The sequence below is a fragment of the Meles meles genome, chromosome X (genome assembly GCF_922984935.1).
Source record: "Meles meles chromosome X, mMelMel3.1 paternal haplotype, whole genome shotgun sequence".
NCBI classification, from domain to species: Eukaryota; Metazoa; Chordata; class Mammalia; order Carnivora; family Mustelidae; genus Meles; species Meles meles.
This window is the reverse complement of record NC_060087.1, coordinates 63959296-64031384: the sequence shown is the minus strand read 5'-3', so window position 1 is coordinate 64031384 and position 72089 is coordinate 63959296.

Here is a 72089-nt window from a genome sequence, read left to right as displayed (position 1 = left end):
ATCAGGAGAGGTGAGGGGAAGGAGTATGAGTGTGTGTGTGTGTGCGTGCGTGCGAGAGAGAGAGAGAGTCTGGTGGGTGATAAACAGATGGTTTTAGGCCTGAAGTACTTGGACAATATGAGAGGCAGAGGTAAAAATCTTAGAAGAAAAGAACAGAGTCAAGAGTAAGGCCTGGGCTGTGGTCGGTGGTGAAGAAACAGGGGTGAGGGTTATTTGTTGGCAAGCCCCAATACATCAGTGCACTGCAACTACTAAGTATGAACTGTGTGCCATCTCTCTTACATGAGATGCTCTGATAAAACTCCTAATTTCCCCAAGTTTGGACTCCTGGAGCACTCCCTCCAGCACAAGCCGAGGCCAGGTTGAGTTGCTGGAGCCTCACAAAGAAAGTACTGAATACTCACTAGGTGGCCCAGAGCACTTCATCTACAATCCCTGTCAGCTACTTACCTGCCCACAATAACCACAAAAGTGAACCCCACAACTTCAGGGGTGGTCCAACACGTGCCGGGTCTCATTCTGAATGGAGTGTGCCTTCCTGGACTCTGGACAAGAAGGAAGCTTTGTTGGGAACTCTTCTTCTGGTTGAAGATCAAATGAAGATATCAGTCAAAAAGGCATACAGGCCTAGCTATGTACTCAAACCATCAAAGACTTGCTCCTTGAGATCCTCAGAGACACTTATGAGAACTTGGGAAAAGTCTGGGAATGTCTGGTGAGGGCCATCATCCTGTACAACACTACACCACCCTGAGCAACTAAATACACTTGATCCTTGGACAACATAGGTTTGAACTGCATGGGTCCATTTATGATTATATTATAATATATTATATATCTTTTTCATTTCTTTTTTCTTTCTTTTTTTCTTTCTTTGCTTCAGGTCAATATACCAGGAACCTCCGTGGGCTTCTGCCCTGTTGGTGGTCCAAGGATGTGTCATGGCCTGATTTGGGTTGCTCTAGTCCATGTTTGGTACTTAAGAGAGTATCACAAGTACTTCTCCCACAACCCCTGCCAAGTTCCTGGACTGGGAGAATACAACTATTTGGAACACACACCTTCATTTTACATAGGAAGAAACCGAGTCCCAGAGAAGAGAGGGAACTCAACTGAGACTCTCTCAGAGTGGGAGAACACTGATATTAATGGGGTAGTAGTCACTACGCCTTCTCTTTCAAGGTCCTACGCCCCAGGGTGTATGCAGGCTTGGTACAGCACTTCCGATGTCTGTGATGGAATGTAATGCTCTGAAAATTTCTGTTTCTCTTCTCCCTGGGGCTCTGTGCTAGAAAACTCTAAGAATTTGGAGCCAAACCACTTTATTTTCCTAAGGGGAAACTGAGTCATGGAAAAGAGAAAGGACTTGGCTAAGGACACACGAAGATACAATATCTACTCTAAGATGAAGGTGAAGGAATGTCTGTGGTGAGACAACCAGTGAGGACTGGGACTGGCAATAAGAACATCCTTTGATGTTAGTTGGGAAGGCCCTGAAACCAAAGGCTTGTGTGCTGGGAGGCAGTAGGTACAAATGGAAGCTCAAAGCAAGCAGGGCCTGAGATGGGTGATGGCCTCTAGCACCCAAATCAATAGTAGAGGTATTCCTCTCAGGGGAATGTGTGTGTGTGTGTGTGTGTGTGTGTGTGTGTGTGTGTGAGAGAGAGAGAGAGAGAGAGAGCACGCAAATGAATAAATAGTTTTATACAGGTAATGTGTTAGCCATATCACAGGTGTATTTTACCTATTGTTTGTACTTTTAATGTACAGTGTGTGTAATTCTCTTTTGTACATTTTAATCTGCTATTCAACCTATTTTTGATTTATGTGGCATAATAAGAAATATATAGCTGGTCTTTGTCCCTAATTCCTGACACAGAGCACCTAAATCCCTTGGAATTTCCTGGGTGACAGGAGCATCTTTTGTTCTAAAATGACAGCTGTTGGCTTGGCAAGCCCCTACATAGTAGCTTCAGGATGGAAGGTGGTTTCCAGAAAGATCGAATCTTGTTAAGAAGGCTGGAGACAAACCATGAGAGACCGTGGACTCTGAGAAACAAACTGAGGGCTTTGGAGGGGAGGGGGTGGGGGGTTGGGTGAGCCTGGTGGTGGGTATTATGGAGGAGGGCACGTACTGCATGGAGCACTGGGTGTGGTGCATAAACAATGAATTTTGGGACACTGAAAAAAAATAAAATTAAATTAAAAAAAAGAAGCCTGGAACTTTCATTTCTGCACCACCGCCCCCCACCCAACCTCAGAAGGGGAAAACGCCAGAGATTGAGTTAATAATCAATCATGCCTATGTGATGAAACCTCCATAAAAACCCCTAAAATGCAGTACAGAAAGCTTCTGAGTTGGCAAACACATCCACATGCTAGGAGGGTGGCAAACCCCAACTCCACGTGGAAAGAAGCTCCTGCATTTGGGACCCATCCAGACCTTGCCCTATGTACCTCTTCATCCTGCTGCTCCTTTCTATTTTTCTTGTCAAATAGTAACTGACATCCAGGCTCCCAATTCTGTCCCATTGGTCTATGTGTCTGCTTTTAGGCCAGTGCCTTAAAGTTTTGATTACTGTATTGTTTTGATTACTATAGCCTTGTAATTTACTTTGAAATAAGGAACTCTGATGTTTCCTGCTTTGTTCTCCTTATTGAGGATTGCTTTGGCTGCTGGTTGCTATGCCACAACCTTTATGAAAGGAAATGTGACGGTAATGAGCAAGGTTACATGTATTTTCACCCTGTATTCAGCAATAGAACATCTAGAAGTCAATTTCAAAGATATATTGATAAATATTGCTGAAGATTATGTCACAATTCTATTCACTGTGGCTGTATGCATAGTAACCGGAATAGAAACAACCAAAGATTAGCCGACTAAATTATGGTACCTTCACACAATGGCATACCCCATAGCTGTTCAAAAGGAGTGGGAGTTGCCTCTATCAGGCACCTTGAGAGCATTATGGAGTGGTCTCAAGGATATGGTTATTTCATCTTTACTGAGGCATAATTTGTATACAAAAAGAGCCTGTACGTAAGTTTGGGCATATGCACACATCTGTGTAACCATCTCCATGATCAAGGTAATAAACATATCCATCACCTCGAGAAGTTTTTCTGTGTGCCTTCGTTATTTTGTTTGTTTGTTTGTTTGGTTTGGTCGGGTTGGGTTTTTGCTTTCTTGTGATGAGAAAAATGAACATGAGATTTGCCCTCCTAACATATTTTTAAGTGGACAATACCTTTTATACAAAGCATTGACTATAGTCAAACTCATGGAAACAGACAGTAGAATGGTGGTTGCGAGGGGATGGGGGGAAGGGGAATATGGAGAGTTGTTGTTTAATGGGTATAAAATTGCAGTACGTTCTAGAGATCTGCTGTATAACATAGTGGCTATACATAACAATGAAGGCTATTTTCTAAGTGAAAAAAAGGCAAAGTGGAAGAGTTTACATAGATTATGCAGCATTTATCCCAGGAGGAAGGAATATATTGAATGTCTGTCTCTCTGATGAGAGATACAGATCTGACGGCCAGGCAATCCAGTTGTTCCATTCCTTTAGCCTTTAAGGAATCTGTTGAATACAGTCCTGTATGAGTTTTGCTTATCCCGGTGTCCCCACTTCCGACTTCTACCCATGTTGGCTGCCTCTGAGAACACATGTGCACCCACAAACACTTTTGACAATTTATTCCGCTCAATATTTGCTACAGACCATCCCATTTTTCCTTAATAATTAATACTTTCCCTACATGTTAAGCTGTTCTTGGCCGGAAACCAGAGGTACCAGGCCTTTATGGCCCTGCAGTGTTTGTGTGCCCTACGATGGAAGAGGTTCCTTTCTGGGCAAGAGTTGAAAGCAGTGGAATGTTGGAGGGAACTCTTACTGGAACATAAGAGCCAACTTAATTTTTCAGGAATTTTGAGAGCCAGCTGTTGAGCACAGCTGTTTTAAAGACTGAATTATATAAAGTAGCCATAACATTACATGCATTATACTAAAAACGAACAAAAATAACACAATCAAAACTCATCAATCTCTAATTATTTTTCCTGCGTTTTGCTATTACCTATGTTCTTTTTTTTTTTTTTTGAGTTTATTTATTTATTTATTTTTTTTTCAGCGTAACAGTATTCATTCTTTTTGCACAACACCCAGTGCTCCATGCAAAACGTGCCCTCCCCATCACCCACCACCTGTTCCCCCAACCTCCCACCCCTGACCCTTCAAAACCCTCAGGTTGTTTTTCAGAGTCCATAGTCTCTTATGGTTCGCCTCCCCTCCCCAATGTCCATAGCCCGCTCCCCCTCTCCCAATCCCACCTCCCCCCAGCAACCCCCAGTTTGTTTTGTGAGATTAAGAGTCATTTATGGTTTGTCTCCCTCCTATGTTATGTACGTTGATTGTACCTGCACGGTGGGGATGCGTCTCTTCCCAAATCTGCCTTAAATTGGCAAATGCTACAACACAGGACATTTCCCCCTACCCACCCTCTCCCCCAGAGAGCCTGTTATTAAACACTTACACTCATACCACCAGCTGAAATTGATCCACTCTGCAGATGCTCTCATGTGGTGGATGTCCTCAGATCCAACCAATGCGGTTGTAAAACACATGAGAGTCAAGGCCTAACTTACAGTATTCTACGAAGTGATGCTTTGAGTCTGTGAACTGGAGTAGCGTATGACGAAAAAAAGCTTGGGTATTAACATCTATGACAAATTCCTAAGATGCTCATAATATGCCACCCTGAAGAGACTTTCTAAAAAGGTATAGCGCGGGGCGCCCGGGTTGCTCATTCAGTTAAGCGTCTGCCTTTGGCTCAGGTCATGATCCCAGGGTCTTGGGACCGAGCCCCACATGGGGCTCCTTGCTTGGTGGGAGCCTGCTTCTCCCTCTTCCTCACCCTCTCCCTCTGCCTGCTGTTCCTTCTGCTTGTGTTCGCTCATGCTCTCTCTGTCAAATAAATAAAATCATAAATAAATAAATAGATGAATAAGTAAATAAATAAATGTAAAGATATAGAGCGGGGTATGTACACGTGTGCACTTGAGTGTGTGCATGTGTGTGGGGAGGTGGGGGCTGATGCATCAACCTCAGGTCTAAAAGGTTCTGCATAGAAGGGTAGGTGGGACTCAAAAATGAAAGGATCCAGAGCAAAGGGGCTCACTCCTTCCCCCAGTCTCCAGCACTTCATTTCTCCTTTCCTCCCTCTTCTCGTGCCACTTCCTGTAACCTCAAATACACTCTCTTTTTCCCAACTCAGCTATGGGATCATGGCACACCTAGGACAGAGTAGCACAACAGGGTTTTGGTCCTTTTTCCAGGCAACACTGCTTCCTTCCTCTGTGAATATGTGGGCTTGTTTATCTACTCTCCGGGGGTGGGGGCGTTTTGGGATCACTGATTTAAGTAGCAAATGAGGGAAGGGACGAAAGCATGAGATGGACGTCTGTCTTGCCCTGTGTGCCGTGTGATAGTGCATGGTTATCTGGCATTAGATAAGGACGGTGAGAAGCCTGACTTCTCAAGGCCTGAAACAAGAAAGCGGAAGTTGTTGTCAGATGTCATCACCATCAGTCCTCTTGGGTAAAAATGAGGGAGGCAAGGAAGGAGGGAGAAAACACGATAGGAAACAGACAGGGCATATCCAATGGAGCTTTCTGTCTTCGGGGTGGGGTCTCCAGTTCTTCCTTTCTTTGGAACATCAGCAGAGGACTGAGAAAAAGGAGTAGGTAAGATCTGATGCACAGCTACATATTGTTACCTTGAGTACAAAACAAAGAGACTATTTTTGAAAGACTCTTCTGACTGAATGCCTGCCATTTCAAGATTTGAACCTTTCACTCAGTGGTTGAGGTAGAGATAGATTACTGTTTAGAAGGTAAATTATTAGCTAATTTAGGGCCTGGCAGGGAAGGGAGTCTTCCCCCATCCATCTTTGGCTAAAAATTTCCCCCAAAAACACTTGTGCAAGAGGGTGGTCATCATGCTTAGCTCAGAGAGCTGCTGGGAGGCTGTATGTGTTTAGCATACACGGGGCACAAAATAAAGGCATGAATATGATTCTTCCTCATATTTCATGAGTCCTTCAAAAGCAGGCTCTGGGTCTAATTCACTTCCCCTCTTTGATTCTTCTGGCCATGATTGGCTTCAGTGTCCCCCACTATAAAGTACACATTGGACTAGAATCCAGCCGGCATTCACTTGGCCATGGTTGGCCTGTTTCTTAAAGAAAACACGGATGTTTTCTTTGGCCCACGTACAGGTCTTAAAGAAGAAACCAGAGCCGACATTTTAAAATGGAGATATTCTACACAGGCATCTAGAATTCCACTTTCTCTCGAAAAATCAGGCGCTGCGGCAGTGCAGAGTCCGCATTTCTGCATGGCAGCAATCGGCTGGAGCCAGGTGGCAGCTGGCCCCTTAGGTAGACCATGCACTGCCAGCTGGCCAGAGCCTGTCTGGACAGCTCCACTCATTTATAACACCTGCTTGACCCTGCAGACAACTCAACTTGGGGCCCTCTGGACAGCTGGAAACAGTCTATGCCAGGCAGAAGGTAGGCACTTACGTGCTCAATGAGTAAAACCCTCACCACTTTTTATCTCTACCGTTTTCTGGTCTAGTTGTGTTAAGAAATCCCAGTTATTGAGTAAGGTGATTCTCACTTTGGAAAGTAAATGGAACAGGTCTGTTAGAGTCAGGATGGTCTACGTTATACTGTGACCACAAACAACGCCTCTATCTCACTGCCTTACAACAGCAAGGGTTTATTATTTGTTCACACACATAAATGTGGACACAAAATGAAAACACCCTTAGATTTTGACAAGCATGGATATAGACGTGAGTGCACAGCTATGTTTGGAATCACAAGTCAAATGAAAACTCTGGCATATGAACACATGACCTCCTACAGAACCCTATTTAGAGACTGACCAGCTTAGATTGCACAACCCTGATTTTATAAGAGACATAGAAGGCCCCCAAATACAAAGCAGTAAGAAATGGAGGTACAAGAATACGCACCCCAGCCAAGGAATTGCCCCACATAATAAAAAGGGTCTGAAAGGCTTGTAAAAGAACGTGAAGGTTTAAGAAAATGTTAAGCATATTGGATATTAAACATTTTGCAAATGCATAAATAGATAAATAGGCAACACTCTAGTGAGGCCTCCTCTTCTGGGCTTCTAGGTCAAGAGGGAGATGCACCCCAGATGCCCAGTAGGCAGAGAAATGGAGCTGGCTCCCTGGGTTGCAGAGAAGGGTTAGGAGGCTGGGGTCCTCTATCTTCAGCAGGATCTGCAGAGAGAATGGAAGGCATCAGAGCCAGGTCACATCCATTTCCCCTCCAGGCTCGTCCCTCTCTTTTTTTTTTTATTTTTTTTATTTTTTTTTCCCATTTTATTTATTTTTTTAGCGTAACAGTATTCATTGTTTTTGCACAACACCCAGTGCTCCATGCAAAACGTGCCCTCCCCATTACCCACCACCTGTTCCCCCAACCTCCCACCCCTGACCCTTCAAAACCCTCAGGTTGTTTTCCAGAGCTCATAGTCTCTTATGGTTCGCCTCCCCTTCCAAATTTTTTTTTTTTAATAAACATATAATGTATTTTTATCCCCAGAGGTACAGGTCTGTGAATCGCCAGGTTTACACACTTCACAGCACTCACGATAGCACTTACCCTCCCCAATGTCCATAGCCCCCTCCCCCTCTCCCAATCCCACCTCCCCCCAGCAACCCCCAGTTTGTTTTGTGAGATTAAGAGTCATTTATGGTTTGTCTCCCTCCCAATCCTATCTTGTCTCCCCTCTCTTTTGTTCCACCCAGTCTAGGCTTTGTCACCTGGACTACGGAGTGCAGCACAGCACACTTCACCGCTGATTTGCCCAACTCAGGTCTTGCCTCCTCCAATCCCTCCATCAAAGCCACCACATTTCTTTATGTGGAGCCCAGGATCTCTGAATATGCTCCCCCAGCTCACACATTTCCTGGCTCCTCACCACCCACAGTTTCTGGTCTAGCCCCTAAGCCTGGCATTCAGGACCCCTGTAATTGGCAGCCTCTCCAGCCTCATCCCCTTCTGTTCCCAAAGTTTCTCCTCCTCTCAGGTTGCTGCTTCACTCAAGCATCATATTGCACCCAACATTTTGGTCTGGGAACGCCCAGCCTTCCCTCTCAGCCTTCCCAGGCTTCTACCTCTCCTCAGACTCCCTCTGGTCCTTCCTCTCCAGGCTCAACATTGAAACTTAGCCACAGAACACAAGGGAACTCTGAAGGCATCCAGGCTCCCCCTGGAGACAGGAATCAAAGACCAGATCTCCCTCCAGCCCAGGCCCTTATCACCTATGTGTATGCTGCCCACCACAGCAGACTGCAGGGGTGTAGGTAGAGAGCTCTGGGCTGGGAGTGAGGAGACCTGGGTGTTCCACTTGATAGGCTGCATGCCCCTGGGCAAGTCCCTGCCACCAGCAGGACCTCGATAACCTTATTTCTCGAGGCTAGGGCCCTGAGCATTTGCTCGTTGAGCACAGAGCTGGATAAACTGATGATTCACTGAGCAACCAGTGACTGCCATCTCTGGCATCAGACCGCGGAGCTTGTGTACCTGAGCCCAAGGAGGTCAACCCACCAACCGCCACAACGCCCTCCCCTTTCCCAACCATCCCCACCACCCCGTGTTCTCCTTTCAAGGACAAGGCTACCTGTCGCCACACAGGGATGGAGCACGGAGCTGGAGCCAGAAGATGCCTGGGGAGAGTCTCTCAGAATCAGCAGAGCCTCGGCTGCTTCCAGTTTCCGCCGCCACTCTGAGGCAGAATCCGAGTCCTGGTCAGAAGATTCAGGAGCCTGCAATGGAAAGGGTGTGAGAGAATGGGACCTGAAAACCCATACCTCCCCACCTCATGGGGCCAGTGGCCCTTCAGTCCCCAGTTCCATTGAAGGTCCCCCCCCACCTCCGGGGGCCTTCATCCCTTCCCATTCAATAAGCCTGGCCCCTGCCAGGGCTCTGGACCCTGCTATTTTCCCAGGATCTGCGGCTGTCCTGTAGGACAGGGCCAAGGGCGGCACAGGGCTGGAGGACCAGAGCTGAGTCTCTAGAGACAAGGAAAAGAGAAGCCATGGGATTAAACCCTCTGACAGATACATAATACCAGTAGAGAAACAGGGCCAGGATCTTGCACTATCTGGATGTGGGAGTCTGAATGCCTGTTGGCCATTGGTCGTTGTGGCTTGCACAAGTCCTTTCCCCTGTTTAGCCTATTCTCCTTTCTATGTCCTTCCTCAACATCTCTCCTGAGACACTAATTCCTGCCAGGATTTTCAAAACTCCCAGGCCAACAGTGACAGGTATGGAAAATCCCAGGTGTCTGTGGTCTAATCTGCAAAGCACCTGGAGAAATGGGATCACTGTCCCTGCCCAGGGACTGCTTCTCACCTCCATATTCCCCAATCCCCATGGAACTTGAAGGACCAGCTTGGCTCATCTAATGGCCTGGAAGCTTTCTCTAATGACCTCTGGACTCTCCCTCTGGGCCCTGTGGCACTCACCGTCCTGCCCACCCCCTTCAACAGGACCTTCTCTCCCATCAATCTGTTTCCCCTTGGAATAACAGCCTCCATCAGTTGAAGTCCTGCTGTGTGGCACTCCTGGACCTAGTCCTCCTGTCAGTGCTATGTCAGGCGTGGGGTATTGTCCCTATCAGTACACTGCTAGTACACTGGAAATGGAGGCTTGGAAATGGAATGTCACTTGCGCAAAGTCTCACAAATAGGAGATGGCAAGGCTGGGAGAGCCCTGCCCTTGCCCGCTAGTCTGAGATGTTGCCTTCTCCACTCCTCCCCCCTGCACCCCTCCTTCCCCTGCCACTTCTTGTCCTGCTCCTCTCCCCCCACCACTCCATTCCTTCTCCTCCTCATCGGCCGCCTCCTCCACTCCTTCCTTCTATCTCCCATGGCATCAAGCACAAAGTTTGGGCACCTGGTCATCTAGCTAGATGATATACATCTAGCTCCATGGGCCTTCTCACTTTACTCACATCCTGGGCAGGGCAGGAGCCCTGTGGGTCTTCCTGGAAAGAGAAATTGTTAGTTGCATCTTCAAGGCTGCTGGAGTCCAGGACAGAGACAAAGATTTTGGGGTAGGACCGGTCAGCAGAGCTCCTTGGGCGCTTGCCTGCAGAGGCAGAGAGCACAAGGTGGAGTCAGGCACCATGCCGGCCATGGAGAGGAGATGTGTATGGGTATGTACTGGGATGAGGATAGGAGCCCAAAATGAGAGCTGGGAAGACCTTGAAGACCAGCCAGTTCCTACTATTTATTTTCCACCTGGTGAAATGGAGACTCCAAGAGGACAAGTATTATTTCCTCAAGGTCCTGTGGCAAGCTGCAGTAGGGTTAGGGAGGGAACTCATGTCTTCAGGACACAGAGAAGAAAAAGTCTGGGCAGTGGGTGAGATGGGAACTTCCCCCATAGGCCCCCAGACTCTCCTTATCTCCCTAGGGGTTGGGCAGGTTTGGGTGGGCCTCAAGCTGGGACATGATGTTCTCCTTCCCAGCTATGGAAAGCTGGGGACACTTTGGGTGAGCCTTTCCCTCTGAGCTCACCCCACTCTTCCTCACCCCCAGTCTGAGGACTCGTCTCACCGTGGACCATTTTGACCCCCCAGAGCTCTCCTTCTCACCAACACTTTGGTAGATAATATTGATGAAGTTGGATAGGTGGGGCAGCTAAAGGCCCGAGGGGTAATTTGCCAAGGCCACATCAAAATTGGGTAGGAGGACTGGTGACAGAACAGCTCAGTGCTCCCTATCCCCAAACCCAGACACCCTCCCTGGCCAGAGACACTCACTGAGGGCTCCTGCTTGAATGGTCAACTTCTTGACCTTCTTGACATGGCTGTGAGCTTTGGGAGGGGAGGCCTCACTCCTTGTCTGTCCTTGAGCCAGGTTCCTCTTTTTTAGGTTTGCCCCCTGCTCCCTCTTCAAGGCACTCTCAGCAGGCAAGACACTGTGGTGCTCCCTAAAGTGGGGGATAGCAGGTCTACAGTCAGTCACATTTGGGGGAGGCCCGCCCACCCCCCAATTCGTCAGACACCATACTCACGAGAAGAAGGCACACTTGTGACACTTGCAGGCCTGGAAGAGGCAGAAGTGATCCTGGTCCTTGACTTGGTCAGTGAAGCCGTGGTTGTAGCAGCGGGTACAGCGACTTACAGCTCTTTTGGGGCCAAGTTCAATCCCCCACGGGGCTCCAGTCTCAAGCCCCATAGGGGGGTCGGAGGGGCAGCAGGGCACAGCAGGCATTTCATTGGGATCCATTGTTCTAGGGCCAGGAGTGGAGGTCAGGATGGCCACATGATCCCCTACCCTGAACGTACTTCCTCTGCCCTTTGAAAACCCCACCTGAGGTGCCTGGATTCTTCTTCACCCAGCTCATCGCTGAAATCAGATCGCACTCACCCTTCTCACTCATGCAGCCTCCTTCCCAGGAAGCCCCACTCACGCATAGCCTCATTCTAAGGAACTCTTGGCATGGCTCCTGTAAACTTTCAATCTAATCACTGTTCTCCTTGCTTCCCTTCCCTCTACATAGACCCTCTTTTCAGGCATATGCATGCACTTGTGTGCCCCCTTTCTTCAATTACTGCCTTCTCCTTCTCCTGTATCATCCTGTACTCTGCCATTCCTCGTGATTTTTCCTGTCATGTACTTCCACAATTACCTTCCTAACCTCCTGCATTCATTCACTCCCTACTCATGATTCTAGCTCCCCCCATTCAATTCTGTTATTAGTATGTCCCACATTCAACTTTCCTCTCACACCCCATCCTGATTTTCTTCCTGCACCCCACTGTAATCCGAATTCTTCTCTCAGCCCCCCCACCACTTTAATCTGACACCGGCTTTGTACCCCCACGAAATTTCATTATGCTGCTGGACCCCAAGCCCCTCTTTCAATAAGTATTTTTATTCATGCCTTCGATTATTCATTGACTAGATCCTGGCTGAGCCCCCTATCAAATGCCAGACCCTGATCTAGTCAACGGCCAACTCCTCACTGCAGTAATTGTTTTCTTCCACCAACAGAACCCTCTGTGCTCTCATGCAAACCCATGTACTCCCTGCTCAGTCTCCCAACAATCTTCCATGCCCCTCTTCACACGTCAACGGTTAGGCTTGGGTACACTTTCCCCGTCCCTCACACCTGGGGTGCACGACCTCATCTCAGGCCACCCAGTCATTCACTGCCACTACCACATCAGATTCAAAGGATCAAAGGCAGGGGCATGAGTCCTGCCTCAGGTTCCAGAGGCCAGGGTTCAGGTGCTGAGGCAAGGGTTTTCTTCCCACAGCCGTTCGGTGGTTGTTGCTTGAGGGGTGGGGGTGGAGAGGGGAAGGGGCGGAGTGGATCATCAGGAGGTACTCCACTGAGGTTGGAGGAGAGGAGAAGGAGTTGGTCATACCGAGCAGGGGGGAGGGAGGAAAGAAGATGTGTGGAGAACGAGGGTCCTATTCCTGATGCCAGCCTCTGGTTACCTCAGCCTCCTGCAAGTGGAAATCCAACAGCAGGGACAGAAGGCGGGAGGGAAGACCCAGTTCTCTCTCCCTTTCCCGCCCTTCCCGCAAAGACCAATGAGTTTCCAGCGCTGCCTTCCCCCTCCCACGGCTGTGGCTAGTGACCAATGAGCTTCGAGTTCCATCGAAGTGCACCTACCAAAGCCCCGCCTCTCTCGCCTTCCTCCCACTTTTCCGTGTGCTGGCTTTACTAAGACAGTCAGTAACTCGTGAAGGGAAGTGAAGTGAAACTTTGTGCTCCCTAAACCTTGTTTCCCAGACTTTGCTCTCTTTGGGTGCAAAATATCATATGTGCATGCATATTTAACTCATGTCCTTAGTATCCTGTAACTGACTTTTACGAAATTCAGCATGTGTTTTTAAGATTCAACCATATTTCTATGTCAGGGTTTGTCAATGGGAGGGGGCGGGGCAAGTCTGCACCACCACCACCACCACCACCACCCCCGACCAGGGAACATTTGGCAGTGCTTCGAGTTATTTTGGTCCATCTTTGCGGGTCTCTGTGTCTGAGCTCCCTCTTCTGTTCCACACATAAATTTGTCTATTCCTGTGCCAGTACTATGTCATCTCCATTTTTACCTCTTGATAAGGCATCTTGATCTACGGTAGGGCAAGTCCCCACACCTTATTCATAACCTTCGAACATATCTTCCTTATCCTTCGCCTTTTGCCCTTCCAGTATAAATATCGGAATCAGCATGCCTTGTTCCTTGAAAACTCATTTGCCTCAGATTTGCATTGCATTTTCATTAAATCTGTGGATAAGTTAGGGGAGTATTGACTATCTTTAGGACACCCAGCCTTCCTAGTCACCAACATGGCATGTCTCTCCGTTTATGTGGGACTTCCTTAACGTTTTCATCTTTAGTATTTAATTTCGTCTTTCTGTACATTCAGATCTTGTACATCTTTTCTTGCATTTATCCCAAGATGCGCTAGAGTGTTGTTGCTCTTGTGCTTGTTATCCATTTAAAATGACATTTCCTAATTGTATCTAACTTAGAGAAATCCATTTGACTTTCTAAAAACTATACTGACCTTAAAGCCAGCCACCCTGCTAAACTCTGTGATATCTAATCTTTTGTCTATAGATGTTCTGCAGTTTTTCATGAATCTGTGAGTTACAGAAACACAATAATCAATTTACAGGTTTCTTAAACCTGTACTGGTTGGCTAGGGCATCCACTACAAGGTGGAACAGACATGACCAATTTCCACCTCTTTGGGTTGTCCCTAATGTTAAATAGAATGCTGCCAACATTTCCGTAATAAAAGGTGTTTGCTGTGGTTCACTGTTTTCAACCTCCTTCACTTCCTCTCTTCCTTCCTCCATTCCTTCCTCCCTCTCTCCATTCCTTCCTTCTTTTTCTTGTTTCTTTTCTTCCTTGCTTTTCTTTTTTCCTTTTTTTCTTCTTTTTCTTTCCTGTCTTTTTCTTTCTTTCTTTCTTTCTCTCCCTCTTCTCTTCCTTCCTTCCATCCTTCCTTCCTCCCTCCCACCCTCTCTCTCTTCTTCTTTCTTTCTTCCTTCCTTTCTTTCTTCTTTCTCTTTATAAGATTAAGGAGTTTTCCTTATATTTCCAGTTTAATAAGTTTGTTTTAAAAATCATGAATAGATATTGAATTTTAGTTTTTTGTCTCTATTGAAATGATCAAGAGTCCATTTGTTTATTCTGTTAATACAGTGTTATTTGTAGATGCTTTTTTTCAAAATCTTAAATGAAGCTTATAATCACACAAGGACAAAATTCACAAGTGTGTATCTTAATGACTTTTCAAAAATTAAACATACACGTTCAGTTAGCACCTAGAGCTAGCAACAGAATACCTTGGCAACACACAAACCTCTCTCATGACTCTGTCTGTCTGTCTGTCTGTCTGTCTGTCTATCTATCCATCTATCTGAATGTGAAGCCAGTTTTGCCATCCTAGGATAAATGTAACTTCGTTATGGTGGATCATCTTTTTTTGTTTTGTTTTGTTTTGTTTTAAAGATTTTTTTTTCATTTTATTTATTTTTTCAGTGTAACAGTATTCATTCTTTTTGCACAACACCCAGTGCTCCATGCAAAACGTGCCCTCCCCATTACCCACCACCTGTTCCCCCAACCTCCCACCCCTGACCCTTCAAAACCCTCAGGTTGCCCCAACCTCCCACCCCTGACCCTTCAAAACCCTCAGGTTGTTTTTCAGAGTACATAGTCTCTTATGGTTCGCCTCCCCTCCCCAATGTCCATAGCCCGCTCCCCCTCTCCCAATCCCACCTCCCCCCAGGTGGATCATCTTTTGTAGATGCTGGGGGATTCAGTTTGCTAAAATTTTGTTTAGAACTTTTACATCTTCTGCTCATGAGCAAGATCGACTTGAAGTTCCTCTTTCTCATATACTCCTTGCTGGTGCCAGCGCCAAGCTTTTCTAGCCTTACAGCCTGAGCTGGGCAATAGTTTCTCTTTTCTATCCTCTGGACGTTCTTGTATAACGTTGGGATTGCCTGTCTGGAGACTTTATTAAAACTTGACTACTAAACAGCTGACGTACCTGTTTTCTTCATTTTTTTCCCCTTAAAAATGTGTATAATTTCAAACATATACAAATAGGGTTTGCATATAAACTTAACAGTCTCCAGGTTCATCACAGTAGAGCTGTGCTCCTGGAACATTAGCTTGCATCAGAATCCAAATAAGCTTGTGAAAACAGATTGCTGAGCTCCACGTCTATGGTCTCAGATTAAAAAAATCTGGGGTGGGACCCAGAGTTTGCTTTTCTGGCAAGTTCCCTGGTGATTCAGATGCTGCTGCTGCTGGGGGAACCACACTTTGAGAACACTGTACGAGAGAGAATGGTGAGGGAACCTCCAAGTATCCATCCCTGGGCTGCAACGGTTAACTACTCACAGCCAATTGCATTTCATTTATATCTTCTCCCCCCTGTCTCTTCCAGATTATTTTCAAGAAGATACCAGAAATCATCTCATTTTATTGTGGAACACTTCGTCACACAACTCTAAAACATGAGCAATGCATTTTCCTCAACTGTCTCTTTGAAAATAGATTCAAAACACACAAAGTTGAAGAGTGAACATTCTTTCACCTAGATTTCATATTGTCCCATTGCTTTCTATCTCCTTTTTCTTCTTTTTGCCTAAGCACCCAAGTTCCAAACATTTCATCCAATCACTTCCAAATGTAGCTCCTAAGACCTTGGATATTCTCCTAACCATATTACTATTGTCTCACTGAAGAAATTTAATAGTGGCGTGATAACATCATCTAAGTCCATACATGGTCCATATTCCAATTTCCCCCAGTCGCCCCAAGGATATCCCTTTGAGGGTCAACAGTTCAATCAAGTATCGTACATTGCATTCAGTTGTCATGTCTCTTTAGTATCTTCTAGTCCCAAACAGGCCCTCAACTTAAATCTTCCATGACCATGACATCGTCCCAAGAACCTTGGCCTGTTTGCTTCCAACGTGTCCACAATATGGCTTTGCCTGATATTTTCCTCCCATTCGGATGATTTCTGTTTAACATTTTTGGCAAGGATATTAAATAGGTGCTGCGTAGTTCACATGACATCACATCTGGGAGCTCCTAAGGTCAGTTTGTCTAACAGTCGGTGCTGCTATTGGCATTACTCAGTTTGATCACTTATTTATGGTATCATTGGACAGATCAGTCCACTGTAAACGTCCCTTTGTCCCTTCTGTGACTTACAAGGAGTCTGTAGCATGATATATTTATATATATATATGTATATATTTTGTATATATATGTATATATGTATATATTTTGTATATATATATGTATATATTTTGTAGCATGATATTTTGATACCATGTGGGTATACTGTGTTCCTCCCCACAGAATTTCACCTCTTGACCTTAGTTTATTTTCCTGCTTCTTGTCTGATTGGGTTATTACTTTGGTGGTTGAAAAATGGCAACTTTTTATTTGCTCTCATAACTTTCTACATTTACTGGTAGACATTTTGTTGTAGAGATGAACATCCCAGCCTCCCAACCCCCACCTTTTTGCTGTTGCTGCTGTTGTGTTTGCAGTAGCAGAGAAAGATGAAAAGCCATTCAGGTGTTGTGTTCAAAGAAACATAAAGAGAATAAAGTGGACAATATTAGGAGACACGTAAACAAGTTTAAGATGAATTGGTAAGAATTTCTCTAACAGTCCGAACATAGTGACAAAATCTATTGCCTGAAATTAATAGCAACAACAAAGATTTTAACAATGATTAAGAGGACCTGAGTTATAAATTTAGTCAGCTGTAAAATGGCTTGGATCCTTTGTGTATGCATACTCTCTCTCTCTCTCTCTCTCTCTCTCTCACTCACTCTCCCCCTCTCTCACACACACATACACAAACATTTTAGATGGGCATATGCAAAAAATATAAATAAAAAACACTATTTCAGTTCAGAATGTATGTTAGAAAACTCTGGCATCATGTATTACATTTTACAAAAGGCAGAAGATCTTCCACTAAGTCTATATAATACAAGACCCTTCTGACAAGGTGAAAGAGGAATTGATTCAAAACCTGAAAAAAGAATTCAAATACCTTATTTTCACCATCACATGAGTTGTGAGACATGAGACCCTGGCCAATTAATACCTTAGGTACATTTTGTCTCCAAGGGCTTTCCAATTTGCAAAGACATGATTTATAGCTTAAAAATTGTACTCAGGGCACAGGTATTGTGGAATCCATTCTATCGCTTACAAAAGAATTTGAGTTAATTACAAAACAACAGTTTCTGTCATGAAGGGCAACAATCTAGCTCTTATGCCGGAAAACAAATTTCATTGTTGTTTTAAATCAAGAGTCTAATGTTTCTCTTATTCTTCTTCTCACTGTGTGATACATATTGAAAACATGGGTGCTTTAGGTTTCCAAAGTAGACTATATGTCAACTGTCATGGATAGAGTTATTAATGTCCTTCAGTAAATATGTGCAAATGTGGTGATTCGTTGTAGGTTAAGTTTGTCAGACTAGCTAGGGGTTTGTAAGTTTTAATGGATCTTTTCAAGAACCAGATTTTTGTTTCATTGGTTTTCTCTATTGTTTTATGTTTTATATTTTGTTGATTCCTGGACTTAGTCTTTAAGATTGCCTTCCTGCTGCTCACTTGGGGTTTCTTTTGCTCTTCTTCTAGTTTCCTGAGGTGAGAACTTAGATTATTGATTCGATGCTTTTCCTTTTACTTAATGGAAGCCCTTAATAATATAAATTTCCCTTTCAGCAGTGCCTTAGCTTTATCCCACAAATTTTGATATGTCTTATAATCATTTCCATTCAGTTTAATTCATTTCTTGATGTGCTGGAGCATTTTCCCTGTGGTCCATAGATTGGGTGGCCTCCTTACCGCCGGGTGTTGTTAGAAGTCCTGAAATCTATTTCAGCAGGGATAGAGCAGGTTGCTTCCTTACTGCCTGGTGGGTATAATTCCAGAATTTCCACATAATTGATTTCCACTAACATAGGAGGGGCAGAATGGCCCCTGCTTCTGCCAGTCAAATGTGGAGTTCTAGGCCTCCCATTAGACAGTTTACTGGCTTGTGTGGGCACGAGGTCATAGTTTGTTCTGTGGTGGTTGGTGAAAGTGGAGCGGTTAGTGTCTGGCTAGGCTGCCACTTTTTTTGACCCTTATGCTAGAGAGAGTAGGCTTTTTTTGTTGTTGTTGCAGCGGTTTTGTTGGTGTTGTCCTTGCTGTCGTTGTCAAGGTTGTCATCATCATTGGTTTGCCCGTGCCTTTTGCCATTTCTGGGTACTTGGCTTCTTCAGCTCAAAGTCTGGGATATATGACACAGAAAGAAAACCAAGGGAACACACCATTTTGTCCTTCCTTTGCTTCTGAAATCCCTAGTTGTTCTGCCTTCTCCTTTTCACTTTGCAGAGTCCTATGTTTATTTTATATATGGTGCCCAGGGTTTTAAGTTGTATTTAGAGGGAAGAATAGGGAAACGTGCTTCTACCCTATCCTCCCAGAAGCAAAAGTCTCTATATGAATTAAATTATAAGTCCTGATTTTTAGCATGTGTTTGGATTTAAAATTAAATTTAAGTTCAATTTTAATCCAACTTAAAATCATTGAATTTTAAATGAAAATGAAAATTAAATACAGCTTTTGAATTCAATATATTTGTCTTTGATTAGAAATTCTAATTGCAAGAAATAAGCACACCTATCTGATAAGCTTTTTGAAAGGTATACCTAAAAATGCACTTGCTTTGAAGAAACTGAAATTGGCATTCAAAAGATTACCAGGTAAATCAGGAATAATGAAAGCAATTCTATCATAGGGGAACACTCAAATTTTAGGTTGGAATAATAGTTTCAGGGGGGAAATTTCTCAGTCCCAAACCCCCAAACCACCCCCCCCAAAACTGGTGTTTTTCCCAATTTCTAAGGTCTATCTACTTCATTGAGTTAATATTCAGAAACACACTTCAGCTTCAATAACCAAATATAAGTATTCCTTTAAAAGCTGTTACAATGCCAATTAGGAAATTCAGTAGATGTGGCAAATTCATCACTTAGTAAATCCATTCATTTTAGGTGAGTTGATTTTGTTGTCACCCAACATCACAAAGCGTAACAGGGAGAAGCCTGAACAAAGCGGTGGGGTTGGGGGGGGGGGGTCTCTTCTCCCGGCCACTGTCCACTGTCCATCTGTGCAAGCACACAGAGGGAGGAACTCATCGTTGGCCAAATGAGTCAAATGGATTCTGAATCTCTTAATTTGGATCACTGTAATAGATTTTGCAGGTTTGTGGCATTTCAGAGGCTTGTCAATAGTAATTAGAGCTAATGTTTGGGGGGCATTAGCTATTTGCCAGATAATGTACTAAATGTTCTACAGACATTGTCACATTTAATACCCACCTCATTATTATCCTAAGTTTTGCAAACTGGAATCTGAGGCTGAGGAAAACTAAGTAATGTGCCCAGCTAAACCAAGTGTAAAATGAAAAACTGTCTACCTTAAATAATCAACAGTTGTGGGCTCTTGACATCTTTATAGACATATTTACCCCAAGGCTCCAGAGTACCTTGAGTAATCAAGCCCTGAACAGACAGGTTGTATGTTAGCAGGCATCCCTTGCAGTTCAGAGGGTTTCACATAAGTAGACATTGTATATAAACTCAGATTTTAGGCTACTGTTGGGTATCTTTGATCAACTGTCAAGTGATATTCATCAAATACGCACAGATTGATTCAAAAGGAGTAAGATGGAGCTATATTCCCATACTGTGGTGTGAAGAGTAGTCTTTTGGATCTCTTCTATGTTTTACCCAAGAAGTCTATCAACAACCATCAGGGTGGTGGGCTGCATGGACATAAAAATAAACCATTTCAGTGGAAAATGCTAACTTGGTACTATGGAATTATGAAAACCAAGCTGGGTTGTTCAAATGAATCTCTGTTTCTAACTCTTCATATGGGAGATCTCTGCAGTCCTTCATCTGCATTCTTACTCACTTGAGGCTCTCAGCTTCCTGAAGGCATTAGGAGTGAAATTAGTTGCAACCAGAGATATTAGTTCAGGCTTGCTGCCAAATATCCAGGTGAAAACCTGGTTATACTTAAGACATGAAGACCAAAAAGAACTCCCCTTGAACTGAATTAAGATATAATTTGGTGACTGGGGCGCCTGGGCAGCTCAGTTGGTTAATTGCCCCGCTCTTGATTTTTGGCTCAGGTCATGATCTCAGGGCCATAGGTTTGAGCCCATGTGGTCAGCAGGCTTCGTGGTCAGCAGGAGTCTGCTTATTTCCCACTTCCTCTCCTTCTGTCCCTCCCCCTGCTCTCGCTCTTGCTCTCTCTCTCTCTCTCAAGTAAATAAATAAAATCTTAAAAAAAAAGAAGATATGATTTTGTGACCAGATGCAGGCTTGGCAATCAGTATGCTTCAAATGTTCCAGTTAAACTGATTTTTTTCATGAGTGACAACTTTGAGATCAAAGATGGTACCTTACACATCCTAGCTCCCACAGCTCCTGTTGTAGTCCCTTTCACATGGTCAGTGACCAACGAAAATTATTTCTCGAGAGACATGTAAGTGGCAAGCACAGCAACAAACACCGTGATAGACAAGCACAGTAATAGGTTGTACTGGAAGCCAACCAAACAGGGAGGAAGAACCTCTGAAAAGCCTCCCCCCCCAAAAGCCATGCAGAAACTGGCAGAAAATTTCAGAATCAATGTTTTGGGAACTCTGGAAAGTCACCAAAAGCATGCAACAACCTCTGTACGTTTATTCTAGAGGAACAGGTGAATCCCAGTAGGAAGAGTGAGCTATGTGGCATTTTAACTGGCCCTATTCCCATGCCCCTCTATCCAACTCTGTGGTAGCCTTGAATATGGACAGCCTGCAATCGCAGGGAAAGCCAGCAGCCTGGCAGTGGCCAGAGGGAGTAGAAAGGAGATGGGGCTCCTGCAAAGTTTCATTTCCAGAGAGCTGTCATTATTTGATCTGTCTGGTTGTTCCCTGGATGACCCCACTTGCATGGATGTCAGTATTTGGGCTGACTCAGAGCTTGCCCATTTAAAGTGCCTTTTCCCTGGGAGCATTTGTCAAAAATATTTAGGGGCAATAGTTTAACATTGCAGCTGCCTCAGGCAGTAGGTAACACTTGGGGGTGAACAATAGGTGAACCAAAACCTTAAAGGGAAAAACTGAGGAATGAGATGTCCATAGGGACTTTAAAAATCTATGACATTATCCCTATGAATCTGAAGGCCAGACACATTCCCAAGACTACAGCATGCTCTGAAAAGACTCAAAAAGGCCCCAAGCTACCAACTCTGGCTTATTTTGAGGCTCTGTGACAGCAGAAATGGAGGCTGTTACAGAGCGGACAACTGAGTAACTGGCTGAGTGTTGAAGGCATGCCCAACATAGACACAGAGCTCCGTGTCAATGACTGAGAGTCTTTGCAGTTATACAGGCATTTAAAGGCCTCTCTGCCCAATCATTAGATAACCACTAAGCTAGCCAAGCAGTGAATTCAATGGCCACACACAACAGAGGATACAGACTTTACATAAGTAGTTCAGAGAAGTCACTAAACAAACAAATGACAACAAGAATATCGAAACCAAACAGCGACAGCAAAACCTGGAAAGGGGGAAGAATCTGAATTCCAGAGTTGCCACGTTCTCTTACTTAGACTAGATGTCCAGCTTTTGACCAAAACCTATCTGATATGCAAAGAAACAGGGGAGTATGGGACATACTTAAGGATACCCAGATGTTGGACTTACTAGTCAGAGACATTAAATCAGCTCTTGTAAATATGTTCAGCATCTAATCGAAGCCATGTCTTATGAATTAAAGGGAAGTACGAGACTGATGAGTCATTAAATAGATACACCACCAAAGAGATAGGAATCACTTTAAAAATATCAAACGGAAATTCTGGAGTTGAAAAGTATAATAACCGCAATGAAAAATTCACTAGATCAGCTCAACAGAAATTGCAATTGGGATTTAAAAGACTCACCGAACTTGGAAGTTAAAGCCAACTGAGATTACACAGTCCGAGGAAAAGAAAGAAAAAATAATGAAGAAAAATGAACAGAGCCTCAGAGACCTTGTAGGACATGATTAAGCACACCAGTTTATGCATAATGAGAGTCCCTGGAGGAGAGGAGAGGAGAGGAGAGGAGAGGAGAGGAGAGGAGAGGAGAGGAGATGAGAGGAGAAGAGAGGAGAGGAGATAAAGGGAAAGAAAGAAGAATAGAAAATTAATGGCCCAAATACTTCCCAAATTCTGCTAAAATTATTAACCCAGAGAAACAAAAAGATCTGAAAATCCATGGCAGATAGACTCAAGGAGATCTGCACCTCGAAACAGCTTAGTCAAACTCCTAAAAACCAAAGACAGTGAGAGAATGTTGAAAGCAGAACCACAAAAGGAGCTCATCACATACAAGGGATTCCCCAGTAAGATTAACAGCTGACTTCTCATCAGAAACCATGCCCCATGGTTTCTGATGATACAATGATAACATGATACATGAATATGATACGATGATAATGAACATGATACAATGAGCATTGGGTGGTAGCCTCAACTAATAAATCCCTGAACATTATATCAAAAACCAATGATGTGCTATAGCTTGGCTAATTGAATTTAAATTAAAAAAAAAGGAGTTAAAATAGAGCTACCTTATGACCCAGCAATTGCACTACTGGGTATTAACCCCCAAAATACACAAGTAGTGAAAGGAAGGGGCGCCTGCACCCCAATGTTCATAGCAGCAATGTCCTCAAGAGCCAAACTGTGGAAGGAGCCGAGATGTCCTTCAACAGACGAATGGATAAAGAAGATTTGGTTTGTATATATAATGGAATATTACTCAGCCATCAGAAAGGATGAATACCTGCCATTTTCATCAACATGGATGGAACTGGAGGCGATTATGCTAAGTGAAAGAAGACACCAGAGAAAGACAATTATCATACGGTTTCACTCATAAGTGGAATGTAAGAAATAGCGCAGAGGACCATAGGGGAAGGAAGGGAAAACTGGATGGGAGGAATTCAGAGAGGGAGACAAACCACAAGAGACTCTTGACTCTGGGAAACAAACAGGGCTGCAGAATGGGAGGTGGGTGGGGGGATGGGATAACTGAGTGATGGACACGTGATGTGATGAACACTGTGTGTTACACACAACTAATGTATCATTGAACACTATCTCTGAAACTAATGATGTACTACATGTGGGCTGATTGAATTTAAATTTAAAAAAGAAAAGAAAAGAAAAAAGAAAAAGAAGCCATGGGGAACAGAAGATAGTGGGAAGTCATATTCAAAGCGCTGAAAGAAAAAGACTGTCTGGCAAGAATTCTCTATCTGGCAAGGATTCTTTATTCAGCAAAACCATCCTTCAAAAATGAAGGTGAAATAAAGCCATTCTCAGGGAATGAAAAACGGAGTGAATTTATCGCTAACAGGCCTTCCTTACAAGAAATATTAAGGGGAAGTCCCCAAAAGACACTAGAGGATAATTCAAATCCACGTGAAGAAATAAAGAGCATCAAATACAAGCGCATGAAGCAATAATTATAGAATATAGAACTATCTGGATGGGCTTAAAAGGTATAAAGAGGCAATTTTTATGACAATAATAGTACAAAGGAGCTTGAAGGTCCAGGGCTATTTAAGATCAAAGTTTTTACATAATATTGAATTAAGTTGGTATTAATCTGAATTAGATTCTTTTAAATTAAGATCTTAATTTTAATCTGTGAGGCAACCACTAAGAAAGTAATTCAACATTGTAGTAAACAATAAGGGAACAAAAAATGGTAAGAGAGAAAATATTTTTCACACAAAATGACGCCTCAATGGTGTGAGAGAAAAACATAAAAACATGAGAAAAAAATGACAATGGCAGACATAAATCCTCCAATATCACTAATTACATTAAATGTAAGTGTAATGAACACTAGAAGGCAAAGCAGCTATTGGCAGAATGTCATACAGATAGAAAGCAGAATGGTGGTTGCCAGGGATTGTGGGAAGAGAAGGGGGAATGAAGGAGAGTTGGTGTTTCATGGGTACAGAGTTTCATTTGGGGTAAAGGAAAAGATTCTGGAGATGGAAATGTTGATGTTTGCACAGCAATTTGTCCTTAATGAAACAGAGGTGAGTGCCTAAAAGTGGCTAAATGTTAAATTTTACATTGTGCATATTTATCACAATTTTAAAAAAGGAAAAAATAAAAAAGGGAAGTCATCCACTGCCCATTGTTTGGGCAACTGAATATTGTTAATTTGGCAACATACCCCAGACTGATCTATAGATTCAATGTGATCTCCAACAAAATCCCAGCTGACTTCTTTGCAAAAATAAATTAGCTGATCCCAAAACTCTCATGGAAATTCAAGGATTTGAGGATAGCCAAAGCAAACTTAAAAAGGAAGATTAAAGTTGGGGACTCCTTCTTCCCAATTTCTAATCTTACTAGGAAGCTCCAGCAATCAAGACAGTGTGGGTTTAATATAAAGATACTTAAATAGCTTAATGGAATAGAATTACAAGTTCATCAAAAAAACTTTCATATCTACACCCAGTTGATTTTTAAATAGGTGGCAAGATAATTATATGGGGTAAAAAGGAGTGTTTTCAACAAATGTTACTGGGTCCACCGGATATCCACACACAAAAGAATGAAATTGAACCCAATCCTTGTCTCACTGCACATACAAAAATTAATTCAAAATGGATCTCTGACCTAAATAGCCACACATGTAGAACTCTTAGAAGAAAGCATAGCAGTAAATTGTCATGACGTTGGGTTAGGCAGTGTTTTCTTAAGGCCAAGAAACTAAATAAAAAGAGATATATTGGACTTTGTCAGATTCTAAAAACGTTATCTGCCACAAATAATACCATCCAGAAAGTGAAAAGAGAACTTGAAGAATGGGGAAAGTATTTGCAAATCATATAACTATAAGGGACTTGTACCCAGATGATATAAATTAGTTTTACAAACCAGTGATAAAACATATAACCTCACTGAGAAACGGGTAAAAGATGTGAACAGTCACTTTCCCCCAAAGATGGAGAAATGGCCAATAAGCACATGAAAAGTGCCTTGATGGCATTCATCCTAAGGGAAATGCAAATAGAAACCACAATGAGAACCTACTTTACACCCACCAGAATAGCTAAACTCAAAGACGGAAGGTGATTGCTGTTGAGAATGTGGAAAAATTTGAACCCTTGGCCATAGCTGGTTGGAATGTAAAGCGGTGCATAAGCTTTGAAACACAGTCTGCCATTCTCTCACATATTAAACACAGAGCTACCATATAACCAAGCAGTTCCAGTGCTTGATATATACCCAAGAAAAATTAAAACATATATCCACACAAAAACTTGCATACCAATGTCTGTAGCAGTATTCTTATAATGCCCCCAAAGTGGAAACAAACCAAAAGGCCATCAACTGATGAATGGATACATAAAATGTGAAATAGCCACACAACGGAATGTTACTTGCCTACAGAAACAAAGTACTGAAAAGCGCTCCGGAGGGCGGTGGTGTAAGAGGATCCTGAGTTCACCACCTCCTGCGGATGCACTGAGGCAACTGCATGTATTGCAACTCACTCTGAACGTGACCTAAAGACTGGCAGAGCAGTTCTTCCACAGCTAAAGTCATAAAGAGAAGGCTACATTGAAAAGGGTAAGAAGGACAGAGATGCAGCCAGGAACCAAACCACCAGTGTGGCTACCCACAGGCGGGGGTGGGTTGGGGTGGGGATATCACAAGTACAGAGGGGTGGGTGGAAGAGCAAAGGAGCAAGGGCATCAAGCCCCAAAGCAGGCACCCCCTGGCCTTTGGGATGTGCACCCGGAAGGCTAGTCCCCAAGAATTCTGGCTTTAAAAGTCAGTGGGGGGGGCGCCTGAGTGGCTCAGTGGGTTAAAGCCTCTGCCTTCAGCTCAGGTCATGATCCTAGGGTCCTGGGATCGAGCCCCGCATCGGGCTCTCTGCTCCGCAGGGAGCCTGCTTCCTCCTCTCTCTCTGCCTGCCTCTCTGCCTAGTTGTGATTTCTCTCTGTCAAATAAATAAACAAAATCTTTAAAAAAAAAAAGTCAGTGGGGCTTAACTCTGGGAGATTTAAAAATCGGTAGGGCTTAACTCCCACTGTGGGATTAACATAACTATTCCAGTGGGGTGTAAAGTAGCTATGGGAAACGGAGTATCTCCTCTAAACAGCTAGCACACTATATCACTTGGCACGAGACCAAGCACAGAAACAATGCTTTGCAAAGTACCTGGGTTATATGTGAAGGAGATTTATTGACTAATTGTAGGATGTGTGCTGGGGGCACAGGGATCTGTAGGAGCTCTCTCTGGGAATGGAAGTGACCATTTTTTTTTCTTGCCCTCCTTCAGCCTAGAGAGCTGGACACTTGGAAAAGCCAGATCTGACTCTCTCCATCTACCTTGCTAGTACCACTTGCCTTGCCCCAGCATTCACCTGTAGACCACCCCACCCAATCATTCTGCCCTAGCAGGCACCCCCACCACCCCCACCACCACACTGGTGGGCAGCCTCAGCTGGAACCAACATCCCCCCAAGGAGAGTACCACCCCACAAAACCCAGTGATCATACTTGGCCTGGACCAGTGTACTGCCAAAGACAGTCCTGCCCCAAGTAGGGCAGGGGAGATGAACAACTCCCCCCCACAAGCCTGCTTGCCATAGGTACAGCTGAGTTTCTCAGCCAGCTGTGCCAAAGGCAGTCCCTGCCTGCCAGTGCACATGTAGCAGTTGCAAGCTGATCACTGCAGATACTTGAGCTGCAGGCCAGCCTTGCCAACCATTGAGCCCACAACTGGTGCAGCTGGGCATCTCAGCCAGCTGTCCAGGGGGCAAAACCTGTGCCATGGCATGCCCATAGTAGTTGCAACTGGGCCTCTCAGCCAGCTGCACAAGTGACAAGCCATGCCAACCACTGCTCCTGCAGCAGTCATGGTTCAGCCACAAAAAAGGAGGGTGTACACAGCCCACAAAGGGAATACCCCGGGAGGCCCTGGTTTGGGTGACCAGCGTGGATTGTGGTACAGGGCACCACAGGATGCCTTCATAAAACCACTATGTTCAAGACCAAAATATCTCGCTGACCTAGTTAATACACAGAAACAAACACGGAGAATGGGACAAAATGAAGACATGGAGGAATATGTTCTAAATGAAAGAACAAGACAGGACCATAGGAGAGAGCTAAATGAAACAGATAAGCAAACTGCTTGATAGAGGTGAAAGTAATGGTTATAAAGATACCCACTGGACTGGAGAGCAGAGTGAATGAAGCCAGTGAGAACTGCAACAAAGAGGGAAAAAATGTAAAAAACAAAACAAAACAAACCAGGGCTGAAGAACACAGTAACGGAAAAAAAAAAAAAAAAAAAAAACAAAACCAAGACACTAGAGGAAATTAACAGCAGATTAGGGGATGTAGAAAAACAGGCTCAATGATCTGGAAGCAAGGGTAAATGAAAGCAACCAAGTTGAAGAGAAAAAAAGGAATTTTTAAAAATGAGGATAGGTTAATTGAAGAAGTAATAGCTAAAAACATCACAGATCTGGGGAAGGAAACACACATCCAGGTCCAGGAAGCAGGGAGACCCAAGAAAGATGAACCTAACGAGGTGCACACCAAAACACATAATATTTAAAATGGCAAAAAAAAAAATAAGGATGAAGAGAGAATCTTAAAAGCAACAAGACAAAAGCAAAGAGCTGTGTACAAGGGAAACAGCATAAGGCTAGCTGCTGATTTTTTTTTGGCAGATACATTGCAAGCCTAAAGGAAGTGACAGGATTTACACGAAGGGCTGAAAAGGAAAAAAAAAAAAAGGAAAAAAGAAAAAACTCTACAACCAAGAATGCTCTATCTAGCAAGGTAATCATTCAGAATTGAAGGAGAAATAAGAACTTTCCCAGACTAACAAAAATTACAGGAGTTCACCACCACTACACCCGCCTTAAAAGAAAGGTTGAAGTGATTTATCTAAGTGGAAAATAGAAGGCTATAACTAGAAATAAAAAAAAAATTATGAAAGGAAAATATTTCACTGTTAAAACATAAAGATAGCAGATCTATCACTTATAAAGCTAGCATTAAGGTTAAAACACAGAAGTATAATCAATTATATCTACAAAAATTATCCAAGGGGTACACAAAATAAAAAGATGCAAAACATGACATCCTATACATAAAGTGTGAAGGGGGAGTAATAACATAGTGCTTTTAGAATGTGTTTGAATTTAAGTGATCACCAACTTAATATAGACTGCTATATACATAAAATGTTATATATGAGCTGATGGTAACCACAAACCAAAAATGTATGATAGATGCACAAAAAATAGAGAAAGGAATCCAAGTATAACATTAAAGAAAGGCATCAAGCAAAGAGCAAGAGAAGAAGAGAGAAACAGAGAACTACAAAAAACAACCAGAAATCAACTAACAAAATAGCAACGAGTACATACCTATCAACAATTACTTTAGATGTAAGTGTTCTAAATGCTCCAATCAAAACACACAGGGTGACTGAAAGGATAAAAAAACAAACCAAGACCTATCTAGATGATGCCTAAAACTGACTCACTTCAAACCTAAAGACACATGCAGACTAAAAGTAAAAGAATGGGAAAACGTATTCCATGCAAATAGAAGTGGAAAAAAAAAAAGCTGGGGTAACAATACTTACATCAGACAAAATCAACTTTAAAACAAAGACTATAGGGGCACCTGTGTGGCTCAGTGGGTTAAGGCCTCTGCCCTCAACTCAGGTCATGATCTCAGGGTCCTGGGATCAAGGCCCACATCGGGCTCTCTGCTCAGGGGACAGCCTGCTCCCCCCCCCCACTCCCGCCCACCTGCCTCTCTGCCTACTTGTGATCTCTGTCTGTCAAATAAATAAATAACATCTTTTTTTTTTTAAAAAAAAGACTATAACAAGAGATAAGGATAGGTATTACATAATGATAAAGGTATCACTCCAAACAAGAGGCTATAATTGTAAATGTGTGTAAATATGTGACCAACATCAGAACACCTAAGTATATAGGCAAATATTAATGGACACAAAAGGGCAAAATTGACAGTAATACAACAATAGTAGGGGACTTTAACACCCTACTTGCGTCAGTGGAAAGATCCTTTAGGCAGAAAATCAATAAGGAAAGAGTAGCTTTGAATGACACTTAGACCAGATGGACCTAATGTATATATACATGACTTTCCATTCCAAAACAGCAGAATATTCCTCCTTTTTAAAAAGATTTTATTTATTTATTTGACAGGCAGAGATCACAAGTAGGCAGAGAGGCAGGCAGGGGGGCGGGGAAGCAGACTCCCTGCTGAGCAGAGAGCCCGATGTGATCCCAGACCCTGAGATCATGACCCCAGCGGAAAGCTGAGGCTTAACCCTCTGAGCCACCCAGGTGCCCGAATATTCATTCTTTTGAAGGGCACATGGAACATCCTCCAGGACAGATCACATGTTAGGCCACAAAACAAGTCTCTATGAATTTAAGAAATAGAAATCAGAACAGCCTCAATTTCCAGCCACAACAGCACAAAACTGAGGTCGATGGCAAGAAAAGAACTAGAAGACACACAAACACATGGAAGCTAAACATGCTACTAAGCAACAGGAGGGCCAACGAAGTAATTAAAGAAAAATAACTAGGGAAAAATGAAAATGGAAACACCTCAGTTCAAAATCTTTGGCACTCAGAAAACGCAGTTCTAAGAGGAAAGTTTTTGAGAAAAATCTCAAATAAACCATCTAACCTTACACCTAAAAACCCGGAAAAAGAAGAGCAATCAAAACCCAGTGGCTCAAAGGAAGGAAACAATAAAGATCACAGTGAAGGGGCACCTGGGTGGCTCAGTTGGTTAAATGTCTGCCTTTGGCTCAGGTCCTGATCCCAGGGTCCTGGGATCTAGCCCCACACCAGGCTCCCTGCTCAGTGAGGAGCCTGCTTCTCCCTCACCCACTCCCCCTACCGGTGTGCATGCTCTCTCTCTCTCTCAAATAAATAAATAAATAAAATCTTTTATTATTTTTTTATTAATAAAATCTTTTTTAAAAAAAAGATCACAGTGAAAATAAATGAAATAGAGACTTTAAAAATCAGGAGAAAAAGATCAATGAAACTAATAGCTGGTTCTTTGAAAAGATAAACAAAATTGATAAACCTTTAACTGCTTTAACCAGACTCATCAAAGAGAGGGAGAGGGAGAGAAGGAGAAGAAGAAAGAGAAAGAGAGAGAGAGAGAGAGAGAGAGAGAACTCATAACAAAATCAGAAATGAAAGGGAAGTTATAACTGACACCACAGAAATACAAAGGATCATGAAGGACAACTACAAAAAAATTGTATGCCAACAAATTGGATAACTTAGAAGAAATGGATAAATTCCTGGAAATATGCTGTGCTCCAAGACTGATGCCTAAAGAAATAGAAAATCTGAACAAACCAATTACTAGTAACAAAACTGAATTGGTAAGAAAAGAAACATCCAACAAACAAAATCCAAGACCAGATAGAGCTTTGCAAGTGAATGCTACCAAACATTTAAAGAAGAATTAATGCTTCTCTTATCTGACAATTCCAAAAACTGGAGGAGAAAAGAATGCTTCCAAATTTATTCTAAGAGATCAGCAGAGATACCAACACCAGATGAACCCACTACGAAGACAGAAAGATACAGACCAGTATCCTAGATAAACAGAGATGCAAAAACCTCAACAACATACTAGCAATTTGAATTCTGAATTCAAAAATACATTTAAAAAATCATCTATCACAACAATTTGGATTTATTCCAGGGATGCAAGAATGGTTCAATATATGCAACGTGATTCACCACGTTAACAAAATAAAGGATAAAAAATAAAAATAAAAAATGATTATCTCAATAGATGAAGAAAACCTTCTGACGAAATGCAACATGTGTTCATGATAAGAATTCTCAACAAACTGGGTTTAGAGGGAATATACCTCAACCTAGCAAATGCCACATATGACAAATGTACAGCTAGCATCATATTCAATGGTGAAAAGCTGAAACCTTTTCCTCTGAGATCAGGCATAAGACATGGATGTCTACCCTCACCACTTTTATCACTTTTATTCAACATCCTGTTGGAAGTTCTAGACACAGCGATTAGACAAGAAAAAGAACCAAAATATATCCAAATTGGTAAGGAAGAGAGAAAACTGTTGCTATTTGCAGGTGGCATGACACTCTATATAGAAAACCCTAAAGACTCCACCAAAAAAACAAAACAAAACACCAAATAGTAGAACCAAAAAATTAATTTGAAGTTGCAGGATACAGAGTTAATATACAGAAATCGGTTTCATTTCTATATACAAATTACAAGATAGCAGAGAGAGAAATTAAGAGAAAAAAAAAAGAGAGAAAACAATCCCAAAGACAATTGCACCCCAAACAATAAAATACCTAGGAGTAAATTTACTTAAGGAGGTGAAGGACCTGTGCTCTGAAAACTATAAGACATTGGTGAAAGAAACTGAAGATGACACATATAAATGGAAAGAAGTACATACTCTCTGAGTGGAAGACTTAATATTGTCAGAAGGTTTACGCTACCCAAAGCAATCTGCAGATTCAATGCAATCCCTATCAAAATACACCAATAGTATTTTTCACAGAACTAGAGCAAAAGAATCCTGAACTTTGTACAGAACCATCAAGGGTGTTGGATAGTCAGAGGAATCTTGAGAAAGAAGAACAAAGCTAGAGGTATCAGAGCCCCAAATTCCTCACTGTACTACAAATCTGTAGTCATCAGAACAGTGTGGTACCAGCGCAGAAATAGACCCACAGTTCAATGGAACACAATGGAGAGCCCAGAAATGAACCCACATGTACGTGGTTAATTTACCTATGGCAGGAAAGGCAGGAATATACAATGGGGAAAGGTGGTCTCTTCAATAAATAAAAGCAATCTCTCCAAAAAGCAGTCTTTGGAAGAACTGGACAGTTACATGCAAAAGCAGGAAACTGGACCACTTTCTTACACCATACACAAAAACAAAGTTAAAATAGGTTAAAGACCTAAATGCATGCCTTGAAACCATAAAACTCCTAAAAGAAAACATGGGTAGTACATGCAAAGACATCGGCCTTAACAATATTTTTCTGGATATGTCTCCCAGGCAAAGAAAACAAAAGCAAAATAAACAACTGAGACTCTATCAGACTAAAAAGGTTTGACACAGAGAAAGTAACCATCAACAAAACAACAAAAACCATCAACAAACAAAACAACAAAAATTAAATGAGAGAAGATATTTGCAAATGATATATCCAATAAGGGCTTAATATCCAAAGTAGCTAAAGAACTTATGCGACTCAATACCAAAAACGAAGCAAAACAAAACAAAGCAAAATACTCTGATTTAAAAATCGTCAGAGGACCTGAATAGACGTTTTTTTCCAGTGGAGATATACAGATGGCCAACAGACACATGAAAAGTTGCTCAATATCACTAATCATCACGGGCCTGCAAATCAAAACCAGACAGAGATAGAGCCTCACAACAGTCACCCTGGCTGCTATAAAACAGGAAATAATAACAAGTGTTGGTGAGGACATGGAGAAAAGGGAACTCTTGGGTGCTGTTGGTGGGAAGGTAAATTTCAAAATTTCCAAATTTTCACTCTGGAAAACAGTATGCAGATTCTTCAAAAAACGAAAAATGGAACTCTCTTACAATCCAATATTTCCACCTCTCGGTATTTATTCAAAGAGAACAAAAGCACTAATTTGAAAAGATTTATGCACCGCCATGTTCATCATGGCTTCCTTTACAATAACCACAATATAGAAGTACCTGTCAGTAGACAAACGGATAAAGAAGCTGTGGTATATATACACAATGGAACTTTATTTGGTCATTAAAGAAAAAAAAAAACACAATGAAATCTTGCCATTTGTGACAGCATGAAGGGCCCTAGAGGGTATTATACTAAGTGAAATAAATCAGATAGCAAAAGACAAATACCATATGATTTCACTTCTATGTGGAACCTACAAAGCAAAACAAACAAACGAACAAACAACAACGGAACTAAAATAGAAGCAGACTCACAAACATAAAGAACGAACTTGGTGGTGGCCAGAGGGAGGAAGGTTGGGGGTGGTAAGCAGAGTATTTGAAGGGGATGAAGAGGTACAAACTTCCAGTGATGAAATAAATGAGTCACATTGATGAAAAGTACAGTATAGAGAATACAGTCAATAATATCATTATAACTTTGTATGGTGACAGATGATAATTAAATTTATTGGAGTGAGCCTTTTGTAATGTATGTAATTGTCCAGTCACTGTGTTGTACACCCGAAATGAATATTATATGTCAGCTATACTTCAATTTTAAAAATGCATAAATAAAATTTTTTAAAAAGGAATGAAGCAGTGATACATGATACAACCTCGATGAACTTTGAAAACGTTATTCTATGTAAAAAAAAAAGAGATATAGTCACAAAAGTCCACACGCAGTATGTTTCCATTTATATGAAATGTCTGAATCTGCAGATTCAGCAAGTAGATTTAATCATTGCTTAAATCTCAGGTGATGTGGTTGTGGGAAAATGGGAAGCAGCAGGTAATGGACACAGAGAACTTAACATGTGAAAATATTCTGAAGATTTTTTTATAGTGATGGCTGCACAACTCTTAAGTATGCTGAAATAAACTGAATTGTAAAATTTAAATGAGTTAGTTGAATGGTATGTAAATTATATCTTGACAAACTGTTCTTAAAATTGGGGAATTGAAACTACTTAAAACCAAATAACATTGAGTGGATCATGACAAGCACATCTTCACTAAAAGAAATGTTAGTTAAATGGAGTTCTGCAGTCAGAAGTAAAATGATACCACATAGAAACTTGGATTGGTCAAAAGGAATGATTGAATAAAACATGTGTGTGTGTGTGTGTGTGTGTGTGTATACATATACACACATATGTATATATACATATGTACACGCACACATATATACATATATACACACACATATATGTATATATATATGATATCATTTTCTCATTTACAAAATTATAAAAGACAGTTGGCTATTTATAACAAATTAATATGAAAGGGTAATGGTGTCTGCAACATATGTAGAAGTAAAATATATGCAGAGGATGTGCCAAAATGCCAGGAGGAGGAAATTTCATTGTATATGTCTGTTGTGTCTGTTATTTGAAGATAGAATGTAACTTAAAGGTGTATATTGTAAGCCCAAGAATGACCACTACTACAGTAAAACAAATAAAAGAGTTGTCGTTAACTTGAATGAGAGGAAAAAAGAACAGAGAAAGAATGTGACAAATAGTAAACTACAATCAAGTTTGCAGTCTTAAGCAAAATGTATTGATAATTACACTAAGTTTAAGGGACCTAGACACTTGAAGACAAAGGTAGACTGCCAGATGGAAGAAATTGAGACCACACTATATGCTTTCTACATAACTTTCTACAAAACTTGTAGATAGCATATACAAAGATGCAAATAGATTAGAAATAAATATGCAAGAGAATAGCTGAGTGTGTACATGACTATCAGACACATCATACGGAAGGATATGACCAGAGGCAAAGTTGGATATTCCATGAAGACAGGCTCTGTATTGGGCCTTAAAACAAGTCTCAAGAAACTTATAGGGGCTGCAGCAGGTTTTCTGACTGTGACAGCCTTAAATGATAAGTGAATAACATAAACATGGCATAGAAGTCCCATATTACTTGTAAATTAAACAGGAAAAATTTTAATAACCCATAGGCCAAATAAGACATCACAAAATAAGTTAGAAAATATTGTTAATTGAATGGAAATGAAAGCACAGCCTAACAAAATCTGAGGGACGCAGATAAAGCAGTGCTTAGAGGAAAATTTATTGCATTGAATGCCTATATTGTAAAAGAACAAGGGCCTTAAATCAATAATGTATGGTTCCAAAATATAATAAAGAAGAAGAGCAAGTCACATAGAAATGGGATGAGGCCCATTAAAAAGAATATAGATAGATAGTTGACAGTTATATAGCTAGATAGAGATAGAGATCACCAGAAACAGTCCCTAAAGAAATAGATGCATCAAAATTACTAGATGGAGACTAACACGACACAATTAAAAAAAATTTTTTTAAACAAAAAATAAAATAACTCTTTTAAATATTTTCAAAGACCTAAAGGAAAACACAAAGGACCAAAGGAAATCATGAAGATGATATATGAAACAAAGGCTCATAGGAAAAAAGACAAATTACAGTGCTGAACAAAGTTCTAGAACTGGAAAATACAGTGACTGAAAGGAAAAATTCACTAGAGGGTTTCAGCAGCAAACTTGAGCAGGCAGAAGAAACAATCAATGAACTTGAACAGAGATGATTTGAAATTATTGAGTCTGAGGAGCAAAAGGAGAAAAGGATGAATCAAAATGAAGAAAGACTAAGAGGCTTCTAGGATTCCATCAGGTGAAAAAATATATGCATTACAGGAGTCCCAGAAGGGTAAGAGAGCATGCGGAGAGATTATTCAAAGAGATAATGGCTGAAAACTTACCAAATTTGAAGAAAGGCATAACTATTCAAGTCCAAGAAACCAAAGGATCCAAGCAAGATAAACATAAAGACATCCACCCCAAGACACATTGTAATCAACCTGTCAAAAGCCAAGGACAAAGAGAGAAGAATCTTCAAAAGAGCAAGAGAGTAAGTGATTCATTATGTATAAGGGATCCCCTAAGAAGACTTTTAGCAAATTTCTCAGCAGAACTGTTGAAGTCCAGAAGGCAGTGAGATGATATATTTAAGTGCTGAAAGAAAAATACTGTCAACCAAGAACAGTATTTCCAGGAACACTGTCCTTCAAAATGACAGAGAAATAAAGACATTCCGAAAGAAAGAAAAACATCCAAAATACGTTATATGGAGTCCTTCAAGTTGAAACTAAAGGACTCTAGACAGTAATTTGAAGCCATACAATACTACAGATTCTCTGGTAAACCTAAATATCTCCGGTAAACCAGAAAAACGGATGTTATTGTAATGTGCATTTTTAACTCTATTTTTGCTTTTATAGAATATGAAGGAGAAATGCATAAAAATAATAATAAACCCACGTTAAGGGGTACACAGCATATAAATATAAAACTTGTGAGATCAGTAATATAAAAAGGGAGGCAGAACTGTAAAGGACTAGAGTTTTTGTATGCAATTGAAGTTAAGTTGGGATCAGTTTAAGATAGATTGTCATACTTTAGTAGGGTGTTGTATGCAATCTCCATGGTGGCCACAAAGAAAAATATCTATTGAGTACACACACAGGAAAACAAGAAGGGAATCTAAATGTGAAACTACAAAAAGCAACTAAACATAAGGAAGAAAGGAATGGAGGAAATGAGGGACAAACAAATGACAAGGAATACAGAAAACAAAAAATAAAATGAAAAAAAAAGTAAGTGATTCCCTAACAGCAATTATTTCAAGTGTATCAAGTGCTTTAAATTCTCCAATTAAAAGACACAGATTGGCAGAATGGATTTTTAAATAATTGATCCGTCTATATTGATATTGATCTGCTCTACTACAAACTCACTTAAGATCTAAGGGCACACAGAAAATTAAAGTGGAAAGATGGGAAAAGATTTTCCCCTGCAAATACTAACAACAACAACAACAATAACAACAAAAGAGGTGGAGTGGCGAAACTAGGATCACACAAAATAGAATTTAAGAAACAAATACTGTCAAAAGAGACAATGAAGGTCGTTATATAATGTAAAAGGGGTTGATGAACTGGAAATATAAAATAATTATAAACATATTTGCACCAAATATCAGAAATCCATGGACAGAATTGAAGGGAGACATGGTCAGCTCTACAGTGATACAGGGAGACTTCAATACTCACTTTCAATAATGGGTAGAACTACCACACAGAAGATTGAAAAGGAAATATAGCACTTGAACAACCCTATGGAACAACTGTATCTAACAGACATACAGAGCACTGCACATAAAAAAAAAAAAAATTACACATTTCTCTCTGGTGTACCTGGAACATTCTCCAGGATACACCATAAGTTAGTCAACAAAACAAGTCTGAATAAATTTGAAGAGAGGGAAATCATGCAAAGTATTTTTTTCCCCAATCACAACAGGGTGAAACTAAACTTAGTAGCAGAAGAAAAACAAATATGTGGAAATTGAATTGAAATCGAGATTATTTATCATAAAGAAAACTTCATTCTTAAATGGGTTCACTGGTGAGCAGTACCTCACATTTAAAAGAAAAAAATATGCTGACAGTCCCACAGAACTTTCCCAGAAAATCCAGGAAGAACACTTGCCAATTCTTTTTATGAGGGCAGCATTACTTTTACATGAGAGAGAGACAGAGAGAGAGAGAGAGAGAGAATTACATTCCAAGGGAAAGAAAGCACAACAGACCAATATCCCCGATGAACATAGATTTAAAACTCACTAATGAAATTTTAGAAATTTAAATCCAATGATATATGAAAGGTATGATCCATGACCAGACAGACTGTATCCTGGGAATACAAGGTTATTTTAACATTTAAAAAAAAAATACATCACTGTATTTTGCCATACCAAGGGAATGATAGAAAAGTAGTGATTATCACAATATATCACAGAAGAGTTATTTGATAACATAAAACATCCATTCATGATATTTAAAAAAACCATCTTGTAACTTAAGAGCATAAGGGAACATCCTCAATCTGATAAAGTAATTCTACCAAAAACCTGCTTCTGGCATCATACTTAATGGTGAAAGACTGAATGCTTCTCCTATAAGATTAGGAATATGGCAGAATGTCCACTCTTTTTGTGTCTATTTGACGTGATATTTGAGGTCCTAGTTGATGAGATAAGGCAAGAAAAGGAAATAAAAGGCATACAGATAGAAAAGGAAGAAGTAAAACCATATGATACTTGACTCTCTCTGCTTGACTTATTTCACTCAGCATAAACTCTTCCAGTCCCGTCCATGTTGCCACAAAAGTTGGGTATTCATCCTTTCTGATGGAGGCATAATACTCCATCGTGTATACGGACCACATCTTCCTTATCCATTCATCTATTGAAGGGCATCTTGGTTCTTTCCACAGTTTGGCGACCGTGGCCATTGCTGCTATCAACATTGGGGTACAGATGGCTCTTCTTTTCACTACATCTGTATCTTTGGGGTAAATACCCAGCAGTGCAATGGCAGGGTCATAGGGAAGCTCTATTTTTAATTTCTTGAGGAATCTCCACACTGTTCTCCAAAGTGGCTGCACCAACTTGCATTCCCACCAACAGTGGAAGAGGGTTCCCCTTTCTCCACATCCTCTCCAACACACGTTGTTTCCTGTCTTGCTAATTTTGGCCATTCTAACTGGTGTCAGGTGGTATTTCAATGTGGTTTTAATTTGAATCTCCCTGATGGCTAGTGATGATGAACATTTTTCCATGTGTCTGATAGCCATTTGTATGTCTTCATTGGAGAAGTGTCTGTTCATATCTTCCGCCCATTGTTGGATATGACTATCTGTTTTGTGTGTGTTGAGTTTGAGGAGTTCTTTATAGATCCTGGATATCAACCTTTTGTCTGTACTGTCATTTGCAAATATCTTCTCCCATTCCATGGGTTGCCTTTTTGTTTTGTTGACTGTTTCCTTTGCTGTGCAGAAGCTTTTGATCTTGATGAAGTCCCCAAAGTTCATTTTCGGTTTTGTTTCCTTTGCCTTTGGAGACATATCTTGAAAGAAGTTGCTGTGGCTGATATCGAGGAGGTTACTGCCTATGTTCTCCTCTAGGATTCTGATGGATTCCTGTCTCACGTTGAGGTCTTTTATCCATTTCGAGTTCATCTTTGTGTACGGTGTAAGAGAATGGTCAAGTTTCATTCTTCTACATATAGCTGTCCAGTTTTCCCAGCACCAGTTATTGAAGAGACTGTCTTTTTTCCACTATATATTTTTTTCCTGTTTTGTCGAAGATTATTTGACCATAGAGTTGAGGGTCCATATCTGGGCTCTCCACTCTGTTCCACTGGTCTATGTGTCTGTTTTTATGCCAGTACCACGCTGTCTTGGTGATCACAGCTTTGTAGTAAAGCTTGAAATCGGTTAACGTGATGCCGCCAGTTTTGTTTTTGTTTTTCAACATTTCCTTAGCAATTCGGGGTCTCTTCTGATTCCATACAAATTTTAGGATGATTTGCTCCAGCTCTTTGAAAAATACCGGTGGAATTTTGATGGGAATGGCATTAAAAGTATAGATTGCTCTAGGCAGTATAGACATTTTAACAATGTTTATTCTTCGGATCCAAGAGCATGGAATGGTCTTCCACCTTTTTGTGTCTTCTTCAATTTCTTTCATGAGTGTTCTGTCGTTCCTCGAGTACAGATCTGAGAGAGTCAAGTATCATATGGTTTCACTTGTTTGTGGAGCATAACAAATAAGATGGAGGACATTGGGAGATAGAGAGGAGAAGGAAGTTGAGGGAAATTGGAAGGGGAGGTGAACCATGAGAGACTATGGACTCTGAAAAAGAACCTGAGGGTTTTGAAGGGGCGGGGGTTGGGAGGTTGGGGGAACCAGGTGGTGGGTAATAGGGAGGGCACGTATTGCATGGAGCACTGGGTGTCGTACAAAAACAATAAATACTGTTACGCTGAAAAAAAATAAATAAAAATTAAAAAAAAAAAGAAACACTCATAAATACAGAGTATAAACTGATGGTTGTCAGAGGGGAGAGGTGTTGGGGGGTGGCGATTAAGAGCTATAGATTCCAGTTAAAAAATAAAATGATAAGGACATCAATTACACCACAGGAAATAGAGTTGGTAATAACATAATAACTTGGTATGGTGACAGAGGGTAAATATACCTTTCGTGATGAGCATTTTCTGCACCTGAAACTAATGTAATACTGCATGTCAACTGTACTTCAATAAAGAGAAAACACTGTGATTCAAAAAAGAAAAAAAAAAGAAAAGGAAGAAGTAAAAAACTGTATTTTCACAAAGCATGGTCGCCTACAAAGAAAATAGTAACCTAGGGGAAAAAAGACAACTAAAGACAAAAATCATCTCCCAGATCTAATAAACAATTTAATAAGGTCACGGGACAGAAAGTCAATATAAAGAAAAGTGCTTTTTATTTCAATATGCTAGGAACAAATATCTAGAGATGGAAATGTTCTTAAATGTCACTTACAATAACAGTAAACTAATTGGAATACCTACTGAGAATTTTAATGTAATCTGTGCAAGACTTGTACACAGTCACCTGTTAAATATTGCTGAAGGAGATTAAAGAAGACCTAAATAAATGGAGATATGCTATGTTCATGGATCAGAAGACTCAAAAATTTTAAGATGCAGTAATTCTTCCAGGGATTCACCAGAATCATAATTACAATGAAAAACTGTTTCTAAAACTTATGTGGAAATGCAAAGGATATAAAATGGCCAAGGCCATTTGGAAAAAAAAAAATGAAAATGGAGGACTTGCACTACCAAATTCCCTGACTTAATATAAAAGCATGGTAATCATAACAGTGTGGTATTACTGTAAAAATAGACATATGGATCAAAGGATTAAAATAGAAATCCCAGATAGACTTAGACATATGTGGTAAGTGGATTTGTGACAAAGGTTCTAAGGTAACTTAGTTAACTAATAATCAACTAGTGGTGCTGGGAAAGGTGTATCTCCACAATGGGAAAAGAAAGCACAAACGAACTTCAATACCTCATGCTGTATGCAGAAATGAACTCAAAATAAATCATAGATCTAAGTGCAGAGTGTAAAATTGAAAATCTACAAGAAAATATATGAGAAAACTTTTGTGTTGTGTAGTTAGGCAAAGATATTTAGGTAGAACATTCATTCAAAAAGTATGAATCACAAAGGAAAAGTAATCAATGGACCATTGTCAAAATTACACACACACACACACACACACACACTTCTGCTTCTCTAAAACCAGGGTTTGATATCTCTGTGTGGCACCATTTTCTACTCCTGTACCAGAACCTCACGACTGACCTTGACTTCTACTTAATCCCCAGAACAGGGTCTACTTACTTTTCGGTTACAAAAACTCACTTTATTGCCCTGGGTTTCTGCTTGCAAAGCACTCCCCTTTCTCATTTTCCTGGTCAACTTCTTTCCTCACTCATTTCAGGCGTGCCTCTTCTGGGAAACCTCCAAGACTCTCTTCTATCTCCCGAGGCTGGGAGGCTGTCCGTCTTCAGTCCTCCCATAGCCATGTAAACTTTCCGTTGCTCTCCACTGTAACCATCCTTCTCTTGGTTTCTCTCCCACAGAGTGGCTTGCAGCCGTAGCCAAGCCTCATTCACTCCTAGAACCCTAGGCCATGGCCCATTGAAAAGTTTCCAGAGAAGATTAGCCCTGCATCCTCACAGTTATAAAAGAGAGGCTTTCTTAAACAACACCGTTACTTCAAAAACCAAATAAAAGATTCTGAGGCCACCTACTTCCTCTTTTCCTTCCAGGTCCTGTTTGCAAGGGAGCTCCTTTGAAGTCAGTGGTCCAGTTTGCGAGGGAGTTCCTTTGAAGTCAGTGGCCCAGATCCTCATGGCTCTTAAGTGGTGAAAAGGGGGCATAAGTAGACAGCTTCACTTGAAACCCAAATGTCAAAGATGAAATTGCATATAGCAGAACGAGGTAACAATGAGCTCTTACCTCACTTGTTTTGCTCTCGACCTAGCCCCACCCAGGCCCTTCCCCTCTGTCCCTTACATTTTCCAATCTACCCACTAGGCCCCAAAACACCCGTCCCTCTACCCACCAGATGCTGACTCATAGATGCTGACACATAACCCTCTGAGAAGAAAAGCTCTGCTGTTGATTGGGACTATGGATGCCATCGCCTAGCTCACCCTCCTTGCTTTGATAATTCATTTGGACCCATACACCTCCCCAGGGCTTTGATGTACATAATCCTGTGAATCTAAATGTGGGGAGGGCCCACGTGATCCCTCCTGTCTGCAGCATGCCCACCAAATGCCACCCAAAACTCACCATCTTCCTGAACACCTCTGCCTTTTTTGGTCGGCAAGCAAAACCTTGGCTTGAGCCTGTTGGGAGGTCCAGAGAAAATAAGAGAGAGAAAGAAAGAAAAGGACGGGAGGGGTGGGAGTAGAAGACACGGGAACAAGGGGGATGCCACATACCAGAAATGTATCCACTCCTTGAGCACAGTGCACTCAGCTGTGGGAGGGAGGAAAGACAGGGCGGGGCCAGAGGGGCTCGAGGGGTGTGGAGGGACCAGGCCCTTAACCTCTTTGGGCCAAGCAGAGTGAGGAGCTCCGCTGGTCTCTTCAAGGAAGTCCTGTCCGTCACTACTGGCACATCACACTCTCCTGGAAGCATGATCTTCACTCCCTTCCTTCCATCTCCTGACGTAATGAGTCTGCTTTCTCTGTTATCATGGGGTGTCAGCTCCCAGGGGCTGGGGTTTGCACTATAGCGGTCCCTACTCTATCCCCAGCACCTGGAATAGGGTCAGGGATGCACATAATACTTGTTGAGTGAGTTAAGGAGTGTCACGGAAGGAAAGGACCACGTGGGATGAGGCTATTTACTCTCTGTGTTTCTTTATTTGTTGTTTGTTTTCCAGAACCTGAAAGACACCAAGGAACTGGATTTTCTGTCTGACACCACAGAGAACCCATCCAGTGCAATGGCCCAGGATCACCCAGAGAGCCTGCTGGTCCCCAAGGGGCTTGGAGGAGCTGGCTCCAGAGGGCCCTGGCATGTTTCACCAGGTCCTTCAGGTAAGAGCTCAGAGCCAGCCTCTGCCTCTCACTGCCCACAGCCAAGCCAGCACACCTCTGCTTCCTACCTGACCCAGAATGCCCCCAGGCCAGGCCTGACTTCCCCAGAGTTCCCAAGGGTACAGCTGTCACTCTGCTTTGCCTTTGTAGGGGGAGGATACCAGACACTTGAAAACGGAGATCATGGGACCCACAGAGACCGACCCAGGAACGGTGGTCGAGCCCACTCTGCTGCCGCATCCCCCCTGCTTCCCCAGTTTCTCTGTGACTGGGCCTGAAATAAAGGCTGGCACGCCTGACTCTTTCTGCTTCAACTTTTCAACAGTGTAACTTGAAACACTGACACCAGCCTCAGGTGAACTGGGGGTTGTCAATTGTGGTGGTGGTGGGGAAGGGGGCAGAGGGAGGGAGTTAGCATCTTACTTAGCTCTGTAGGCTGTGCACCCGCCTTCTTGGGGCAGTGGCATTGGTTCCTCAGTCACGGTTGTAATGGACTTTAGCCCATGAAGAGTGAATGTTTCACAGCAGACTGCTCTGACCCTAAGTGGGCGGGGGAGGGTGGATAACTGCAGGAATGACCCTACACCACACACAGTCTTCATATCCGGGAATAACTGGACAGTGCTTATATGGAGGGGAGAGGGAGGGACACATGCAAAAAGAATCTCTGGAGCCTAAGAAAACCTCTTAGAACCATATAGGTATAGTCAGCTCCCAAGCACCCGACTCAGGCACAAGACAGTGCCTCTTCAACAGGCGACCTCCTCTCTAATTACGGATTGTTCATTTTCATGATGAGGTTCTCTTTCCCCTTTCCTGAGGTGGCCTTGATGTGTACTGCTTCATAGTATCAGCACAGGAAGTCAATCAGAGTGGTTGGAGCACGTATGTCCCTCCAACCCGGCAACATGTAGAAGCCCGGCTAGATATTGCAACACCTAGAATCGCCGGGCCAATGGCAAAGATACAGGATGTATCCTTTAACATCAAAGAGCCTAACTAGCACACGGAAACACCAAAATATTCGTCCCCCCTAACTCATGTGGTCCCCTATCCAAAACCAGGAGAGGAAAAAGTACTCTTACAGGGCTTGCTGTGTGAATTCATTACCTTTAGTTGTTGTGGAGGTCCAATGCCTTTAATGAAGACTCCCTAGTGAAGCTCAGGTGGGGTAAGGTTCAGGTACAAAACAACATTTGGGAGTCTCAGAGCCCTTTCATGGCCCCTTTCCTATATCCCTGAAGTGCAGCCAAGGTGGGACCCATAGGTACAGAACAGAGGAAACTGTTAACTTAGTGCAAGAGGTTTGCTTTAGGTCTGCTGTCTTAGCAGCCATTCCTGATGGCCTAGGAACCACCCCTCTTCCCACAATGCCTCGGTTGTCCTAACTCAGTGGCCCCTGACTCAGTGGGAATGCTCAGCTCCATATCACCGCTTCTTCAAAAGGCATTGAGATCTCACATCCTGGGCCTCAGCCCTGTCCAAAAGAAGAGAGGAGCTCCAACTCTTAGGGGCTGCAGAGACTGCTGGGCATCTGCTCCCTCACAGCTGCTATCACATCAAGTCACCAGACACGACTGGGGGTGTCAGGGAGAGTCTGGGCATGCACATGCCCATGCACCTCCCGGTGCACGCGTGTGCGTGTTTAGAATATGAACATTTGTGGAAACAAGAAATGATATGGTAAAATCTGATAGATAAACATCTGATAGATAAAACCTGATGGATAAACACAACTCAGCAGCCACACTCGAAACCCAAGCAGCAGAGACGGGAATAAATAAAGCAGGGCTGGGCAACAAGGAGCCCTCACTTCTGTTCCTCATCCTCGGCACAATTCCACCTTATCTAGGGATTCTCTAAACCGAGAATTTTATTTTCCAAGCCCCCTCCCCCACCAGGCCCAGAGCCACCTGCCCACTACTCCCCAGATGCTGACTGACTACCCAGACACAACCCTACACATCATCTCTTGAAAAGAGTGCCTCTGCTTTTGATTTGGCCTCAGACCGCCATCACCCACTTTAGCCCCTCTTAGCTTAGATGCACCACGTGGCCTTCCCTGCCTCCCACTTTGTACAGGCCTTTGGATTCCACAGCCTCGCAGGAAATGATACTTTCCTCTGCCAACCCCACACTCACAGGATATTCCTCCTTATGCCTCCCCATTAACATCTCTGTTCTCCCTCCTGGGAGAACCCTGATCTCTCTGGCTGACCTTGAGCAAGTCCTCCCCCCTTCTGTGAGCTCGGCACTTTTAGACGTGATTGCCTGCATTTTCAGTAAGTCATCTTCTCCCAGCAGTGCCCATCCTTAAGCCTTCTGATTCTTCTCTAGCTGTGCAGGACTCAGAATCAGCCAAAAAACACCCTCAAATATGCTTTCCCTTATTGCCCACCATGACTAGGAATGAGTGAATTTGTACACTTTCAGAGGGGTCCCGTAACCCCATGAACAGTCGGAGCACACAAAGGCAATTAAATGGTGGAAGGAGACAGAGAGGTCAGCAGTAGGGAAAGGTGTGGGTCATCAGTTTTCCATCTTTGTTTCTAAAATGTGACTGAACCCAAGTTCTGAGCCCTCGTCCTTTGCTTGCACCCCTACCCCCACCCTTAACTACATCAGCTCACGAACCCTGAACCCGAGGAGATGGCTCCATTGGTGACGAAAGTGGACAGTTCCTCCGGAGGAGGCATGGGATCAGCAGGATCTCCTGGCTCTTATGGTGAACAAGATGACCATTGGCGTGTACAAGCACGCAAGAGATTACGCATGTTTTGTTTTTGTTTTTGTTTTACCTCATCTACCCTCGTTCTGTCTGGTCGTATATCCCAGTGAATCCTGAGCAGCCTTAGGAAGGGGGCAACGTGTGTCCTCTGCTCTGCCAAACATTGTATAGCCTACTGTGTTACAGGGGTTTCACGTGTCTCTGTTTTATTCTCCACTCATCCAAAAACAAGGAGGGTGGTGTGAGCTCCGTTGTGAGGTCACATCAGCAGCATGGGATCCAGAGCCAGGATCTGGTCCCTCGTCGATCCACAACAAGGGCCCTTCCATTACAGCAGTGCAGCCCAAGCACCACTGTTCCCAGCTAGGAGCCATGAGCCCCAGCTCATTGTCTTAAAGACGGGGATTCTGTGGGCGGAAGACATGAACAGACACTTCTCCAATGAAGACATACAAAGGGCTAACAGACACATAGAAAAATGTTCATCATCACCAGCCATCAGGGAGATTCAGATCAAAACCACATCGGGACATATCTTGAAAGAAGATGCTGTGGCTGATATTGAAGAGGTTACTGCCTATGTTCTCCTCTAGGATTCTGATGGATTCCTGTCTCACGTTGAGGTCTTTTATCCATTTCGACTTTATCTTTGTGTACGGTGTAAGAGAATGGTCGAGTTTCATTCTCCTACATATAGCTGTCCAGTTTTCCCAGCACCAGTTATTGAAGAGACTGTCTTTTTTCCACTATATATTTTTTCCTGCTTTGCCAAAGATTATTTGACCATAGAGCTGAGGGTCCATATCTGGGCTCTCTACTCTGTTCCACTGGTCTCTGTGTCTGTTTTTATGCCAGTACCATGCTGTCTTGGTGATCACAGCTTTGTAGTAAAGCTTGAAATCGGGTAACGTGATGCCGCCAGTTTTGTTTTTGCTTTTCAACATTTCCTTAGCAATTCGGGGTCTCTTCTGATTCCATACAAATTTTAGGATGATTTGCTCCAGCTCTTTGAAAAATACCGGTGGAATTTTGATGGGAATGGCATTAAAAGTGTAGATTGCTCTAGGCAGTATAGACATTTTAACAATGTTTATTCTTCGGATCCAAGAGCATGGAATGGTCTTCCGTCTTTTTGTGTCTTCTTCCATTTCTTTCATGAGGGTTCTGTAGTTCCTGGAGTACAGATCCTTTACCTCTTTGGTTAGGTTTATTCCCAGGTATCTTATGGTTCTTGGAGCTACAGTAAATGGAATCAATTCTCTCATTTCCCTATCTGTATTTTCATTGTTAGTGTATACGAAAGCCACTGATTTCTGTACATTGACTTTGTATCCTGCCACGTTACTGAATTGCTCTATGAGTTCTAGTAGTTTGGGGGTGGAGTCTTTTGGGTTTTCCAAATAAAGAATCCTGTCATCTGCGAAGAGAGAGAGAGTTTGACTTCTTCCTTGCCAATTTGGATACCTTTTATTTCTCTTTGTTGTCTGATTGCTGTTGCTAGGACTTCTAATACCATGTTGAACAAGAGTGGTGAGAGTGGGCATCCTTGTCGTGTTCCTGATCTCAACGGGAAGGCTGTGAGCTTTTTCCCATTGAGGATGATATTTGCTGTGGGTCTTTCATTGATATATTTTATGAAGTTCAGGAATGTTCCCTCTATCCCTATACTTTGAAGCGAAAATGAACTTTTGGGACTTCATCAAGATCAAAAGCCTCTGCACAGCAAAGGAAACACTCACCAAAACAAAGAGGCAACCCACGGAATGGGAGAAGATATTTGCAAATCACAGTACAGACAAAAGGTTGATATCCAGGATCTATAAAGAACTTCTCAAACTCAACACACACAAAACAGATAATCATGTCAAAAAATGGGCAGAAGGTATGAAGAGACACTTCTCCAATGAAGACATACAAATGGCTATCAGACACATGAAAAAATGTTCATTATCACTAGCCATCAGGGAGATTCAAATTAAAACCACATTGAGATACCACCTGACACCAGTTAGGATGGCCAAAATTAGCAAGATAGGAAACAGCATGTGTTGGAGAGGATGTGGAGAAAGGGGACCCCTCTTACACTGTTGGTGGGAATGCAAGTTGGTGCAGCCACTTTGGAAAACAGTGTGGAGATTCCTCAAGAAATTAAAAATAGAACTTCCCTATGGCCCTGCCATTGCACTACTGGGTATTTACCCCAAAGATACAGATGTAGTGGAAAGAAGGACCATCTGTACCCCAATGTTGATAGCAGCAATGGCCATGGTCTCCAAACTGGAAAGAACCAAGATGCCCTTCAACGGACGAATGGATGAGGAAGATGTGGTCCATATACACAATGGAGTATTATGCCTCCATCAGAAAGGATGAATACCCAACTTTTGTATCAACATGGACGGGACTGGAAGAGATTATGCTGAGTGAAATAAGTCAAGCAGAGAGAGTCAATTATCCTATGGTTTCACTTATTTGTGGAGCATAAGAAATAATACGGAGGACATGGGGAGATGGAGAGGAGAAGGGAGTTGGGGTAAATTGAAGAGGGAGATAAGCCATGAGAGACTGTGGACTCTGAAAAACAATCTGAGGGTTTTGAAGGGGTGGGGGGTGGGAGGCTGGGTGAGTCTGGTTGTGGGTATTATGGAGGGCACGTATTGCATGGAACACTGGGTGTGGTACATAAACAATGAATTCTGGTTCCCTGAAAAGATATTTTAAAAAATAATAAAAAAAAAAAAGATGGGGATTCTGGACTTACAGTCCTACACCCAACAGAGCTAAAACATTAAGGGGGTCAGTGTTCCTTTAAAAAGAAAAAAGATTTTATTTATTTATTTATTTATTTATTTGAGAGAGAGAGAGAGAGAGGAAGGGCAGGGGGAGGAAAAGAGGGAGAAGCCGGTTCCCCACCGATCAGGGAACCCGACACGGGGCTCGATCCCAGGACCCTGGGATCATGGCCTGAGCCGAAGAAAGATGCTTAACTGACTGAGCCACCCTGGTGCCCTGGTGGCAGAGGATGGAGTTCAGGGTTCCTGGGTGATAAAGTCACCTAGAGACAGTTGCCACCACTCACTGGCCAATCTCATCCCATACAACACCCCACTGGGGAATTATTTCTAATACAATGATGGTGGGAACCCAATGAGAGAAAGAACTACATCTGCTGTACCCTTCACCTATTGTTCCCTATGGTCCCCTGAGGCAATTCTATGGACCTCCAGGGAGCTCCCTAGTATGGTGTGAAAACCACTGGTCTCGTGCAAAAGATGGAGTCGAATGGTGGGCCTTTCAAGCACAGAATAATGAGTGAGTGAACGTCACAGGGGTCCCCATCAAATCAAATTAATCTTCTGTTTCCTTACTGTATGGGGAATGCTACATTTCACTGGGACTTCCAGCGTGGGGCCTTCAGCTTCCCAGGGTGGGCAGCTCAACCTTTTAGGCTTCTCAAGGGAGAGCACACTCCCAAGGACCAGTCCCACTCTTGAGGGACCATCCTCCCTGCACCAGTTATAAAGAGGGGCTTCATAACTGGTGACTGTGACTCCAGCGTAAGGATATGTACTGAGATCTCGCCAGTGGGGGAGGGTGGGCAACATGGAGTTTGTTTGTATCCATGACCCCTCTCAGCCAATTTTGTTCATCACTGTCCATCTTCAGACACTCCTAGCGATAGTCACAGACACAAGGCAGGTGGACAGAGAAGTTGCACTCACAGAATGCCCTCTCACTTGTGGGTTTTAAAATGTGTGCTAAAATAGTAGTGGGAGAGGGGGTGAAGGGAAAGGGCATGCTTTGAGAGATGTTTCACATAGGATAGGTAGGATGGCACTGTTTTAGTTTGGAGGTGGGCCCGGGTGGGGAAGGGCAAAGAGGAGCCAAGAATGACACTCAGGTTTCCAGCTTGAGTGACCTGTGGTCTGGGGTTGCCATTCACCAAGATAGGGATCACAGGTGGAGAAGCAGGATTCAGAGGGAAGCGGAAGACATCAGGTCTGGACTTGGACTCTGCTAAAATCCATAGAGCGGATGGGCTGATGACCAGCGACCTTACATATACTTTCAATGACAAAGGAAACCAACAGAATTCTACCCCACTTGTTTATTTTTTTATGTACATGATCACACACATAATGAGTGTCTTATGTTTTGTTGTATGGTGTGAATGTGGGGCTTGATATTGGTGGCTCTTAGTCATTTGAGGAAATGCTAGTATGAAACTTTGATGTGAACGGAAGAGGCTGCCTTAGGCCCTAACTGGCTACCCAAGAGCTGACAGAACCCTATGTATTCCATGGGCACCCATAAACCATTTGTGGCACACACCATGGGGGATGGATTACGAAGGTTCGACCTTGGGTTACTTGCTCAACAATGTCCTCTGGGGATGATGAGGGGAACATGAAGTGTCTCTTCACAGAGGCAGGAGCTAGACCTAGAAACCATAATCCTTATGCTCTCTACTTGCCATGAGAACTAAATGAGATAAAACCTGTAGAGGAGTGCCAGGCAAAACCTGGCCCCCAGTAACAGTGACTTGCCATATTTCCCTGCAGGACAGAAACCATGATTTTCGGGGTGGGGGGTGGCGTTTGTAACACTGCCAGGCATACGATCAGCAGTGGGCATTTAATAATGAACAGTGACAACAGTTACCATTCATCTCATATGGACTAGAAACAGCTCTGTTGTGTCTTTTCTTCCCCTGCAGTTAACTGAATGGTAACTTGGACTTGTATCATGCTCCATGCTTCTTAATATCTCCCAGTGCTGTTAGGTTTACTTCATTAAACTCCACAGCATTCTTGAAGGGTTGAGGACTGATGTTGTTACCCTTTTGTGGGGGGAGGGTGACGAGTACAGGGACTCAAAGGAAAAATAGTTTCTGCCTCAGGGCAGAGCTATGAGGATTAAATGGGACGCCCCTTCCACAGAGCAGCAGGTGTTGAACTGGGACCAGAGCCAACACTCAGTAGTTTCCTTGAGGTCAGGCTCTTCAGTGTAGGCTTTGGGTCTGATTTGTCCTCCAGACCTGGGCCAGCAGGCATTTGCATGAATACCATGAAGACACTAGCAATAGCTGAGAGCTCACGATGAGGAGGGTTACGGGCTGATGAAATGACTGCTGGATGAATACCACATCTTCTTCTTTTTCAACCCAGCTCGGTTCCAAGAATCCCCCTTCACTCCAACTCATGAAGTGAGGGTCAGAGCTGTTACTTTGATGTTAGAGAAGTGGCCAAGAGGGACTCCATTACTTGGCCAAGGTCACAGTCAGTGAGGGGTCCGGATCTGCCCTTCAGATCTCCTGACCCTCATTAGAGTGTTCTTCTGCCCAGCGGGCCCCATGTCATGTCCCATTCTTCTGCAACACCTTGTTGTGGGGTCTAAAGTAGGCTCACTCTTTTGCAGGTAAAAGGGGGATAATTTTGCTATGTACTTTATTCCCTCTGTGCTTGGGAGGAGGCAGGGGTGTAGAGGGGCCTCAGTGTTTGCTGACAGCCTGCCATGGGCCTGACTCATTACTTAGTTTCCGATTCTTGCACACACAAAGGTTAGGATCTCAGATTAGCATCTGGGGGCAAATCATTGTACCTTCTCAAAGTCCTGCTTTCCCAGTTTGAAAACTGGGGCAAGTATTACCAATTTTGCATGGTTGTGGTGAAGACTAAATAAAGCAGCCAATATGTACACCCCCAGATGAAAAGCAACCATATGAGAAGACACAAGAAGTACAGTGCAAAGAGAAGTGAGGGCCTGGGAGCAAATATGTTCTTCAATTAGGACTGACCAAGAATTATATTTACGACGTGCAGAGATCTCTGATGAAACAATTCAAGAAACACACACCCACAAACAACAATAGGAAAGTTAGCAACAAATTGAACAGGCCACGTACAGCATTACAAATGGCCAGTACCAAAGGAATGGGAGCTCAACAGCACAGGCAATAACGGAGACAAAATAGCAAAATGAGTTTACATTTTTCAAATTGCAAATTGAAAAACATTTTAAAAAATTCATGATGTCAAATGGGTATCACACACTGATGTTTTGTGATTCTTTGGATTCTTTGGAGATTCTTTGGAGAGTCACTCTAGCACAGAATAACCAGCTGCAATATATTTACCCTTCAGCCCATCACCAAAGTCTCCTTCTTCCTGCTGCCACAGACCAAAACTAGAAGCAGCATGGGACAACTGAGGCTTCGTAGCACAGGGCCCTGGGGGCTCAGACGTCATGGCCTTTAGACCCATTCCAGTATTCTAGTAAGCCATTTTTGAGACCTGGACACTCCCCTTGAGCATCCTCAAGGTCAGGGCCTTGGGAGGGATTCCCAGAGCCGAGCCTGAGCCTTGATGGAGCAGCCTGACTCTCAGAGAATTACAGACAAAGGTCTTGGGGTTCTCTTTGAGACACAGGTTTCTAGATCTGTGCTTTCTTCAGTTGTCCTACCCTGGCTTTCACTAACACATGGAAGAGAAACCTGGAGTTTGACTATGCATCCCCAGCAAAGCTAGGGCTCTGCTCATTGTGAATCCAGGGGCGGTCTCAGAAATTTGGCAGAGCCTTCCTGTCTGCAAACTGAGTTTCTGGATATGAGGAGGGGGCTGGTGAGGGGGAAAGGGCAACTGACAGTGACCTGGGTTTGAATTTCACTAGAGCTCAAAATAATGCACAAATCAGACTTCCCTTAAGTCTTTAGGCTTATATATTCATAAAAAGAGTAATGTAAAAGTTGGGAGCCATCACTTACGATTAGTCCCCTAACCATCTATGTTAATGTAGAGTGGGGAAGCTGGAAGCCTGGTTAGAGTGTGTTTAAGTGAGAGTGAGGGAGGGGAAAGGGAAACAATGATATTAGTCAGTGAGGCATCTCAGTACTTGAAGGAGTGGCAGAGAATGCCTGAACACAGTGTACCCATCTGCAGGATGGGATGATGGAAATCCGGGCCAGGGAGGCGGGGTGGAGTTTCAAGGAGGGGGACAGGCCCTTAACGTCTCTACAGCCAGTAGCATGAAGAATTCTGCTGGCCTCAGACAATAACTCCTTTCACACACGCCATGCACATTGTACTCTCAGAAAACATCAACTTCCCTGGCAGTCTGTGGCGGCGGCGGCTGCTGCTGCTGCTGCTGCTGCTGGGTCCTGACCTGGTGAGTCTGATTTCCCTCCAACATCAAGGCTAGATGATCAGCCCCAGTAGGGCCGGGATCTAGGTCTCTAGAGAGTTCACTGTTGTATCCCCAGTGCCGAAAACTGAGCCTTGTGTGCACGTAGAGGGTAGGCCCTCAGCAAACACTTGATGAAAGAAGGAGTGTCAGTCCTGGGCAGAATGATTTTTCTCTATTTTCCAGAACAGGACTGACTCAGCTAAAGACACTGTGCCCTTCATGTGTTTTTGTCAGCCTCGTGCAGAACGCATTCAAAGGCACAGCCTGGCCCGGAAAGCCTGCTGGTCCCCAAGGGTCTTGGAAGAACTGGCTCCAGAGGGCCCTGGCATGTTTCACCAGGTCCTTCAGGTGAGAGCTCAGAGCCAGCCTCGGCCCCTCTCACTGCTCACAGCCAAGCCAGCACACGTCCCCTTCCTGCTCAAGCCAGGGGGCCCCCAGGCCAGGCCTGACTTCCCCGAGGGCTCCCAAGGGCCCAGTTGTCACTCCTCTTTGCCCGCTTTTGCCCAGGGGAGAATACTGGAAACTTGGAAACTGAGACCACAGGACCTGCACACACCCATGAAGAGTAATCCAGCTCCCCCTCTGCGGCCACATGCCCCTATTTTCCCTGTTTCTCAGTCACTAGGCTTAAAATAAATGGGGCACACTCGATTCCTTTGGCTTCATGATAGTTATTGTCCTTTTACACCCCAGCATCTGCCTCCTCTGGTTTATGGTTTGCCTCTTTTGGTGAGGGCACTGGGGGAGGGTGGTGTTGGGGAGAGGGAATTACGCCATTACTTAGGCATATGAATCGGTACTCCTGTGCCTTGGAACAGTACTGCTTATTTCTTAGCCGCTGTTGGGATAGGACTGTGTTGGTAGAGAGTAATCGTTCCACTGGTTCCAAACATTTCAAAAAGGATGGCTGTTGGGCCATGATTGACTGACACTCATAGGGGTGGGGGACGAGACTAGTGAGTGGAGGGACAGGGAGGTTGGAGTCAGAAGGAGAGGAGCTGTTGCAGAACCCAAGGCAAAATTTTAGAGGCGTGAGTGCCACTAAGTTCTAATCTGACCACAACGACTCTCACCGCACCTTTGGAAAGAGTTCCTCACAGCACAGGGCCTCATTCGTCCATTGCCTCAGGTCAGTTATTTCCTATTGTGACACCATGTCTCTTTGTAAGCTGCTCTTAGTAGTACTGCAGGGAAGTATCAGCAGGGGAAGAGCTGAGTCTGGGGAGTGCTTCCAGGAACTGGGAAATGCCTGAGCTTTTCTGGGACTGTTCTGCTCCTGGCTAAGGCTCTACTAAGGGAGTACCACCCCCTGCAGTCCATACCCCCATGGCCTAATGGAACCACTTGGTGTCTTGGAAACTCCTGAGCCCACCAGCCTCTCGAATTCCTGCATTTGGCTCCGAGTCACACTGAGGAAATGTGGGGTGCAGGGGCTCTGAGAGTCCATTCTTCTCTTGTATTTTCCACTTTTAGCATATTTTCTCCTATAATGTTCCAAAGTTGCAGAAGAATAGAGAGAACAATACAGCAGTCACCACCCATACCTAACACCACTTTGCCGTACGTGCTTCAGATCCCTCTCCACCTTTGAGTTAAATATCATGGACACATGTAAATTATCCCCAGCCCATGCTCACTCAACTCATCTTTAGGGGACCCTAAATTAGGTCCCCTCCCCTGTGTTTGAATAATCCTAGGTCTTCATGCAGCTTCGGAGCAGTTCCCCCTCCTGCATGGGTGACCCCCACATCACCTTAGAAATGGCCCCCTGATGCCTCCCAGTGAACATGGGGGATTCTACACCCCTGAATCCCAGCCCAGAGGGCAAAAGCAAGAGCACCACCACAGCTTTTACAGATAACCCAGAACCCAGCCCTCTCCCACCCATAAACTTGTTCTGTTGAGGTGGGTCCCGTCGCACTGTGGCAGCTGAGCTCTTCACCTGTTTTAGTCAGAGAGGCCAGGAACACCACCCTGGGTCCTGGCCATGCTCAAGTGTTCCATCCACACAGGTAGATGGTCTTTTGCCTGCTGCTGTCTGCACCCCATGGGCTCAGTGACCATCCCAGTGGTGGCGATGGGGAAGAAGGCAGAACCAGGCAGACCCGAGTCCTGATGAGACCCATCCAGTGGGCCTACCAGAAGCTGGCTGGGATAACCAGGCCACACAGCACTGTTCGAGGTGACCCACCAACCATTAGCTCCATCAAGGTACCTGATACCTGCAAGGGCTCACTCTACTGAAACAGGGACAGAGCGTTCTTGTGGTAAGGTTGCCTTCTAAAAGGGTTTCTACAGATCCCTACATCCTGGCACTCATGCCCTGGTATAATCCCTGCCCCTTAAGTGTGAGCTGGACCTAGTAACTTGCTTCTAACCAATAGAATCTGGCAAAAGTGATGGCATGCCATTTCTGAATTTAGGCTAGGCCAAGTCTGTGACTTTCATCTTGCTGGAATTCATTCTCTCTCTCTCCCTGGCTCTTCTTGTGTTCTTGTTCTGATGGAGAGGGCCACATGGCAAGGAGCTGATGGCAGTCTCTGGCCAACAGCCCGTGAGGATCTGAGGCCTTCAGACCAAGAACCCACGAGCAACTGCATCCTGCCAGGAGCCACATGAGTGAGCTTGGAAGTGGATCTTCCCCCAGTCGAGTCTTTCGATGAGACCACCATCCCCGGGCTGGCAGAGACTTGATCGCAGCCTTGTGAGAGATGGGATGTAGAGGATCCCGCTAAGTCATACCCTTGGTGGGTCCTGATCCACAAGCCCCTGAGATAGTAACCATGTATCATTTTAAGGCACCATGTTTGGGGGTAATTTGTTATGCAGTGGTGAACAGTAATGAAGGTAGCAGCAATCTCTGGAGGCTAGGGACAAGAGACAGAGGCCTGACTCAGGCTGGGAAGGGCTTCCCAGGGGCCAGAGTGACACAGAACGTGCCCACATCCTAGTCTGACCTGCTGTCTAGTCCCAGCCCTTGACACTAATCAGCTGTGTCACCTTGGGCAAATCATGTAAAGTCTGGCTCAGTTTGTTCTTCTGTACCATTTGACTGATAATCAGCTTGCAGGACTGTTGGAAAGAAACCTGTCAATTTTAAAACCCACACGACCGAATGTCTGATATATACTAGGCCCTCGGTAAATGGCAACCATGAGTCTTAACATAGTTGACCTGGGACCCTGCATCCACCTTACAGGAGCTCTCCAGTCATCCAGGAGGATTTTAGTACTCAAAAACAAGCAAACGTGCAAACCAACCAAGGAACCAGCCAACCAATACACAAGAACCAAACAAAACCCAGGCAAAAATATCTTTTCTACCAAGTGGTACAAAAGCGTTTGTTCTCTAGGAAGGGAGGCATATCAGAGTGGATACTTTTCTAAAAACTTCTGATGTGAGGGAGGCAGTCCCAGCTGAAGGCTATATCCCTTATACAAAGGAACCAATATTCGCATTTCTCTCCCCCTCTCCCTCCCTCCCTCCATTGTTGTTCTCTTCCTCACTCCCTCACTCCCTCCTTCCCCTCCTCTCTCTCAGTTGCCTGTTTCCAAGATCCCATCTCCACAATTCTGCCTCTTCTCACACACTTCACACCTACTAAATATGCAGCACTTTCTTATGTTTTCTTTGTTTCAGTTGAGATCAACTCATATCAATATTCTCATTATGTGCTGGTCCCCAGGTCCCCCAGGCAACAGAGGATAGTCCCTGGTTACTGGCTTCGGGGGTGGGGGGGAAACAGCTCAAATTAGGTGGACCTCTCCATAATTCCCTAGAGCCGGTGCATTTAGAAAGACCCGTTTACACAATATAGAAATCTGCACAGGGATGGGCGCTCAGGACACAGTCCGGACCAGGAATGGAAGCATCTTTCTGGACTACCCAGATCCAAAATAAGACAATTCTGTAAGAGCTCCTTTCCACTTTCCATCCAGGATTTTTGTCTCCAGGACCTTCCTTCAGATGTTGCACCTAAACATTTGGACTCTGCTTCTCTCCTACAGTTCTCTCTCTCTCTCTCTCTCTCTCTCTCCAACATGTCTAAAATTTGCCTTCTGTCCCCAAAAGGAACTTTCAATTCTACCCTGTCTCAGGGCCTTTGCACTCCTCTGACACCACAATTTCCCTAACTCAGCCTTCCACTTGTCCTTCTGGTCTTTTGTATTCCTACCCCTATAAAAATAGTCCTTCCTTGTAACCGGATCTCCCCAGCCCTTGGTCACCTGTTCCTCCTCTGCTGTGCACACAAACACACAGGGTCCTTTCCCCCATCACAGCATTTCATATGTTAAACTGTCACCTCTGGAGGGTTAATTTACATGACTGTCTCACCCAGACTCTCTTCTCTGGGGTAGGAACAACCAGTCCCTGACACAGGGATTTGACATACAGCAGGGACCCAACAAATGTTTACTGAAAAAATGAGTCAGTGGGTGTGTTTTCTTTAAGGCTTTATTGTGCCTATACCCGCTGGTCAGGGACAATGGTGAGCAGTATCCTTTTTTTATTTCTTCCATCGTGGAGTCCAGAGCCTCCTGCCCAACAGAAGCTGGATGTTTCCAAAGTCTGGGCTGAGAGCAGTCTTCCTGGAAGTGCCAAAGGCCTTTCTGCATTCCTGAAATGAACGTGGTCTGGCCAAGTGTAGGCAGGGCAAAGTGTGAGACCAGGGAGGATGCAGAGATACATGTAGCTGCTGCCCTCCTGAAAGATAGATCCCAGGCCCAAGAAGCAAGGTTATTAGGCCTCCTCACTTCCTCTTTCAGTTCAGGAGGCAGAACCCTTGGCTGCGATGGTGTCACTCTCCAGCCAGTCCAGTCGATAAACAGGGGGTATAACTTGGCATCAGCATGACAAACTCAAGTGACAATGGTGAGATTTAATGGAGCAAGACTTGGCGATAAGACTTCACCTGTATTTCTCAGCAACCCCTAACAAATATATTCACCACCCACCAGAGGGCTTGACCTACACACACACACACACACACACACACACACACACACAGCATCACACATTATACCCTTACAGGAACAGCCCTGCTGATTGATTTGGATCCTGGCTGTCCTGAACCCACCTCAGACCTTCGTTGCAATGATGACCCGTTTGGATCCATCCACCCCCCTCTTTGCCCAGACCCTTTGCTTTTGAAGCTTCTCAGCTCCAGAGGAAGACATGTCTGATCTATAAATATGAATCACACTGTTCTCACTCACCATCTGACCACAAATACCCCTGTTCTCATTCTGTCAGCCTAGGGGAGACATCAAACCCCCAGTTCAGGCTCAGACAAGCTCTTACCTTCTTCCACTCAGGCCTCAGTTTCGCCGTGTGTAACAAGAAATCTTGGACAGTTTGACTCTCACAACCAGTGATGGTATGCCATTCAGAAGACTGGTACATTTGCAGCTGCCTTCTGTGTCAGCCACAAAGACTTGATACAGAATCGCTGTGGGCACTGTAGCACTGGGGTCTCTTTTCCATGTGGCTTCCCATTGGGTCTTTTCCCTAAGATGCTGACTGACACCTCAGGCTCCTCATCCTACCTAGAGCTTCCAACTCCATAGGCCAGAGCTGTGGGGCCAATGGCATCTCCTAGCCCAGGTCTCTGGTGGTGAAGGCAGATATCACAGCCTTAAGCCACACTGAGACTTTTCAGATAATGCCCTGGATATATTCTGGTGCAACCTAGAGGGAAAGAACTTGGAAGGGTTACCCAAGGGTTCCGTCTGGTCCCGAATGAACATCGAGATTTTTTTTTAATTTTTATTTTTTTTAATTTATTTTTTTTCAGCGTAACAGTATTCATTGTTTTTGCACAACACCCAGTGCTCCATGCAATACGTGCCCTCCCTATTACCCACCACCTGTTCCCCCAACCTCCCACCCCCGACCCTTCAAAACCCTCAGGTTGTTTTTCAGAGTCCATAGTCTCTTATGGTTCGCCTCCCCTTCAAATTTTTTTTTTATAAACATATAATGTATTTTTATCCCCAGGGGTACAGGTCTGTGAATCGCCAGGTTTACACACTTCACAGCACTCACGATAGCACATACCCTCCCCAATGTCCATAACCCCCTCCCCCTCTCCCAACCCCACCTCCCCCCAGCAACCCCCAGTTTGTTTTGTGAGATTAAGAGTCATTTATGGTTTGTCTCCCTCCCAATCGCATCTTGTTTCATTTATTCTTCTCCTATCCCCCTAACCCCCATGTTGCATCTCCACGTCCTCATATCAGGGAGAGCAGAACATCGAGATTTTTAATAATGGTGTTAAAGTGCTCTGGGTCGGGGCGCCTGGGTGGCTCAGTGGGTTAAGCCTCTGCCTTTGGCTCAGGTCGTGATCCCAGAGTCCTGGGATCGAGCCCCGCATCGGGCTCTCTGCTTGGCAGGGAGCCTGCTTCCTCCTCTCTCTCTCTCTGCCTGCCTCTCTGCCTACTTGTGATCTCTGTCTGTCAAATAAAAAAAAAAAAATTAAAGTGCTCCGGGTCATGCCAGGCCATGACTTTCTAATCCTGTTCTGCCTCCCGTAGCTGACCTCGACTTCCACTAATGCACAGAATAGAAAGCTGGGTCTGGTTGCCTGCAGCTGAACAAACTCAAACTATGTTGGACTTCTTGGGGTACTGATCCTGGCTGACTTCTTTCCTTACTCACTTAAGGATTTCCCTCCATCGGGCAACCTTTTCCGACCCCCAATTTATCACCTAACACTGAGTGTTCAGCCCAAGCTCTCTCAGAATCCCAAAGTCTCTTTCCATCCCTCTCCATTATAATTGTCCAGTTTTTTGTCCCCTGTAGTCCAGGACCTGAGGTGCAAGCCGAGTTTCATTCATCTCTGTATCCCCAGGGCCTGACCTGTGAAAAGACCCAATGGAAGACCAGCCATGTACCCTCACTGTTTATATAAGGGAGACTTTCACCAACACCTCCCCATAATCCAACCATAAAATTTGCAGAATTTTAGAATGTTGACATCATCAAATGTGAAGGATGAAGAAAAATGGATGCCATCGTATACCATGCCCATGAGTGTGAATTAGTATTGCGTTTTTGGACAGTCACTTGCCAGAGCTTATCAATATCTAAACATATATATCTCTTTCTTGTTGAGATATAGTTCACATGCAATAAAAATCACCCTCTTAAGGTGTACCATTCTGTGGTTTTTAGTATATTTTCAGACCTGTGAAACCATCACCAATCAATTTTAGAACAGCTTCATGATTCCCAAAAGAAGCCCCACGTTCATTAGCAGTCATTCTCCATTGCCCCCAACCCTCAGCTCTACAAAGCCATTCATCTATTTTCTGTCTTGTAGATCTCCCTATTCTGGAGACTTCATGTAAATGGAATTATACAATATGTGGTTTTTCTGATGACTTATTTCACTTAACGTAGTATTTACAAGGTTCACCCATGTTGTGTCATGTATCAGTACTTCATTTTTTTTCCGAATGAAAATATTCCTTTGTATGGATATACCACTGATGTCTATCTGTTGCTCGAATAATGGACATTTGGGTTGTTTACTCCTTTTAGCTATTTTAAATATTGACATTATGATCGATCCTATGCAAGTTTATGTGTGGACCTATGTTTGCAATTGTTTGGGGCATATACCTAGGAGTGCAATTATTGGTTCATAAGGTTTATGTTTAACCACTTGAGGAATTGCCATACTGTTCTGCACAAGGGTTGCACCATTTTACATTCCCACCAGCAATGTGGGAGAGCTCTAGTTTCTCCACATACTCTCTAGCTTTTGTTATTTTCTGTCTTTTTATTATAGCCATCCTGTTGGTTGTGAACTGGCACCCCACTGTCGTTCTGATTTGTATTTCCTTAACGACTAAGCATCTTTTTGTGTACTTATTGGCCATTGGAATATTGCCTTTATTTTATATTTTTAAAGCTTATTTATTTATTTGAGAGAAAGAGAGAGAGAGAGCATGAAGGGAGGGAATGACCAGAGTGGGGGGGCGGTGAGGGGGAGTAGACTCCCTGCTAAGCAGAGAGCCTAATTCTGAGCTTGCTCTCAGGTCCCTGAAATCATGACCTGAGCCAAAACCAAGGGTTGGACGCTTAACCAACTGAGCCACTCAGGTGTCTCTGGAATATTGCCTTTAGAGAAATAGTGATTCAGGTCTTTGCCCAAATATTTTAGCATTTTTTTCTAGCTTTACTTGTTTCCATGTCGGGCATAATGGACATTGAAGCACAAATCAACATCAAGAGAAGAGAGAGAGAGAGATCCACTAGCGATTACTTACATTACAGTTACCTACCAAAATTAATATATTAGTAGACATACATTCAGTTCTTAGGTGTTAGGTTAGCCAACCTTTTTATTTTTAATTTTATAATTGAGATACAACATGAAGTTTAAAGTGTATGATGTGTTGATTCGATACGTTTATATATTGAGAAATGATTGCCACCCTGGGTCTTACACCTCCATCACCTCACATTATTATTTACTTTTTCCTTTTTTGTGCTGAGAATTCTTAGGATCCACGCTCTTAGCAAATTTCAAATGTATAATGCAGTATTATTAACTATAATCACCATGCTGTACCTTTTATAAGTCTTTAATCCATTTCAGCTTAAGGGTTGTGAGTGGTGTGAGACAGGGATCCAGTTACATTCTTCTGCATGTGGTTATCCAGTTTTCCCAACCCCATTTATTGAAGAATTATCCTTTCGCTGTCGAATATTTTTGGTTCCCTTGCCAAATCTTTTTGACCTTATAAGGGAGGGATTATTTCTGGGTTCTTAATTCTGTTCCATTGGTCCGTGTATCCATTTTTATGCCACCACCACTGTTTTGCTTAAAATGGCTTTGTAGTATAATTTGAAATCAGGAAGTGTGATGGGCCCAGATTTCAGCTTCTTTCTCAGGATTCTTTTGACTCTTCAGGGACTTTTGTGGTTCCCTATAAATTTTAGAATTGTTTGGATTTTTTTTTTCTATTTCTGTGAAAAAATGTTTTAGGAAGTTTTACAAGGATTGTATTGAATCTATAATTGGCTTTGGGGAGTATGGACTTCTTAACAGTATTCATTCTTCCGATCTATGAATGCAGATACCTTTCAATTTGTGCCTTCTTCAATTGCTTTCATCAGAGTCCAGTAGTTTTCACTGTACAGATCATTCACTTCCTTGGTTAAATGTACTTCTAAGCAAAAAAAAATTTTTTTTTAGTTTAAAGAGTTTATTTCTAAGTATTTTATTGTTTTGAATGATTTTAAAGAAGGACCATCTGTACTCCAATGAATGATTTTTGTAAATGGGATTGTTTTCTTTATTTCTACTTTTGGTAATTTATTGTTAGTGCATAGAGACATAACTGATTTCTGTATGCTGATTTTGTGTCCTGCAACTTTAAGTTAGTTGATTAATTCTAATAAGTTTTGCTGGGCTCTTTAGGATGTTTTCTGTATAAGATTTTTTTTTATTATGTTCGATTAGCCAACATATAGTACATCATTAGTTTTTGATGTAGTGCCCAACGATTCATTAGTTGTGTATAACACCCAGTGCTCATCACAACACCTGCCCTCCTCAATACCCACCACTCGGTTAGCCCATTCCCCCATCCCCCTCCCTTCTGTGACCCTCAGTTTCTTTCTCAGAGTCCAGAGTCTCTCATGCTTTGTCTCCCTCTCTGATTTCTTCCCATTCAGTTTTCCCTCTCTTCCCCTGTGGTCCTCTGTGCTATTCCTTATGTTCCACATATGAGTGAAATCATATGATAATTGCCTTTCTCTGCTTGACTTATTTCACTTAACACTGTCCCCTCCAGTTCCATCCATATCGATGCAAACGGTGGGTATTCATCCTTTCTGAGTAATATTCCATTGAGTAATATTCCATTGTATGTATAAGATTATATCATCTGCAAACAAAGGCAATTTAACTTCTTCTCTTCTGATTTAGATGCCATTTCTTTCTTTCTTTCTTTCTTTTTTCCCTCACCCGATTGCTCTGGCTAGGACTTTCCCGTACTATGTTACATAGGAATGGGGACAGTGAGCACTCTTGTCTTGTTCCTGATTTTAGAGGAAAAGATTTCAACCTTTCACCGTTGTGTATGAAGTTAGCTTTGCGCTTATCAGGTATGGCCTTTACTGATCTGAAGTATTTTCCTTTTACATCCCATTTTTTGAGAGATTTTTATAATGAAAAGATGTTGTATTTTGCCAAAAGCCTTTTTGTATGAGTTTGAGTTTCATTTTATTAATGGGGTGTACCCCATTTATTGATTTGTGTATGTTGAGCCACACTTGCACTTCAGGGATAAATTTCACTTGATTAAGATGTATTATCCTTTCAGTATCTGGTTGAAGTCAGTTTATGAATATTTTGTTGAGGATTTTTGCACCTATATTCATCAGGGATATTGGACTGTAGTTTCGTTTCTTGCAGTGCTTCTGCCTGGCATTGGTACCAGGGTAATGCTGGATTATGTGAGATGAGCTTGGCAGTGTTTCATCTTCCTCAATTATCTGGAAGACTTTGAGAAGAATTGGAGTGAATTCTTCTTTAAACATTTGATATACTTCACCAGTGAAACTATCTGATCTTGAGCTTTTCTTTGTTGGGAGGTTTTTCTTTTCTCGAAGATTGATTGATTGATTGATTTTAGAGAGAGAGCAAGTGCTAATACGGGGGGGGGGGTGCAGAGTGAGAGAAATCTCAAGCAGACTCCCACTGAGTGCAGGGCCCAAGGCAGGGTTCAGTCCCCCAACCCATGAGATCATGACCTGAACCAAAATCAGGAGTCATATACCCAACTGACAGATACCCAGGCACCCCAGGAGGTTTTTTATTGCTAATTCCATCTCCTTAGCAATTGGTCTGATCATAGTTCTTAATTTTTAATGAATCAGTCTTGGTAGGTTGAAAGTTTCTAAAAATTTAACCTTTCTTTTAAATTACCCAAATTTTGGCATATAGTTGTTCAGTGAACTTTCTTATGATCCTTTGTCTTTCTGAGGTATCAGTTGTAAGGTCTCCTCTTTCATTTCTGATTTCTTTCTTTGAGTCTTCTCTCCTTATTCCGGGTCTTCTAAAGGTTTGTCAGTTTTGTGTATCTCTTTGGGGGAAAAAAGAAAACAGCTCTTAGTCTCACTGATCTTCTTATTGTTTCTCTGACCTCTATATAATTTGTACCTGTTCTGATTTTTGTAATATCATACCTTCTGATAACATTGGGCTTAGTTTGTTCTTTTTCTAGTTTCAGTTTTAAAATTAGGTTGTTCGTATCTGATCGTTTGCTTTTTAAGGTGGTTGTTTATTGCCATAAAACTTCCCTCTTGGAACTACATTTGTTGAATCCCACAGGTTTTGGTATGGTGTGTCTCCACTTTCTTTTCTTTCAATATATTTTTAATATCCCTTTTGATTTCTTCTTTGGCCCATTGGCTGTTCAGGAGCATGTTGTCTAATTTCCACTTATCTGTGAGTTCTCTAGCCTTCCTCCTGCTATTGATTATTAATTTCATATCACTTTGTCTAGAAAAGATACATGGTATGATCTGAATCTTAAATTTGCTTAGAATTGTGTTATGACCTGTTGTTTGATGTATCATGTGAAATGTTCTGTTTCCAATTGAGGAGAATGTGTATTCTGCTGCTCTTGTATTGTATGTTCTGCATATGTCTGTTAGGTCCATTTGGTCTAAGTATTGTTCAAGTCTAAGTTTCCCTTATTGATTTTAGGTCTGGATGATATCCTCACTGTTGAAAGTGGGGTATTCAACATCCCTACTATTATGTTGTTATCTATTTCTTCCTTCAGATCTCTTAGTATCTGAAGTATCTCTCAGATCTGCTGGTTTAATATAATTAGGTGCTCCAATGTTGGGTGCATATATATTTACAATTGCTATATCTTCTTGAGGAACTAAAGCCTCAATCATTATGTAATAGCCTTTTTGGTGTCTTGTTACAATTTCGGCTTAATTGTATCTTGTCTTATGTAAGTATAGTTACTCTTGTTCTGTTTTGAATTCTACTTGCATGGAGTATCTCTTTCTGACCCTTCCCCTGTGAGCTTATTTGTGCCCTTTTACCACAAGTGAGTCTCTTGTAGGCAGCATGCATTAAGTCTTGTTTCTGTTTTGTTTTCTTTTGTTTTTAAATGCATCCAACCATTCTATACCATATGTTTGGGGAATCTAGTCCATTTGTATTTAGAGTAACTCTTGATAAAGATTTATAAATTCCATCTTATTAATGTTTTCTGGTTGTTTTCTTCCTATCTGGCTGCTTCTTTTGTGAACTGATGATGTTCTATAGTGGTATGCTTTTTCTCTTAGTTTGTTTTTTTTCCCCTCCTCTTCCCATTTTTTTTTTTAATTTTTAAAATTTCTTTAATCTGAGTATAATTGACACATAATGCTACATTAATGGGTTGAAGACCCAAGTATGAGACCTAAATCCATACAACTTTGGAAGAGAACATAGTCAATAATTTCTTTGACTTCAGCCCTAGCAGCATTTTCTAGATATGTCCCCTCAGGCAAGGGAAACGAACCAAAGCAAAAATAAACCACTGTGACTACATCAAAGTAAAAAAGCCTTGGCACGGAGAGGGGAGCCATCAACAAATCAAAAAGGCAACTTAAACTGAATGTAGTGGTGTGCTTTGAGTCCCTTCTCTTTATCATCTGTGAATCTGCTATAGGCTTTTGCTTTCTGGTTACCAGGAGACTTACATAAAACATCTTATAACAGTCTATTTTATGCTAGCAACTTAACTTCAATGACATACAAAATTCTACTCTTTCTTTTCTTCTTTTACGTTTTTGATGTCACCCTCTGCCTCTTTTTATATTGTGTGTTCATTAACAAATTATTGTAACTGTAGTTATTTTTACTACTCTTGTCTTTTTACCTTTTATACTAAGTTTAACGGTTAACAGATCACCACATTACAGTATTAGAATATTCTGGAACTTGGCTATGTACTTACCTTTGCTGTTCTTTCATATGTTTTCATGTTACCAATTTTCACCCTTTCATTTCACCTTTTTTTTTTTTTTTAAATTTTTTTTTTAAAGATTTATTTTTTTGACAGATAGAGATTACAAGTAGGCAGAGAGGCAGGCAGAGAGGGAGAGAGAGGAGGAAGCAGGCTCCCAGCCAAGCAGAGAGCCCGATGCGGGGCTTGATCCCAGGACCCTGGGATCATGACCTGAGCCGAATGCAGAGGCTTTAACCTGCTGAGCCACCCAGGCGCCCCACCCTTTCATTTCACCTTAAAGAACTCCTCTCCACATCCCTTGTAAGGTAGGTCATAGGTCTGGTGGTGAAGAATTCCCTCAGCTTTTGTTTGCTGGGAAATCTTCATCTATCCTTCATTTCTGAGGAATAACTTTGGTGGATAGAATATTCTTGCATGGCAGGTTTTTCTTTCATCGCTTTCAATTATTATCTCACTCTCACCTGGCCTATAAAGTCTCTGGAGAGAAACCTTCTGAGAGACTTATTTGTGTTCCCTTGTAAGTTATGGCTTCTTTCTCTTTCTGTTTTTTTTTTTTTTTTTTTAACATGTAATGTATTATTTGCTTCAGGGGTACAGGTCTGTGAATCATCAGTCTTACACAATTCATTGCACTCACCATAGCACATACACTCTCCAATGTCCATAATCCAGCCACACAATTCCTTCCCCCCACCCCCCCAGCAACCCTCAGTTTGTTTCCTGAGATTAAGAATCTCATATGGTTTGTCTCCCTCCCCGGTCCCATCTTGTTTTATTTTTCTCCCCCTCCTTTCCTCCCACAGCCCCATCTTGTTGTATTTTTTCCCTCCCTTCCTCCCACAGCCTCAAATACAATGAAATTGTATCTCCAGATTCTTTCTTTCTTTTTTTTTTTTTCTTGAGCTCCTATGACTTCTCTTGGTCTTTCAACACACCAGCCCAGGTGCTGCTAGTCTCCCTTTCCTTTTCATAAAGTGGCATTAAACCCCCACCCTGCCTCTCAATTGGGAGAAGATATTTGCCAATGACATATCGGACAAAGGGCTAGTATCCAAAATCTATGAAGAACTTATCAAACTCAACACCCGAAGAACAAATAATCCAGTCAAGAAATGGGCAGAAGACACGAACAGACATTTCTGCAAAGAAGACACCCAAATGGCCAACAGACACATGAAAATGTGCTCAACATCACTTGGCATCAGGGAAATACAAATCAAAACCACAGTGAGATACCACCTCACACCAGTCAGAATGGCTAAAATTAACAAGTCGGGAAATGAGAGATGTTGGCGAGGATGTGAAGAAAGGGGAACCCTCCTACACTCTTGGTGGGAATAAAGCTGGTGCAGCCACTCTGGAAAACAGTATGGAGGTTCCTCAAAAAGTTGAAAATAGAGCTACCCTATTACCCAGCAATCGCACTACTGGGTATTTACCCTAAAGATACTAATGTAGTGATCCAAATGCACGTGTACCCAAATGTTTATAGCATCAATGTCCACAATAGCCAAACTATACATATAGCCTAGATGTCCATCAACAAAGGAATGGATAAAGAAGTTGTGGTGTGTGTGTGTGTGTGTGTATATATATATATATATATATATATATATGAATACTATGCAGCCATCAAAACCCCCCACCAAATCTTGCCATTTGCAACAACGTGGATGGAACTAGAGGGTCTTATGCTAAGCAAAATAAGTCAGTCAGAGAAAGACAGTCATCATACAATTGCTGTCTTGGTGCTTTTAAGGTTCTCTCATTGTCTTTGATTTTTGCCAGTTTTTTGTAATGTGTCTTGGAGAGAATCTCTTTAAGTTCAGTTTATTTGTTGACCTATGAACTTTCTGACCTTGGATATCCAAATATCTACCCAGATTTGGAAAGTTCTCAGCCATTATATTTTAAATGACCATTCTGCCCCATTCACCCCCTCTTCTCCTTCTGGAACTCCAATAATTCTCAAGTTGGTTCTTTTGGTGTTTTCCTGTAGATCACATAAGCTTTCTTCACATTTCTCATTCTTTTTTCTTTTTTCTCCTTTGACTCGATAATTTCAAAGTTCCTGTCTTCTGTCTCACAGATTCTTTCTTTTACTTCATCCATTTGTAGCTGATGCTCTCTGTTGTAGTTCTCACTTCATTCACTGTATTCTTCAGCTCCAGATTTTCTTTTGGTTCTTATTTGTGATTTCTATCTACTTATTAAAAATTTCGCTTTGCTTAGGAATTGCTTTCCTGAGTTCAATGAATTGTCTTTCTGTGTTTCCTTATACCTCATTGAGTTTCCCTAAAAGTGCTAGTTTGAATTATTTATTGAGTGTTTTGTCAGTCTCTATATCTTAGTGTCAATTACTAGAAGATTATTGTCATCCTTTGGTGGTGTCATGTTTCCTTGATTTTTTTTCTCATATTCCTTGAAGTTTTGCAATACTGTCTTCACATTTAATGTATCAGTAACTTCCTCCAGGATTTACTAACTGTCTTCAAGAGTGAAAAACCTGCCATCTGCCCTGCTAATGACTGTGAAGATACCTCAGATCTAAAGATACATTTGTTCCACCCTTTTTGCTCCTTCTTGTGGCAGAATTCTTAAGGTCCTATGCCTCTTCTTGGTCTTTCAACACACCAGACCAGGTATTGTTAGTCTCTTGTTTCTTCACTTGTTCCCCACTTCTTGCTCCCTCTTGTGATATAATTCTTTTTGTTGTTGTTGTTCTTTTCAAAGGAGTTTAACTTTATGGAATTCTTATAATTCTAGAAGTCATAGGGTATAATGTATTAGATGAAATTGTATTTCCAGATTCTTTTTTTTTCTTTTTGAGCTCCTATGACTTCTCTTGGTCTTTCAACACACCAGCCCAGGTGCTGCTAGTCTCCCTTTCCTTTTCATAAAGTGGCACTAATGCTCAAGTTTGTGTTCTCTCCCTGGCCCACAGTTTTGGACCAATTTTCTGTGCATGTTCCCTAGCCATCTTCCAAAGGTCACGGTCACTGCCAACAGGAGCTTGCACAAGAAACCTACCACAGGGTGTGTGTGGGAGGGAGGGGGATTGGAGGGGGGTTGAAGTGAACTGAGTACTGGGGCTTTCTGAGGGCCAGTCAGTGTGTATGACTGGCATTTCTAATGGCTCATGAGTGGCTTTCTTGGTGTTCACAAATGCAGCTAATAGGATCCATGTTTCTTTAATGCCCTCTGGAGTCCCATCTGCTACTCTCCCTGCATCTTCTAGGTCCCCTCACCCAGTCAATGCACTGTATGATTCAGTAGTCTTCTCCAATGCATTCACACGTGCATTTTGTTTCATTTTGATTTTGTTTTTGTTTTCCTTGCCCCAGTGGTGTGCTGTAACTTCTGCTCTGGATACCTTGACTGCCACAAAAGCTCTCTCCTCTGTGGGTGATTGTCTAAAGCAGGCAAGGATGCTTGTGACATAGGGTCAAGGTGAAAGAAAGTTTAAAGAACAAATCTGCATTGCTTGATTAGTTTTCACTGAGAATGCATGACATAAGAATTACTCCCATAAGAAAACACTTACAACAAATGAAACAGCTCAAAATTAATTGGCCAAAATAATACAGGTTTTCTGTTTATGACATAAAGTGATAAACGATCCTGGAGACAAGATCATTGCATTTATAACCAGGGTTTCAACATCGACAACATTTCCATACAGTTCTGTGGGTCATTTTCTGAACTCTGTTCACTCACATTGATTTTTTTTTTTTTTTTTTTTGTCAGCTCTCATGCCTATATCATACTCTATCAACTACTGCAAGTTTAGAAAACATTTTGGCATATGTTAGTGCAAGCATACCTATGTTACAATCTCCTCAAAAGGGTTTTGGCTATTTTATTGTCCCACATGAACTTGAGAATCAAATATTACAAGTTCCCTCTAAAGACGTGCTTGGATTATCCACCCGTAATTGCATGAGCAATAGAGATAGATACAGGAAGGATATAATGTATTTACACTACTAAAACCTCTCTCATTTGAAAATTAATGGACATCTGCTAATTTAAGGATTTCTTTTTGCATTCCTCATATAAGGCTTAGAGGGGTTTTTAAAATATGGCTTTCACTTATATTCATGTAAATCTTATACTAGATGCTATTGCAAATGTAATCCCTTTTTAAAATTTGAGGTACAATTGACATATGATATTGTATTAGTTTGAAGTGCATGACATAATGATTTGGTATAGGTCTATACTGTAAAATGATTACTATAAGTTTAGTTAACATCTGTCATGGGACATACAAATTTTTTTTTCTTGTGATGAGAAATTCTAAGATCTACTCTCAGCAACCTCAAATATACACTAAAGTACTGTTTACTATACTCACTATGCAGTACATTACATCCCCAGAACATATTTATTTTACAACTGGAAGCCTGTATGTTTTGAACACCTTCATCCATTTTGCTCATCCACCAACCCTCCAGATATGTGGTATATGTAAGATACGTATATATCTCATTGTTCTTTTCCTTCATTTGTTTTATGGTTTTATTTTTTAAATCTTTAAAAAAATGTTTTCAGTGTTCCAAAATTCATTGTTTATGCACCACACCCAGTGCTCCACGCAGTCTGTGCCCTCCATAATACCCACCACCAGGCTCACCCAACTCCCCATCCCCCTCCCCTCCAAAACCCTCAGTTTGTTTCTCAGAGTCCACAGTCTCTCATGGTTTGTCTCACCCTCCGATTTCCCCCAACTCACTTCTCCTCTCCATCTCCCAACGTCCTCCGTGTTATTCCTTATGCTACACAAGTAAGTGAAACCATATGATAATTGACTCTCTCTGCTTGACTTATTTTATAAATTCCAGTTAGTTAAAATACAGAGTAACATTAGTTTCTGGTATACAACATAGTGATTCAACACTTCCATACAACACCTGGTGCTTATTACAAGTGCACTCCTTAAACACCTTAAACACCATCACCTATTTAACCAACCCCCCACCTCTCATAACCATCAGTTTTGTTTTGTTTTTAGTTTCCATTGTTTAAATTCCAGTTAGGTAAAGCACAGTGTAATATTAGTTTTGGGTGTAGAATTTAGTGATTCATCTCTTACACACAACACCCAGTGCTCATCACAAGAAGTGCCTGCCTTAATACTCTTCACCCATTTAACCCATCCCCCCACCCACCCACCTCCCCTTCAGGAACCCTCATTTGTTTTCCATAGTTAAGAGTCTTTCATGGCTTGCCTCTCTTTTTCTTCCCCTTATGTTCATCTGTTTTATCTCTTAAATCCCACATATGAGGGAACACATATGGTATTTGTTTTTGCTTAGCATAATGCTCTCCAGCTCCATCCACGTCATTGCAAATGGTAAGATTTCATTCTTTTTTTGCCTGAATAATATTTCATTGTTTATATATACCACATCTTCTTTATCCATCATCAGCTGACAGACATTTGGCCTCTTTCCATAATTTGCTGTTGTTGATAATGCTGCTATAAATATCAGGATGCACGTATCCCTTTGAATCAGTATTTTTTTATACTTTGGGTAAATATCTACCAGTACAATTGCCAGATCATACGGTAGTTCCATTTTTAACGTTGTGACTAAACTCCATACTGCTTACCAGAGTGGCTGCACCAGCTTGCACAGGTTCCCAACAACAGTGTAACAGGGTTCCCCTTTCTCCACATCCTCACCAACATATGTTGTTTCCTGTCTGTTAATTTTAGCCATTCTGACAGGTTTGAGGTCCTATCTCATTCTAGTTCTGATTTGCATTTCTCTGACAGTGAGTGATGTTGAGCATCTTTTCATGTGTCTCTTGGCCATCTGTATGTGCTCTTTGGAAAAAAAAGTCTATTCATATCTTCTGCCCATTTTTTAATTGGATTATTTGGGTTTGGGGTGTTGAGTTGTATAAGTTCTTCATTGATTTTTGGATACTATCCCTTTATCAGATATGTCATTTGCAAATATCTTCTCCCATTCTGAATGTTGCCTTTTAGTTTTGTTGATTACTTCCTTCTCTGTACAAAAGTTTTTTTTTTTTTTATCTTGATGAAGTCCTGATAGTTTATCTTTGCTTTTCATTCCTTTGCCTCTGCAGATGTATCTAGTAATAAGTTGCTATGGATGATGTCAAAGAGGTTACTGCATCTTCTCC